This window comes from Sciurus vulgaris (genome assembly GCF_902686455.1).
Source record: "Sciurus vulgaris genome assembly, chromosome: 5".
In the NCBI taxonomy this organism is placed as follows: Eukaryota; Metazoa; Chordata; class Mammalia; order Rodentia; family Sciuridae; genus Sciurus; species Sciurus vulgaris.
Window position 1 is genome coordinate 76,994,208 of NC_136465.1, and position 72,089 is coordinate 77,066,296.

A 72,089-nucleotide genomic window follows, 5' to 3' on the forward strand; every position below is an offset into this window, starting at 1 on the left:
TAGCAAATGCCGGGTGTACGACCAGGAAAGTGGGAACCCGGGAAGTCTATAGCTGAGGTAGAGTATCAAAGTAGAAATGAAGAGGTCAAGTAACTGAAAAGTAAGCCTCATAATTTCATTTCAGAAGATTTTTTTGTTGTTCTCACATGTTTTTTCTACCCCATGAGTTGTAGAATAACTTTGAGAAGTCCCTATCAGACCTAAAGACCTAATCAGACTTGTTTTGTTTTGTTTCACAGTGCTGGCAGGTGGTCAAACCCAGAGCCTCACACACGTGAGGGAAGCGTTCTATAACTGAGCACAAATGGTTTGACCAAGGGTCACAGAGAAGCTGCTAAATTTTAAACCATTCTGCCTCCTAGTTTAGTTTCCTCATCACACCACTACACTGCCTCACCAAAGAGGAAGTAGTTGTTTGTGACAAAAAGAGCATTTCTTGCAACTTTCTTTATATATCAGACCAATTCTCCTTCTGATTTTACAATTCAAAAATATCCACGAGAGGAAACAAGATGTGGACTCTTGCCAGTTAATGTAAAGTAATCTAACCTGTCATTATACCTGGAGTCGATATTCTAATTGTGGCTTATTTTCTGATCTAGTTTGTTTGTTGTTTGCAGTACTGAACTATACCCCTAGCCCCCAACCCTTTATTTATTTATTTATTTGATACTGGGGATTGAACCCATAGGTGCTTTACCACTGAACCACATCCCTAGCCCTCCTTTATAGAATTTTGAAACAGGGTCTCACTAAGTTGTTGAAGCTGGCTTCAAAGTATAATCCTCCTGCCTCAGCTTCCTGAGTCACTGGGATTATGGTCATGTGCCATCACACAGGGCCCAATCTAGTATTTTTAAACATCTTATCTTCCATCATAAAAGATATCCCTGCAAAGTGTGGTGGCATGTGCCTGTAATCCCAATGATTCAGGAAGCTGAGGTAGGATTGCAAATTTGAGACTAGTTTCAGCAATTTAATCAGATCCTTAGCAACTTAGCAAAACCCTGTCACAAAATTTTTTAAGAAGTTGGGGGTGGGGACTGGGGATGTAACTCAGTGGTGAAGCACCCCTTGATTCAATCCCTTGTACAAAAAAAAAAAAAAAAAATGTATTCTTTAAAGTATACAGTGGGTTTTCTGGGACATAATGATGTCAGTGAGTTTGAACAACACTGTATATTTGCCTAGTTACTAAAGAGTAAACGTAAACAACAGGAACTGGAGTCAGAGGAACAGATAAACTGTGAGTTACTTATTGGAGTCACTTCCCAAAAACCTACCTTCTTATCCCCAGAATTCAGGGCAAGTGAATACACAGGCATGTGCATGTAAAGACTTGATTGATGGAGTTTGACCTGCCCACAAAAGTACATAATGTTTACACAATATAATTAGAAGGGTGCTATATTTATGTCAAGTGTTAAAAATAACCACTTAGCTTAAGTGATCTCTATTTGTTGAGAACCAGTATCTCGGAGACTGGCTAAAGCAACTTCTCAAATTGAGGTTCATGAATTCTCAGAGGTATAGTACAACCTTTTATATACTGGATCATCTGGAATAACTTTATGTGTGTTTGTGTTGTGCTGGAGATGGAACCCAGGACCTCCCACATGGTAGTCAAGCACTCTACCACTGAGCTATACACCCAGCACCTGGAATAACTTTATAACTGAGAATTACCAATGTCCAGTGAAGTCTGAATGAGAGTGCCAGGCATTGTGCCAAAAAAAAAAAAAAAAGCCATGTACCTTGAATACATTATAATGACAGGACAATTGGACAGCTGTCCAAAACACAGGATGCAATTTTGAACTTCAGTTTTCATCTTTAGGTAGGTTACTGTCATGTCTGTGTTGCATTATATATATGTATGAAATCTCATCTTTATGAAGACAATGTGAAAACATTTCATTAGGAATAAGTAGTCACTGAAACCTTCTTAGTTATGAAAGATGGGACTTTGTATCATAAACAGATGATGACCACAGGCTCCTTTTAATTTTATTGTTTATACTGTTGATTGATTTTGTGTTCTTAAGACTCCAGTTCAACTTCACAGATCTTTGTTAAGTCTTTACTAACTTCTGTAGTTCACTGATTTCAATGTTCTTTATCCCTCTTGGCTTAATTTCTTATTGAGATCTCATGTATGACAAAGGGTACATGAAGCCCTGCAGGATTTAAATTGGGCAGAAAAAGAAACCAAACTTCATGCACCACGACAGCTTTAAAACCCTAGGGACAGATTATATTTGATTACTAATCAAAGGTGGTTATTTGTGCTGTGCAGATTTCATGGTCCAAAGATTAGAACAGCTTGCTATGTATCAAGCTAGCCAGGCTTTGTGCCCATCTCCCCAATGGCGTGATAAATTCTCTTTCTCTGTAGCTAACCTCTCTGGGTCCTGGTAATCACACCTTCCAGAGATGGTGACAGCTTTTGAGTTGTTACTAGCTCTTCACTTTTTGGCTCCCTTAAGCCCTGTTTCACCTTTGCAAACCATTCTTTTATTAAACTCCACTCAAGTTCCTACATAAATCATGCCATCTTATCCTGCCAGGATTCTGTTTTTATGAAATCAACATGGAATACATTCTCTCTCTTCTGGGATTTTGTAAGCATTGTCAGTATATAGTGTTGTCTTTGTGGGCGAGAATGTGGATGCATGTGTTGATAAGTTGTTAGGGTTTACAGAGCCAGGGATAAAGCAGACACCATCCCTCAACTTGGATACCACATGGAATGGAACCTAGTATGACTCTTGTATACCCATCTATGGACGTTAAGTGTGGAGCCTGTCTTTGTGTCACATGCCCTTCCTGTTGCTTCAAGTATCAGAGACTGCCAAGGAGTCAGAGGAAGGCTAGTAGTTCCCCAGTACTTCCCACATCTTTATTGGGGCTGGATATTGGTTTGTGAGCTAGAAGTGCCAGGAGGGGTGTATCTGAATAGAGAAGGTTGTTGGAGAGGAGAATTCAAAGGTTTACTACTTCTATCACCTTAAAAAGAAAAGAGGTAGTTTTCCAGTTTGGGTTAGTAGCTAGGAGAAATGTCCAGAAGCAAACCAGTCAATATGTCTAGCTTAGTTTGCCTCTGGGTGCTTGATACTTTCATTTTAATGATAGAACTTATGAAGTATTTTATAAAAGCTGTTGGATGGTGCAGCACATATATTAAAATTGGAATGATACAGAGATTAGCATGACCCTTGTACAAGGATGACATGCAAATCCACAAAGTGTTCCATACTTTTAAATAAATAAATATTGATGGAAGGTCTAAAAATCTTCCTTGGATTATAATAGTACAATGAGCAAGTTTCTAGGATAAATTCATAACTTTTGCAGTATGTTACATTCTTGGTAAAGAAGTGAATCATGCTATGGGATTTCTGAAGGCAAGATTGGTGGACCAATCATATTTTCTGGCAGATTAATTACAGATATGTGTATATATGTGTACGTATGTGTGTGTGTGTGTGTGTGTGTGTATTTTAGTACTGGGCATTGAACCCAGAGGTACTTTGCCACTGAGCTACATCTCCAGCTCTCCCCTCTCTTTCTTAAAATTTTGCGATAGGATCACTGAGGTCCCAAGTCTGATCTCAAACTTGTAAGCATCCTTAGTACCTGGTATTACAGGTATGAACCACCATGCCTGGCTTAATTACAGATATATTCTACCAGATTTTGACTGATTAAGTTGAAGACTTAAACAGTATTTTTGATGATATAAAATGAGAACTACATGATAAATTATATAGTGAGGGTAAAATAATCTTGAAGCTTAAAATAATGAGTAAAATTACCCTATATTTTGCTGATTACCCAAAACCCTGGATATGGAAATGTTCATACAATTTCCTAACTGTGTCCCAAATTACATTTCATGGAGAATCATAAACTTCCTATGGATATCCTATTGCAAGGTAAGAATTTTTTCAACCTTCAATGAATTCTTATATATAATTTTAAGGCAACTTCCAACCCCTACAAAAAATCATAAATTATCCACTATGCAATGAAAAATTTAAAAAGTATCACACTGAAATGCGGATTCTAAGCTGTCATCGAAGCCTACTTGTTAACTAAAAAAGTCTCACCTTTACACTAGTCTTAAAGTTCATGCATAAACAAAATAAAAAAGTTATTGTATATCATAAAAATTTTATCCATTAAGGAAATTTAAGAACAGTAAATGCTAAGCATTAGAATAAGAGTCTGCTCTTTATCTTCAATTTTTTGTGTGTTTTGTTGTTGTTGTCTTTGGTATTGGGGATTGAACCCAGAGGCACATCCTGAGTCCCCCTTTTTTAATGTATATTTTATTTTTGAGACAGGGTCTTGCTGAGGCTTTTTTTTTTTTTTTTTTTTTTTGTACCAGGTATTGAACTCAGGGGCACTTGACCACTGAGACACATCCCTAGCCCTATTTTGTATTTTTATTTGGAGACAGGGTCTCACTGAGTTGCTCAGTGCCTTCCCATTACTGAGGTTGGCTTTGGACTCAGTCCTCCTGCCTCAGCCTCCCAAGTTGCTGGGATTACAGGCATGGGTCATCATGCCTGGTGGTCAGTTTCTGGAAAGGAGGGTCTTTGTGGTTTAAAAAAAAAGATTTTTTTTTGTTTTGCAGCACTGGGAATTGAATCCAGGTCTCATGCATATTAGGCAAGTGTTTGATCACTGAGCTACACAAAGCCCTTTTTAATTAATCAATTTTATTTATTTTCAGCACTGGGGATTGAACCTAGGGGTACCCCATAGTCCTTTTTATTTTATTTTGAGACAGGATCTTGCTAAGTTTCCCAGGTTGGTCTTGAACTTGCAATTCTCTTGCTTTAGCCTCCTAAGTAGCTGGGATTGTAGGTGTGTACTGTTTGCCTGACTTTTTAAAAATATTTTCATGATGTTGATCACAAAGCTATACATATTGATCAATAAATAGTTGGAAGAATGAATGAATAATTAATAGACTCAGTATTCATTTTTCATGAAGTCTCCTTAAAAACAATCATTGTCAGCACGACCATCTCAGAGTGAATCTCACTAAAATGCAACAAGATCTGGTGAGCAAGGCAGGGTGATGCATGTCTATAAACCCAGCAGGCCCAGAGGCTGAGGCAGGAGGATCCCAAGTTCAAGGTCATCCTCTGCAACTTGGTGAGACCCTATCTCAAAATTTAAAAAAATAAAATAAAAAAGGCTGGGGATGTGGCTCAGTGGTAAAGCACCCCTGATGCTATTCCCAGTACAAAACAAAACAAAACAAAAAACTGGTGAACTTATTACAACAGACTAGGCTAGGATGTTGATGACTCATACTCAGGTATATTGATGCCCTCCTCCCACAGATCACCAGGAACACACTGATAGTTGAACAAATTGGGTTTATTACTCATTGCAGAGAGGGTGAACACACAGTAGGAGGAGCCCCTATACATGAGGTATCTCAGTAAAAAGAAATTAGAAACAATTGTGGAATTGGAGCTATAATTGATTTTGGACTTTGATTAGGTGATTTGGGGGAGGGTCAAAGAGTATGAGGGCTTGCTATGGATAATAAATTCTTAGAGAATGGAGTCAATTCTACGACTGAGTTTGTGAATAACTCTTATCTTCAAGGAGGGCAGTCTAGAACAGGGTAAGGCTAATAAAGTTGCTCAGTGATAGAGTGTTTGTGTAGCATGTTCAAAGCCCAGGGTTCAATCCCCAATACCCCCAAAATTGATTAATTAAAGTTACAAAATTATGAGACTTCAGGAACCAATTTCAATATTTCAGAAAAGGAAATTATGATAACAAAATATTGCTAGACACTGTGGTATAATATAAAAATGAATGAATACATGAAGTAGTATTCAATTATTATTTATTATTTAATCTTTCACAAACCTATGCACAATAAGATTAAAATATCAAACATGGTGACACACTCCTATTACCCTCCCCCCCAACTGCTTGAGAGGTTGTGGCAGGAAGATGGCAAGTTCAAGGCCAGTCTGGGCAACTTAGTGCAACCCTATTTCAAAATTAGAAATGCAAAGGACTGGGGGTGTAGCTCAGTGGTAGAGCACCCCTGGCTTCAATCCCCAGTACTGTAAAAAAATTAAACTGATAACAGTTGTGCATACAAGTTTTCATCTTTCATTGCAAAGATTGCTAGGTAATAATTGCATAGGGATAGTTATTCTGAATCCTATTTTTTCCCAGCATCAAGAATAGTTGTTAGGGACAAACAGGGAGTCTGTTTTTACTCTGATTTTGCTGGAAAAAAATCACAATTTTCCTTTCAGTGTTTTCTCACCTTTCCCTCTCAAATATTATTTTCTTTTGTCATACTCTTTGGGAGAAGCATCACACACATATAAAAGGTGGGAACCTTGACCTGCTTAGCATTGCTGAGGTTAAAAGGCCCACCAAAAAGAACAGATTTTACTCTTCTCAATATTCAAGCAACTCCCTTTCAAGTGTACAGTATTAAGTGCAAAGTTTGTGGGTATTTCTAAATTATGGACTTCTTTAGAGTGTGTTTCCAGAGGATTTTCTTCTTAAGACATCAACTCATCATTCAGCAGCATCTTCACAGTTCTCATTATGGACTTGAAGATCCTTTATTAAAATCACCTGAAGGTGATCATCTGCAGTCCAAACCCTCCATCCCCATCCTCTTATATACAAATATAAAAACATGCTTCAGACAATTAAAATATACAGAATGTGTTTGAATATTAATGCTTTGGGGAGAGGGTTTGGGCTTATAATCACCCAGATTCTCTCATCAGGATGTTCTACAGATAGATGATAGATCTAGTTACCCAAATGTGAACTTCAAAGGAAAAAAGTAGAAAAATGTCACTAAAATCTGACAATTAAAATATGACAATAAAATAATAAAGGGTATTAATATAAAATCATTTGATCTTCTCACCATGCTTTTTAGTATATACCTTCTGTTTTCATTCTGCCTTAAATTCATAGAACATTGACACTTTAGGATGGTCCCAGGTCCTGCAGTTCTGTTCTTTCTCAGTAGAGGGCGATGCTGCACTCAAAACTGCACCAGTTGCAAAATCACCCTGGTCGGCCTGCGTTCCTTCTCTATTTTCAAGACAGATATTTTTGAAATCACATACAAGTATTTTTTTCCCCTCTACACTCCAAGAAAGTAAGAGTTGAAGAAGATAAACAGAGAAGGTTTGAAGGATTATTCTATCCGTTCTCTTCAGCAAAGATATTTCATTGTGGTGACATTCCAGGAGCTTTGCTATCAAAGTCCCAAAGTACGAAAGGCATCTCGTAAGTCATCCACCTCATATAGGGGCTGCAAAGAAAGAGAAAAATGAATAGAGTGAATGGCTTCAAAACTGAGCTGAAGAGAGGGCAGTCTTCTAAACTGCATGGCTATCTTTATAACATTTAGTTAGTAAACTGGAATTCTGGCCAGGAGGGAAACACATCTGAGTAATCTGAGGAGAGATAAACAGAAAGAAGAAGACATGTAAAGCAATGAGAGAAAGAGAAGGTAAAGGAAAGGCATCTTAATGGAGAGCTCTGAACTATGAATTAACAGAAGGGAAAACTGAATTGTAGGAGAAATAAAGTTTCATCAGATGAAAAACCTGAGTGACTTTTAAAAATATAAGAAGCTCCAGGAAAAGACTATAGAGAGAAAAAGTGCAAAGCAAGGAAGCCCCTTACCAAAAGGATGCGACGAAGCTGTCTGGATAGACGAACTGAATTTTCATGCAGCCCCTCCCAGGCCTTGAAAGTTCTTTCATGATTTTCGACAAAAGTATTCCAGCAGTAAAAATAATCTTTAGCAAAAAAAAAAAAAAAAAAAAAAAAAAAAAAAAGTGGGGGGCGAGAGAAGAAGATAGTTCTGGTCTTAAACTAGAAGTAAAGAAAACCCTGGCCCGTTTCCTCATTTACCCAGGACCTTGTCTCTAAGCCATTCATTGCTTTCCTCAAATTCTAATCAATATTTTTTTACTCCCATGGTGAACCAGGACCCTTAGGCAATTCATCCCCCTGAATTTTCCCCACTGACTCTTCTCATTCTGAATTGCAATTCAAAATCATGTCTGCGGCACAGAGCCTGAGCAAAAGGTTCCCCTTCTCACCTTTGAAAGTCATGATGGCGATTTGGACCCCAGCTCGGTGCAGCCGCCGCAGCCCCTCAGGCTCAGCCTTACGGTCCTCGCAGAAGTAGAGGCGCGCCGTGAAGATCCTCAGGCTGAGGTTGGGGTTCCCTCTTAGAAAGTCTGCCACATGCCGGGCACAGTCGTAGCAGGGGCTCCAGGAGGTGAACCAGGTAACTCGATAGCACCGGCCAGGATCCAAGTCCCAGTCCGAGATGTAGCGGAGGAAAAGCAGTTCCACGTGGCAACCCGACTGGGGAGAGAGCAGAGAACTCAGCTGAAGTTCATTGACTTTTGTTGTGGTTGTGGTAATTTCACAGGTATTCTCTCCCTCAGTAATCTCTTAGGATGCTAACAGTTATTGTCTTTGTGTTACACAGAGGTCAAGCAACTTGCTCAAAAGAGCTCCCTAGTAAGTGGTGAATCAAAACCTTTGTGTGTGTGTAATAGTGGTCTTACCCAGTGAAGGAAGGCTAAGGATTGGGAGGTGGGGGGGTAGAGAAGGATGAAATGAGTTAAGTAGAGAATGGAGGAAATAGCATCATACTACCTGTGCAGAAATTGAATTTGTATTTTGAAGTTACTTTTGCACCTTTTAAGAAGGAAAGTGTTTTGGAAGTTTCTCTTGCTGAAACATTGTGGAACTACACCTGGACCGGTAGGTGGAGCTAGGACAATTTGTGAGGTTGCTTGGGAGGATGAAGAGGGAAAACAGATTATGGTGATTCAGACAGGTGGGTGTTGTAGAATAGGCACTGGTATGGGCCAAGAGCAATTAAATAATGTGTTTGCTCATCGTATGATCTCTATGATTGTAATAATAATTGCAATAGTGAGGTATAACGAATCAACCTCTTATTGCAGAAGTCATTAGTCCAATAATATGAAGACAGGTTTTATTTTCTAGCTCCACTATTGAGACTTAAACAAACTACCCAACTCTTGGTTCTTACATTTCCTCATCAGAAAAATGGGTAAAGTGCTGGATAAAATGAAAGGTTTCTATACATAGAATGTGTTATGTCACAGAATAAGAAAATGATTAGACTGTAAAATAACAGTGGTAATAAAAATAGGCAAACAAATAAGGGCAATGAAAATAGTGTAATGAAATAACCATCAGACAATGACATTCCACCCCATGAATTCTCCCCTGGAATTCAACCAAGACTAAATGTCACAGAATGTTATGAAAGGAGATATTCACAGGCAGAAACTTATGTAAGATCATTTGATTTTGATGAAGAAGTCTTTTTAAACTTTTCCCCTCGATACCGGGCATTAAACCTGGTGTTACTCTATATCCCCAACCCTTAAAAAATTTTTTTTTAAATTTTTGAGATAGGGTCTAAGATGTTGAGGCTGTCCTCAAACTTTCCATTTTCCTGCTTCAGTCACCCAAGTTGCTAGTGGATGAAGGGTTTTGAAAATGTAATGCTGTCAGGCAGCTGAAAGTTTGATTTAGTTAACCAATAAGTGAAGGCTTCTCTGTGTTTTCTGGGGCTCACCATGTTAAATATATTTTCTGGCCTTCAATCTACATGAGTAGGAGGGAATAGAAATCATTGGGAAAACAGAAGCAAGCCACTATAATTTCACCTAAAATTTTCATCTTTATAAATTTTCAAATTCCAAAGACAATTAGTTTTTTTCATTTAAAATTTTGCTTGAGCTGGGCATGGTGGCATGTGCCTGTAGTCTCAGGTACTTGGGAGACTAGGCAGGAGAATCACTTACACCCACAAATTCAAGACCAGCCTGGACAAAATGGAGAGACTCCATCTCAGAAAAAGAAAAAAAAAATTGGATTTCAGTTTGAGGGGCTAGGCACATGACTAAGGGGCAGCACTTGACTAGTATGTTCAAGGCCTGAGTTTGATCCCCAGTACCACAATCAATAAATAAAACAAGCTGATAATATTCCTCACATCAAAATCCTCTTACCTTAATCTCAGGACAATTCATAGTCTAGGAAAGGGGAAGAAAGTTTGGGGTCAAATATGGCATTAGGATACCCGGCATGATTGGGGAGGACATTAGATGACCTTTCGGCCATGTCTAATATGGATGCATGGGGGGAAAAAGAGTATTTGAGGAAGTTAGTGGAGACAGAAATGAAAAAGGGGGTGGGGGGCAGTGAGCTAGCTACAGTGGCCCATGCCTGTAATTCCAGGGACTCAGGAGGCTACGTAGGAGGATGGCAAGTTCAAGACCAGCCTCAGCAACTTAGATAGGTCCTTAGAAATTTAGGGAGACCTGTCTCAAAATAAAAAATAAAAAGGGCTGGGGATGTGGCTCTGTGGTAAAGTACCTCTGGGTTAAATCACCAGTACCAAAAAAAAAAAAAAAAAGAGCTGAAATTAGGACCCTTAGCAAGTAACTAAATGTTTAGCTTTCAAATGCTGGGGAAGCAAATTAATTGATACCTTGTTGCGAAGGTGGCCAAAGTCCAGTGAAAAGGAGGTAGCACTGTCCCGCCGCTTCACAACATAGCATAGGTAGGTCTCATGCCGACCCTTAGCCCAGCGGACATTTTTGAAATGGTAAAGAAACTTCTTCTGCTTCATCAGAAGGCTGTCGGTGAGAGGAAAGAGAAGGAATGCAGGAACACAGTTCAGTCTCTGGTCACTCTGGGTTTTCCTTCAGATGCTACTGCTGCTGCTGATGTTGCTTGGTGCTAGGGATGGAATGAACCCAGGGCTTCTTGCTTACTAGGCTCTACCACTGAGCTACATTCCTAGCCTTATTATTATGACTTTTAAAATCTATAATTACTTGGGTGCATCTCTTCCTTCATTTGCTGAATGCCTGAGACCTACTGACTTTGGAATCCATCATAAACATCTTTTCCTGATTAAAATTAAGACCAACTGAGCGAAACTTGGCAAGTGCACAGTAAGTTGAATTTGTTAAAATGCTCTTTGGTAACTCAAGTTTCTTTAAGGAAATTTAGAATTCTTGTTAAAGCTGGGAGTATAGTAGCACGAGCTATGTGTCAGGGTTGATATTAAAGCAAGAGTGGTGTCTCTAGTTTTTGTGGGTCCTCTTTTCCAGGTATATATTTTTCCAACTTGTGTAGATAGTGCTGCCACCTAATGGTACTGGGCAGAAGTGCAGAGAACTTGTTAAAAACTGGTGAGGAATTTGAATATACTTTGTTGGCAAGAGAATTGAAACTTCTTTGCACTTTTTTTTTTTTACATTGAGGTGTAATTTACATACAGTAAATTTCACTCACGATTCTGTGAATATTGGCAGATGTAAACACCCCAAACTGCTACCACAATCAAGTTACAGAACCCTTCCCAGGTAACTCCCACAAAGTTTCTTCATCCCCCCTTGTAGTTAATTCTCCTCTCCACCAGGCAACCACTGACTTGCTTTCTGTAACTTCTATAAATTACTATTCATTTTCTATCATTTCGTATAAATCATACATTATCTTTTTCAATCTTACTTATTTCACTTAACATAATGACTTTGAGACTCATCCATGTATCACAGTTTGTTCCTTTTTCCTGCAGAGTGGTATTCTATTGCATGAGTATAGCATGTTTTGCTTTCTTATTCACCTGTTGATGGATATTTGGATAATGCACACTTTGGTGCAATTGTAAGTAAAGGTTCTATGGACATTCATGTGCCAGTCTTTGTATGGACAAAAAATGAGAACTGATAATTTAATAATATATTATGTGTGACAGACCTGACTTTAAAAATTAACTGCCCCGGGGCTGGGGAGATAGCTCAGTTGGTAGAGTGCTTGCCTTGCACGCATAGGCCCTGGGTTTGATCCCCAGCACCGCAAAAAAAGGAAAAAAAAAAAAAAAATTAACTGCCCCAATGTCAACTTTATTAGGTAGAAAATCTAGGTCAACAGCCCATTATCATGGCTGTTTCAATTCTGTTTTGTTTTGGTATCAGAGATTGAACCCAGGGATGCTTAACAGAACCACATCCCAGCCCTTTTTATTTTTTATTTTGAAACAAGGTCTTATTTAGTTGCTTAGGGCCTCACTAAATTGCTGAGGCTGAACTTCAACTTGTGATCCTCTTGCTTCAGCCTCCTAAATTGTTGGGATTACAGGCATGCACTACCATGCCCAGCTAGCTCTTTCAATTTAAATGTCTCCCTTCACACACATAAAATTTATTGAAAAACATTTTAAATGTTAACTAGATTTATCACCAGTATAAACATTGTACATATCAAACAATATAAAAATTAGTCAACTGTATTTTTTTTTTTTTTTTTTTTTTGGTACTGGGGATTGAACCCAGGGGTGCTTAACCACTGAGTTACATCTCCAGCCCTTTTTTATATATTATTTAGAGACAGGGTCTCACTGAGTTGCTAAGTGCCTCGCTAATCTGCTGAGGCTGGCTTTGAAGTAGCCAGCCTCCTGCCTTAGCTCCCTGAGTTGCTGGGATTACAGGCATGTGAAACCTCACCCAGCTGTATTATTATTATTTTTTTTTAAGTGAACTATGCAGTTAGGTACTGGTGGTAAAGTTCAATGGTAGAGTTTTGTTGTTGTTGTTGTTGTTGTTGTTGTTGTTGTTGCTTTGGTACCAGAGACTGAACCCTGAGGCCCTTAACCACTGAGCCACATCCCCACCCCTTTTTATATTTTATTTTGAGACAGGGTCTCGATAAGTTTCTTATGGCCTCCCTAAATTGCTCACTTTAAACTTGTGATTCTCCTCCCTCAGCCTCCTGAGCCACTGAGATTACAGGAATGTGTCACCATGCCCAACATATGGTACATATTTTGATAGGCACTGGGTTCAATTCCTGGCACCAAAAAATTTTTAAAAGTTAAAAATGCATAATTGACAAGAATCTAAAATGGATACAAAGCCTCAGCAACAATCAGCTTTTCAAATGGTAATGATGTATTATGGTAATCACCATAGCACCACCACTATTATTACCATTAGCATGTGTAAGTTCAACATGTAATAAGCCCTTAATAAATATAGAAGAGAAAGAAAAAAAATATCTTTCTGGAGCCCAAACAGATGTTGTTGTTATTGTTGTTGTCTGTGGTACTGAGGACTGAATCCAGGGGCGCTCTACCAGTAAGCTTTGCTTATTTTTAATTTTGAGACAGGGTCTCCCTATATTGCTCAGACTGTCCTTGCACTTGGGATCCTCCTGCATCAGACTTCTGAGTCACTGCGATTGTAGTCATGCATCACTACACCCTGCTAGAGTCATCTCTTACCAATATCCTGTTATATTTAACCTATCTTTTGGGGCTGAATAGATGAGAACAGTGAGGAACCTTTTATCTTTATTTCCCTCTCGTACGCTGGGATGGAAACAGGGCAGCATACATTCAAGTCAAGCATTTTACCATTGTACATCCCCAACCCTGGAAACCTTCTTTGTTCATGCACCATAGGTGGTATGTGTATGTTCATGTGCCTGTGAGCACATGAATGTGTGTGTGTGTGTGTGTGTGTGTGTGTGTGTGTGATGTGTTAGAGCAGGTTCTGTTATTATGATGAAGGAGGAATGTCCTGGGAATATAGGAAAGAAGAACATAACATAGGTAAAGGAATTCAGGGATACTTTTGTGTCCTACACTGTGTGAAAATGCAGTTGGCCTTGACTGTTTCAGTCAAGTTACCTGCCAGAGTGAGATGATTTTGCCAGAGCCTGATCTGTTATGAACATTCTTGATTCATTTCTTCCCTTCGACTCTAACTTGGAACCTGTTTCCAGCACCTGTTCTGATGGTGTCTCTCCTAGGTAGGAAGAACTTTGCAGAGGCAATTTTTTCAGGTCCCCAGGTTGACAGCTGCTTGGACAGCTGTGTTCCCTGAGGCAGAACATGAGCTGCATCCCCAGCAATGCAAACCAGAAAGAAATGGGTTAAAAATAATCCTGACGTACTCATCTTCTTGCTATCACCAATCAACGCTGCAGTCAGGACCTTCCTGAATGATAACCGTGTGTTGTCCTTTTGTCCTGTGGAATTTCATCTTTGTCCTTATTTATCTTTCTCTGAATTTTAATACTGACTTTACCTTTGCTTTATCTTTCCTTATGTGCAGATATTTCCACTGGACCTTTCACCAGGATTTACACCTCAGATTAGTTTTCACAATCTTACTGCAAATTGAGGGGACAGTTGATATTATTTTCTCTCAAGAAAATATTCTGAAGAGGATTTAATCTACCATTAAAAATCTTATTTTTGTTTATTTACTTTTACAAGACTAGCAAGCACTCTACCACTGAGCTACACCCCCCAGCACTACCATAGAAATTCCTAACTATGGAGTAAAAATTATTTGTTAAAGAATTATATTGAGATAAAATATGTAAATTAGGTATGATTCTCCTACATTCCTAGTAATCATCATAATAAGAATGGAACCACTATATAAAACTATAATATACTAATAAAAATATGGAAAAACTTAGAATGGAATAAGCTCTATAATAATAACTTACCATAAACTGCATGTTGAGACATTGTGAAAACCTTACAGAATCCAAATTTAAGAAGTAAGTTAGACTGTATTTGAAAAAATGTAAAGATTAGTTAACTAGCAAACATGCCACTAACTTGTTTAATACTTGGATCTATAGCATAAAATAACTTGCTTAAATGAATTTTAATCCTTATAACAACCTTAATGACTTTCAAGCAACTAATCTTGAATGTTGTATAATTTTTAAAAGTACAAATTTCCTTGCCACAGTTAAATTATTTCAGTAAGCTCCCTAGGAAAATTGCCTTCAAATGGTTTTATTATTGAATATTAACAGATTTATCATAAAAAAATTACCACTACTGTTTTTAGTATAATATTGCTATGAGCTTTTCATGATTTGAGTCTCTGAATATTTTTCTGCTAATATTACTATCATAAACTAGTTCTAGTGGTGGCAAGTTCCAGACAAGTCAGTACTTTGTGCATAGTTTGTGTGTGTGTGTGTGTGTGTTTGTGTGTGTGTGTTTGTGTGTGTGAGCAACATGAAAAAGAGAGGGATGGAAAGAAGTACAGAACAGAGAAAGTAAGGCTGAGAACATGTAAGGCCTGATTAGAAGTTAAGACAGATTCAGAATAATAAATGGCACATTGACCAAGCAGATCTTGCAAGTCACACAGGGATAGTTACTGACCTCATTACTCTAAGAAACCCAATGCAACCACCCATAAGGAGATTGCCTCTTTACCTGTCCATAGTGGTTTCCAGAGTGTCTTTCTTGATTCACTGAAAGTCTTAAGCCAAGAAAATCTTGCCTCAAGCAATGCTGCTTCACTGCCTCTGTCTGACAAATCATTGGCCCCTCACATTCAAATTTGAACTTGCCCTTATAGACTCCTCCCCCATAGAATCACCACCACCAGGTACCCCAATGGCCTTCCTCCTAATTTGGGTCCAGTGAAGATGGGTGGGGTTGTCATAGGCAGAGTCACAAGGGTTAAATGTTTGAGGGTAGCTTTGCTGAATGTTTACTTTCCTTTAGGGCTGCCTCTAAGAAACCAGTCCATGCTTCATAGGTAACAAAGATCAGGAGACAGTAGCAGTAGACACTTCTTCAATTAAACTGGGGATTGAACCCAGAGTGCTCTAACCACTGAGCAACATCCCCAGACCTTTTATTTTGAGATAGGGTCTTGCTAAATTACCTAGGCTGGCTCAAACTTGCAATCCTCCTGTCAATCCCAAGTCACTGGGATTACAGACATTTGCCACCATGCTTGGCTGTTGTGTGTGTGTGTGTGTGTGTGTGTGTGTGTGTGAATCAAATCCAAGGCTTTATGTATGGTAGGCAAAGGCTCTGCCACTGAGCTACATCCCCAACCCAATAAACATTATCTTTAATTTTAAAAGTATAATAATAATAATAATATTCATATTCACTTAAATGGCATTAAATAGAATTTAAGTGGCATCTTGTGTTCTGTGAGCTGAAAGCATCTCAGTTAATTTCCACAATGTCTTTGGACCTCAACAGAGATAGGCATAAACAGCCCTGCTTTGTGGCTGAGCAAGGAGCAAGTAAACTCAGTTATATAGGATTTAGAACCCAGAAATTTTACCTCCAAACCACCAATGTTTTTCTTTTTGATTACATTACAAGAATTGCTGGAAGACTAGATGTTTACATCAAAGAGTAATTTTTGAGTGAGCCATTAAAAAAAAAAAAACTTTAAATTTCAAATCAGAAGTAGCAATGCCCCCCAAATACCAAACTGCTTATTTCACCAGGCAGAATCAGTGCTTAAATGACTGTATTGAACTCAGGAAACAGGTTTGGCTTTTCAAATAAGAGGCTTTAAGTTCCTGCTTGTATACAACGTGGTCTATTAAAGATTTTATTTCTCACTCCCAGCTGAGTGCATATATGTTCTATGTATCCATTGCGTTGATAATTAATACCTGCTATAAGATATACACGTGAAAGGTGCTGGAAATCCAACAGTGAACAAAGCAGCTGGGGTCTTTCTTCTTGCTTCGTGGCTTTAAATACCACCTCTACGTTGATGATTCCCAAATTAATAAGCAATAGCTCTAGCTTGGACCTCTGCCTTGGACTCAAACTTCCCTCTCAGCATCTTCTTTGGGACACATGCTTAAAACTAGCCCCTCTTCTCTTTCCCATCACAGATCCTCTCCTCTTGCTATCTTCCCCATCTCAGTAAATGGCAATGTCCTGCTCAAGCCAAGAACTTCAGAGTCACCCTTGATTCATCTTTCTTTTAAGTTCCATGCGCAGTCCATTAGCAAATCCTCTTAACTTTATTTGGAATATATCCAGGAACAGACCCCTTCTCACCACCTCCATGTCTAAGTGAGCCAGATGATTATGTTTTGTGCCCCTGCTGGCCTTCCTGCCTCCATCTTCTTTTCAATTACAGTGTATTCTCCATGCACCTACCAGAGTACTTCTTTTGAAACTTCTTTTGACCATGGCTTCCCATTCTCTGGGTATAAGTCCACATCCTTACAATAGCTCTTAAGACCCTCTATCACCTGACCCCTCAGACCTCATCCCCTTCCACTCTCCCTTACACACGCAGAGAGCACACACCACTGCCCCTGCACTCCTGGCACCTCCACCTGGAGTGCTCTTCCCTGTATGTTGTTACAGCTTAATTTCTTATTTATTTTATGTCTGGTAGCTGAGACTTCCTCATCACTATATCTTAAATCAATGAAATTCCCATTCCCCACTTTTTTTCCCCCTGTGTAATTTTTTTCTTTTCAACTTTTATCACTTGGAAGACACTCTTTATTTTACTTCTCAGTCTGAATTATTATTTCTGAAATAATTCTTCAAGGCACCAGCAAGATAGTAGGTAGTAGTTGTCTTAGTTGTCTTTGGCAAGCCATGTGTCATAGAACAGTAGAATGGGGGAAGCCAGGAGATCTTGCAAATTTCCCTTCAGAGTCCACCATGGGCTGTGGTTATTTGAAATAGGATCCCTTTAATTTGTCTCCTTAGATGTAACTTGTGCTTTTACCATATTTCATTAATTCTCAGAGATGGTGCCATCTCTAACCCCCCCACCTCCAAAAAATGGAAGAGAACTGGGTGTGGTGGCATGTTTCTGTAATCCCAGAGACTGGGGAGACTGAGGAAGGAGGATCACAAGTTCGAGGCCAGCCTGGGCAACTTAGCAAGACCCTGTCTCAAAATAAAAATTAAAAAGGGTTGGGAACCCCTTAGGTTATATCCAAAGGACTTAAAATCAGCATACCATAGTAACACAGTCACATCAATGTTTATGGCAGCTCAATTCCTAATAAGTAAACTGTGGAACTAACCTAGATGCCCTTCAATAGATTAATGGATAAAGAAACTGTGGTATATATATATATACAATGGAATATTCTTCTTAAAGAAGAATGAAATTATGGCATTTACAGAATGGAGTTGGAGAATATCATGCTAAGAGAAATAAGCCAGTCCCCAAAAAACAAAGGCCAAATGTTTTCTCTGATATGTGGATGCTGTTTCATAATACAGGGGGCAAGGGAAGAATGGAGGAACTTTGGATTGGGCAGAAGGGAGTGAGGGGAAGGGAGGGGATATGGGGTGGAAAAGATGGTGGAATAAGACAGACATCATTACCCTGTGTGATGGTGTGACTCTGCATCATGTACAAACAGAGAAAAGAGAAGTTGTGTTCCATCTGTGTACAATAACTCAAAGTGCACTCTGCTGTCAGGTAGAACTAATGAGAACAAATTTTTTAAAAAGGATTGGGAAAAAAGGGGGGGGCGGGTTGGGGATGTAGTTCAATCCCCAGCACCACAAAAACTCAATCAATTGATAAATGAATAAGTATATAAAATAAAATGGAAGAGAAAAATTTTCCCAGTGTCCCAACATGAATCTCCCTCCTGATACTGTATCTTATTATTCTCATGATTATGCAAAATTGTATTAGTATCTTTTGTTTATTCTCTCTTTTCAAATTATACCCTTTTGAATCTGGCGAAAATAAGAAAACTGGCTCATTGCTGATTCACAGGCTTTTGTTTGTCATTGTTGTGTTGTTGTTTTGGTTTGGTTGGCTTTTTTGTTTTGGGTTTTTTGTTGTTGTTTTGGGGGTTTTCATTTCTCTCTCTCTCTTTTTTTTTTTTTTTTTTTTTCATTTCTAACCACTTTTAAGTGTACAACTCAGTGACATTAATTAGATTTCCAATGTTGTTTTACCCATCACCATTATCTGTTTTGGAAGTGGGCAGGGAACTGGGGACCGAACCCAGGGGCACTTTACCACTAAGCGACATCACCAGTCCTTTTTATTTTTTTATTTTGAGATGGAGTCTCACTAAGTTGCTGAGGCTGGCCTTAAACTTGGCAGTTCTCCTGTTTCAGCCTCCTAAATTACTGAGTTTACAAGTGTGCCCCACTATGCCCAGCTTTGTTTCCAAAACTTTGATCACACCCAAAAAGAAATCTCATAGCATCTATGTAGAAACTCATGATTCCTCCTTCTTCCCAGCCCCTAGTAGCCTCTAATCTACTTTCTGTCTCTATGAATTTGCCTTTCAAGATATTTCATATAAGTGGAGTCATACAATACTTGTTCTTTTGTGTCTGGCTCATTTCCTTTTGCATAATGTTTTCAAGATTCTTCCATATTATACTATGTATCAGCACTTCATTCCTTTTTATGACTGGTAACATTCCATTGTTTATCCATTTACCTGTTGATGAATACTTGGAAAATGCATACCTACATACATACATACATATATATATATATATATACACACACACACACATATATAGGTACATATATATGTATATATATATGCATGCACATACATAGGTACATATATATATGTATGTATGTGTGCATATATATATATATATTTATATTTGCAATATTGGGAATTGAATTCAGAGGTGCTTTAGCACTGAATCATAGCTCCAGCCCTTTTTATTTTATTTTCGAGACAAGGAATTGCTGAGTTGCTGAGGCTGACCTTGAACTTGTGATCCTCCTGCTTCAGCTTCCCCAAAAGCTAGGATGTGTGCCACCACATCTGGCAAAAATGATATATACATAAGGAGTATGATATAATGCTTTGATGTACATGGAGAAATGATCGCTATGGTCAAGCTAATTCACAATTCCATTGCCTCACCTAATGACCTTTCTTTGTGTGTGCAATAAGAAAACCTGAAATCTACTCTTATCAAGTTTGCAGTATACACTAATTTTCCAGTTAATAATACAGTATTATTAACTATAGTTTTGATGTTATACAATAGATTTCTAGACTTAGTTATCCTATATAACTGCAATTGTAAACTCTTTAACCAACATCTCCCCATGTTCCAACCCCTGGAAACCACCATTTTACTTTGTTTCTATGTAATAAATGTTTTTTTTTTTTTTTAGTTTCTACATATAAATGAGATTATACAGTATTTTATTTCTGTGTCTGGCTTATTTCACTTCGCACCAAGTTCTACAGTTTCTTCTGTTGCCATAAATGGCAGGATCTCCTTTTTTTTAGACCTTTTTATATGGCTATAATTTAAGATTTTTATTTGAAAGTCTTATGTAAGCTTTGAATCAAGCAGTTTACATAGAAGTTTTCTTTTTCTACTAGGGAATTGCTTTTTCATTTTTAGGATCTCCTTTTTAAGGGCTGAATAATATTACATATGTGTATATCACAGCACATTTCCAAATCTTGTCTACTGTGAATAATGTGAACGATGCTGTGAAGAACGTGGGAGTGTAGATCTCTCTTTGAAGTGCTTATTTCATTTCCTTTGGCAAAATACACCAAAGTGGGATTGCTAGATCAGATGGTAATTTTAATTTGTGTGTGTGTGTGTGTGTTTAGAAATGTCTATGTCAATTTTCATTCCCACTAAAAGTGCACATGGTTCCCTTTGCTCCACAGCCTCTCAAATATTTGCTTTCTTTTGTCTTGTTGATAGATGTTATTCTAACTGGTATGAGGTTCTGAGATGGGGGGAAAAATCAATGCAAAACCAAAAATGTATAACAGGAAATTCAGTCAACTATTTTTCCTTCTATATTCACATACCAATCAATGTACCTCTTCTAATACCAGATGTGTAGGATTTTTCCCACACATCAAGCAATTCTCCAGTGGACACCAACTGTCTATCTTATAATTTAGCTCAATTCTGACCCTATCTACCTAGAGAGTGCCAGATGCCACAGGGTGAGGGCTCAGTCTCACAGGGTGGCTCTCCCCTCAGATGCCATTCTGAAGTCCCAGGTTGTGACCTGCACTTTTTACCAATTGGCATGAGTTTCCACACTCACCTCCTTGAGTCTAATTAATTTGCTAAGACAACTTATTGTACTCAGGGTAACATATACTGGTTCATTATATTAATAGATGAAGAAATACCTAGGATAAGGCCTAGGAGGATCCTCAGAGTAGGAGCTTCTGTCCCATGGAATTGGGGTGATCCATTCTCCCAGTAGGTAGAAGTATTTGACAAACTGAAAGCTTTCTGAACTCTGTAGCTCAAGGATTTTTATGACATTTGATCATGTATCCATGACTGATTATTAACTCCATTTCCAGCTCCTCCCACTGCCCAGAGAATAGGTCTGAAAGTTCCAGGCATCTAGTCATGGCTTGGTCTCTCTGGTGATCAACCCCTTTTTACAATTTTTTTTTTTAATTTTTACAGAAACGTTTTGATTCATTGTACACAAATGGGGTACAACTTTTCATTTTTATAGTTGTACACAATGTAGATTCACACCATTCATGTAATCATACGTATATAGGGTAATACCGTCTGTTTCATTCTACTACCTTTCTGTCCCCCACCCCCTCCCACCCCATTTTCCTGTACACCATCCTAAGTTCCTTCATTCTTCTCTTGCCCCCATAACCCCCCAAGTTATATATTGTCATGCATTTTTCAGAGAAAACATTTGACCTTTTGTTTTTTGGGCTTGGCCTATTTCACTTAGCATGATATTTTCCAATTTCATCCATTTACCAGCAAATGTCATAATTTTTTTCTTCTTTATGGCTGAATAACATTCCATTGTATATATATACCACAGTTTCTTTATCCATTCATCAATTGAAGGGCATCTAGGTTGGTTCCACAATCTAGCTATTGTGAATTGAGCTGCTATGAACATTGATGTGGCTGCATCACTGTAGTATGCTGATTTTAAGTCCTTTGGGTATAAACCAAGGAGTGGGATAGCTGGGTCAAATGGTGGGTCCATTCCAAGCTTTCTGAGGAATCTCCATACTGCTTTTCAGAGTGATTGTACCAATTTGCAACTCCACCAGCAATGTATGAGTGTGCCTCTTTCCCCACATCCATGCCAACATTTATTATTGCTTGTTTTCTTAATAATAGCCATTCTAATTGGAGTTAGATAAAATCATAGGGTGGTTTTAATTTGCATTTCTCTAATTACTAGGGATGATGGACACTTTTTCATATATTTGTTGATCACCTGTATATCTTCTTCTGTGAAGTGTCTGCCCGTTTCCTTAGCCCATTTACTGATTGGGTTCTTTATATTTTGGGCGTAGAGTTTTTTAAGTTCTTTATAAACTTTGGAAATGAGTGCTCTGTCTGAAGTGTGTGTGGAAAAGATTTTCTCCCACTCTGTAGGCTCTCTTTTCACATTATTAATGGTTTCCTGTGCTGAACAAAAACTTTTTAGTTTGAATCTATCCCATTTATTGATTCTTGCTTTTATTTCTTGTGTTATGGGGGTCTTGTTAAGGAAGTCTTGTCCTAAGCCAACGTGATAGAGATTCGGGCCTACTTTTTCTTCTATTTGGTGAAGGGTCTCAGGTCTAATTCGTAGATCCTTGATCCATTTTGAGTTGAGTTTTGTACAGGATGAGAGATAGGGGTTTAATTTCATTTTACTGCATATGGATTTCCAGTTTTCCCAGCACCATTTGTTGAACAGGCTCTCTTTTCTCCATTGCAAGTTTTTGGCACCCTTGTCTAGTATGAGGTCCAAACCCCTTTTTAAGAGCCAATCAAGAGTTGCCTTATTAGAGTAAAAGATGAGCCTATCATCCATGAAATTCCAAGGGATTTAGGAGCCGTGGGTCAGATGTGTGATCACTCTGGAAATTACAAGAATTTTAGACAATCTGTGCCGGGAAACAAGGGTAGAAACCAAATATTTAATATTCTTATTTCACTGAAGTGTTACCTCATTGCAGTTTTGATTTGCAATCCTGATGATCAGAATGCATTAAACATCTTTTCATATACCTACCTACCTGTTGGCAATTTGTATGTCTTCTTTTAAGAAATGTCTATTCAGATCTTTTTCCCATTTTTAAATTAGGTTGTTTGGTTTTTTTTACTATTGAGCAGTATAAGTATATATTTTGAATATTAATCCCTTATATATTTTGAATATTAATCCCTTATTAAATATATCATCTGCAAATATTTTCTCCCAAACCCCAGGTTGCTTTTTATTTGTTGTTTGTTTCCTCTAAAGTACAGAAGCTTTTCGGTTTGTTGTAGTCCCACTTGCTTATTTTTGCTTTCATTGCCTGTTTATTCAGTATCATATCTAAAAAATATTAGGAAGACCAATGTCAAGGATCCTTTTCTCCATTTTTTCTAGGAATGTTATGATTTCAGGTCTTACATTTAAGTCTTTAATCCATTGTGAGGGGTCTTTTGCGTATGGTATAAGAATAGGGTCTTTCGTTTTCTTGCATGTGCATATCCAAGTCTCTCAACATTATATTTATATACACATACATGGAGAATAATGGGACCCCAGCTCATTCTCTCTCTTTGCTTCCCAGTCAACATGAAGTGAACTACTTTTCTCCACCATGTACTCCCACCTGCTCTCCACAGGCCCCAAAATAAAGCCAACAAATCAAGGACTAAAACCTCTGAAACAGAGAACCTAAATAACCCTTTCCTTCCTTAACTGACTTTTTCTCAGGACACAGTGGTGGAAAGCTGACTAACACAACACACTTGAACACTTGTTGACCATATGTGCTCCATTTATTCTTTTCCATCAGTCTGTGTGTAGGTTTATATGCCATTGCCATACTAATTTGATTACTATATCTTTGGAATACAATTTGAAATCAGAAGTATGATACCTCCAACATTCTTCCTCTCAAGACTGATTTGTCTAGTCAGGGAATTTTGTAATTCCATGCAAATTTTAGAACTATTTGTCTATTTCTGTGAAAAATAGAAGTTTGATAGAGGTTGTGTTGGATCTCCGTTCCTTTGGTTAGTACAGAAATTATAACAGTATTAATTTTTAAAATCCATGAACATGAGATATCTTTCCATTTATTTGTATCTTCTTCAATTTCATAATTGTTTCATATGTTTTAATGTACTGTGTAGATCTTTCACCTTTGGTGTCAGTTTATGACTAAGTTCTTTATTCTTGCCATATATGGTGGTACATATATAATCCCAGCTATTTGGGTGGTTACACAGTCTGTGATAGTCCGATATAGTAGTAGAAAACAGACTAGGACAAGATCTTAATTTATTTTGCCATGTCAGTTTAGAAATCTTCATCAGAGCTACAGAGGATCCCCCACCCCCATATTATTGTAACATTTAGAATAGTGTTTGGTTGAATCTGTCAGACAAACTCAATAAATGCCTTGAGCAAGAAAGACTTTCTCCCATACAAAAAAAAAAAAAAAAATGTGGATAGTTGATCTAGCAGATAATTAAATCTAAATCAATTGAAACATGGATATGTGCTCCTTTGGAGCTCCCTGTCTTGTCAAAAGAGACTCTGTTGGCAGAATTATCTTTGGATATTTGTTTACTTCATTTCATAAATTATATTTGATATGGTGTTGGTCAAACCAATAAAGGCAACACAAAATACTAAGTGTACATTCTTACATAATGTCTTTGTGTTTTAAAAATCTTTCTCAGAATATTTCCTGTACAAAGAAGATTCTCTCCAACATATAAAAGTCAATTTTAGATATTCAGTACTTAAAAATGAAGATGCTAGAGAGAAAAAGCTCTGTTTGTTTCGATGTTTTACACATTTGGGAACAATCTAAAGAATGTTTTTATGAGTAATTTATAGACACCATTTTTGAAAGCAGAAATTCGCTTATTTGACTAATATTTACTGAAGGCCTATTATGAGAAAGGATAAGGGAAATATTGAAGGGAAATAATGATACACATTTTAGTTCTTCAAATAGTTTATAATTTTGGAAGCTTTAAAAATAACCATAATACTTAAATGACATTATAAAAGAATTAAATGGCAATGAACGACAGAAGTAAACATTACAGAATTTTAGCATCTCAAAACTGAAGGCATGTTAGTGTTCATCTAGCCCTGTACTTTTCAATGTAGGATGAGCACATCTGGAGGTATGCCTGAATGTGAGCCCACACTTACAGATCAGGGAGTAAGTCAATAGTATGGACATGCCACACTATTTTAAACATAAATGTCTGGGGAAACATAGTTTTCTATTTAACAAATTATTTATGGACTGAGGGCATAGCTCAGTGGTGGAGCACTTGCCTAGCATGCAAGAGGCCCTGGGTTCAATCCCCAACATACAGAAGGAAGGAAGGAAGGAAAGAAAAAAGAAAGGAAGGAAGGAAGGAAGCAAGGAAGGAAGGAAGGAAGGAAGGAAGGAAGGAAGGAAGGAAGAGAGGGAGGGAGGGAGGGAGGGAGGGAGGAAGGAAGGAAGGAAGGAAGGAAGGAAGGAAGGAAGGAAGGAAGGAAGGAAGGCAAGCCAGGACAGCAGGGTAGCACATGCTCATAATCCCAGCAGTTCAGGAAGTTGAGGCAGAAAGATCACAAGTTCAAGGCTAAGCTGGGCAATTTAGCAAGACCCTATCTCAAAAAATTTTAAAAAGGTCTGAGAATATAGCTCAGGGGTAAAGCATCCCTGATTTCAACTATTTGTATCCTTCCCTATGTGCGAAGTAGGCCCACCTTTGACAGATCCACAGTGTGAATGCTAATATGAATAGCATTATCCAAATTTTAAAGATAAAGCATAGATCCTAGGAAAATTTCAGCCTAACAGGGGTACTTTGGGATTATAACTCTGGTGGTAAACATTTTTTATTTCACTCTTATTTAAAGAACAATTTAATGGGAGAAAAATTGAGAACTAGTGATTCCCTAATTCTCTATAGAAAGCATGAATCCTTGCTGAAACATCCCAGATAGCTGTTTTGAATCCTCTTGTACAAACCCAGGAACAGGACATGGAACACCAACTTGATGCTATGAATTCAGAAGAAGAGAATCACAGCAGGTAGAAAGTGATCATTGAAAGCTTTGAGATAGATATGGTGCTTTAATGAAACTTTGGCTAATGAATAAGGTTTGAATAAAAACAGGATATTTATTCAGTAGTAGTAGAACACTCGCCTAGTGTGCACAAGGTCCTAGGTTCAATGCCCAGAACCACGGACACACACACACACACAAATACGGTTGATAGAACACAGAATTCTTTTTTTTTTTTTTTTTTTAATTCTTGATGGACAATATAGAGTCTTTTGAAGACAGAGAGACTGGGGCTATAGATCTCCCCCATGATTAGGAAATCATGTCATTGAGACAGAATTCTTTCCTCACAAGTCGCTCTAAAGATTTCCTTAGCTATTGTGTGTGAATGTGAAAGCATGGTATCTAGAATATGTGGAATATGCCTAATAAAATTTCTCATGCCTCTTAGCATGAGCAAAGGCAGGATTGTAAGGATTTGCTTTGTATGTTTTAGCAACAAAGAGTAGCTTAGTTGGTTTGAGTGATGGCTCATAGCACAGCAATGATGACAGAAAAAAATTAAGATGTCATTCATATTTTCTTTTTCTTTTTCTTTTTGTCTTGGTGCTGAGGATTGAACTATATAAGGTCTTTAAGGAAAACTTTCTCCTTATCTCTCTCTCTTTTCGTTTTTTTGTTTGTTTGTTTGTTTTTAGATGGGGTCTCGAGACTATGTTGCCTCGGCTGGTCTCAAACTTCTAGGCTCCAGAGATCATCCAGCCTGTCTCCCAAGAACCTGGGACTGCAGGCAAGTACCACCAAGCACAGCTTAAGGAAGACCATCTGACAAAATCAAGAATTAAGTAACTTGCATATGGTAGTAAATTTTTAAGTTAATGAGGTGTGGTTTATCCAGCATAAGAAAATACTTTATTTCTTAGAAAGTCGTACTCGTGGCCTGGGGATGTAACTCAGTGCTGGCGGAGCATGTATGAGACTTTGGGTTCAATTCCCAGTACTGAAGTGGGGAAAAAGGAAGAAAGCTATACTCCCTGTTCATCTCTCTTATATCTCTTAGTTACAAAATCATTTTCCATTCCTGGGAATTTGGAATTAGTGTCATTTAAAAATATATATTTTATAGGGTGTCATTCAACTCTTTGTTATTTTCCTTACTAAGAACCCTAACCAACTTCTATTGAAAAACCGCAGCACAACCTGGTTAGTTTATTTTTAACAAAAATAACATGACTTGGAAATTGTGCTGCTGGTGGTGAGTGCAGTTTTGGACATCTGGACTTTACCACTTAGTCTTCATCATGAGAAGCACAGGTGAGGTTTCATTATGGCCAGTGTGTGAGGCCAGCAGGCCCCTGGGAAGTCTCTGGGGCTTGCATTCCTTTGTCTCCCAGCCATCACATTCAGACAGTGACACCCCAGGCCACTATTTTTGGACACCAGCTAGATTGTTCAATATGATACCTTGTTGTTTTTAAAAGAACCCAAAAAGGGGTCTGTGTGGGTGAAAGTGTGGTTTTTGGAGACCTTCAACTTCTGCATTCCCCAATTTTTGTTTTTCTCAGTTTACTGCCAAGCATATCGTTGAATTGCTCTGGGGTTTGAAAAAGTCGAGGGACAGGCCTTTAAACATATACAGGAATTACTCAGCTTCTGCTCTGCAGTTGCCCAGGGCTCTTCAAGAATGAGACAGCCATAAACAAGTATTTATCAAAAGCCTTGGTCTGCAAGAAAGGCCTGAAGAAAGAATTTTTTTGATATGAAAAGGAACTAAGGAAGTTTCCCGGTCATGCACATGCAAGAAATAGCATAGAGCAGTGGAAAAAGTTCTGTGATCAAATTCATAGATTTGAATTCTGTATCCACCATTTCCTACCCATCATCATCCTCCACATTCTTTTGAATATATTGCCTAATGACCTATGTTTCAGTTTCTCCATGTGTAAAATATGGATAAATAATAATAACTAGCCTTTATTTTATACTTACTTTAGCTAGTGTCTGTGTTGTATGGTATATGTTACCTCATTTAAATCCAAGAAGTAGGAACCATCATTATTCTAGTTTTCAGTCATGAACACTGAGGCCCAACAAGTTATAACAACTTATCTTGTAGTATTGTTAAAGATAATGTAACTACGTGGACACAGCCCAGTGGCACTCGCCTGTAATCCCAGGAATTTAGGAGGCTGGGCAGAAGGATCGCAAGTTCAAGACCAGTAAATTAGCAAGGCCCTAAGCAACTTAGTGGGATCCCATATCAAAATAAAATAAAGAAAATGGGCTGGGGATGTGGCTCAGTGGTTAAATACCCCTGGGTTCAATCCCTGGCACTGCCTCCCCATAAAAGATAATATAAACAAGTGATTCAACATAATGCTGTATTCATGGAAGATACTCTGTGAAGAATGACTGCTTTTATAAATTTTTTTATAATAGCTGTTATATTTAGAATATAAGATATTTCAAAAATATGAATTGTCAGTTGGGGCTATAGCACAGTGATAGACGGCTTGCCTAGCATGTGTGGCATGTGTGAGGCACTAAGTTCGATCCTCAACACTGCATAAAAATGAATGAATAAAATGAAGGTATGGTGTTCATTTATAATTTAAAAAAAAATTTTTAAATATGAATTGTGAGGCTGGAGATATAGCTCAGCAGGTAGAGTGCTTGCCTTGCAAGCATAAGGCCCTGATCAATCCCCAGTACTGAAAAAAAAAAAAAAAAAAACTATATATATATGAATTGTGACCATCAACAAATTATCTGCTTCCATGATTCAAAGTGTTCTAATGATAAAATGTGAGTGAGCACATTTAAGGTTCTCACATTTCCATCTGAGTGAACATATAACATTACAGATTCCAGTGTTTAATCCCTACAGATTTTGATTCAGTAAATCTTTAGAGCCTCCAAGGTCTTGGCCTTTCTGACAAACATTCCAATAATTCCAAAGCAGATGATGAGTTTAGAAATGAACTTTGATAATTATTGGCCTTGAAAACTTCCAAAGTCTCTCCCAGCTCTAAAATTCTATAATTATGTAACATTATATAATTTTTAGAAATTGGTATGAGTGGGTGGGGGTGCTTTTTAACAAATCAAAATGCCAGGGAAAGTTAAAGTTGCTCCAAATAATCTGGAATGTTTCATAGGCCTTTTTTCTCTTTGTGTGTAGATGCATTCCAAAAACCAAATTTTATATCGTTCAATGATAGAACGTAAGGAATGGCATAATTTCAATGACTGGTAGAGATAATTTTGACAAAAATAGCTCTACAATGAAAAAGGGATGGTCCCTAAAGAAAGCAGAGCACAGTAAAACAATGTCATCTATAGAATTGCCATTCTCCACATGAAGGGTATTTCTGTCCAAATCATCACTAAGTCATTGAAATCATGGGGCCTTCTGCTCTTAGGGAGAACTGGAACCATACTGGCAATTTTTTCTTGATTCTCCCCCCCTTTCTTTTTAGGATCTGTGGCCTTTCTTTTATAATAATTTATTCAGTCATTACTAATTAAATTATAACCCGGGGCTGGGGATATAGCTCAGTTGGTAGAGTGCTGGCCTCATAAGCACAAGGCCCTGGATTCAAATCCCCAGCACTGCAAAAAAAAAAAAAAAAAAAAAAATTAAAATAATTAAATTATAACCCTATTGATTTAATTAAAATTCAGTATCCTTGATGGGATTTGAGAAACAGTTAATGGATATCAACAGTTCCAAATTCTTTAGCAGATACTTTTCCTTCAGCTTCCTCTTCCCCATTTCTGCTCCTACACCCCATCAGCACATTCTTCGATAAAAGTACCAAAAGCACCTTTTCACCTTGTTGCTAGAGCAGGAAAGGGAGAGTCAACTACCTCAGCACAATTAGAAAAAACACCACTCACCCATTCAGTACACTTCAGCATTTTGGTTAATTCAACCTGACCTTGCCTCCCACACATACTGGTTGCTTTAGATTGAAATGAGGCATGCCTACAGGGTAAAAGTAAGTAACTCAAAGCTCTCCCTACTGAGGCAATTATCCTGGATATGCTCTAAATTTATGCAACACACAGACAATCCTAAAATCTTGACTAGTATAGTCACAAAAGGTAACATACTTTATGATTCTATTTATATGAAATATCCAGAACAGGTAAATCCACAGAAGCAGAAAGCAGATTGCCCAGAGGCTAGGGGGAAAGGAGAATAGGCAGTGACTGCTTCTGAAAGTGAATGTAGGGTTTTCTTTTAGGAAGAGGAAAATTTTTCGGCAACTGGGCTGGTGGTTGTACAATGATGTGTGTGCGTGCTAAATGCCACTAAATTGTACACTAAAATGATTCATTTTAGGGTTAGGGATGTAGCTCAGTGATAGAGCACTTGCCTAGCATATACAGGGCTCTGGGTTCAATCTCCAACACTGAAAAAAAGAGAAAAAGATTCATTTTGGGGTTACATGGATTTCACTTCCATTAAAAAAAAAAGAAATCCTCATTAACTTAGATATTTCTAGGAACTAAATAACCTCGGAAAGGATACAAGGGATAATGGATGTTTTCCTGTATGCTGTCAGTTATTATTATATGTAAGCATAAGAGAAAGTCATAAAAAAAGGGAAACAAAAGTGGTAAGTGCCCTGGAATGGAGGAAAAAGAATGGAAATGTGAGTGGGAGAAAAGAACCAAAAAATTGATGAAAAGTTCATTTGGTCAACCTAGGGAGCAGGGGTAGGCAAGGACTAAAGGCCACAGACAAGTCTGTGTAAGAAACTAACCTGACCCAAGCGGGGCAGTGGTGCACACCTGTAATCCCAGCAACCAGGGAGGCTAAGGCAGCAGTATCTCAAGTTTGAGGCCAACCTCAGCAATTTAGCAAGGTTTGAAGCAACTTAGTGACACTCTGTCTCAAAATAAGAAACAAAAACAAACAAGCAAAATAATTATTATTTTTTAACCCAGGGCCCTTTACCACTGAGCCACATCCCAGTCCTTTTTTCATTTTTTATTTTGCTACTGGGCCATGCTAAGTTTCTGAGTCTAGCCTTGAACTTGTGATCCTCTTGCCTCAGCCTCTTGAGTCACTCAGATTATAGGAGTGTGTCACCCCTGGGTTCAATATTTAGTATCTCACACAAAAAGAGAAAGAAAGAAAAGAAACTAATCAACTTTAGTAGAATAAAATAGTTTTATTATACACTTAATAGTCTTACAGGTACTAAACCTTTTGAATACATGATCTTCTTAACTCTCAAAACCACCTGTAAGGTGATCAACAAATATATGAAAAAGTGCTCATCATCCTTAGTAATTAGAGAAATGCAAATTAAAACCACCTTAAGATTTCATCTAACTCCAATTAGAATGGCTATTATCAAGAACACAAGCAATAATAAGTGTTGGCATGGATGTGGGAAAAAGGCTCATTCATACATTGTTGGTGGAGTTGCAAATTGGTGCAGCCACTCTGGAAAGCAGTATGGAGATTCCTCAGAAAGCTTGGAATGGACCCACCATTTGACCCAGCTATCCCACTCCTCGGTTTATACCCAAAGGACTTAAAATCAGCATACTACAGTGATGCAGCCACATCAGTGTTCATAGCAGCTCACTTCACAATAGCTAGATTGTGGAACCAACCTAGATACCCTTCAGTTGATGAATGGATAAAGAAACTCTGGTATATCTACACAATGGAATGTTATTCAGCCATAAAGAATAAAATTATGGCATTTGCTGGTAAATGGATGAAGTTGGAAAATATCATGCTAAGTGAAATAGGCCAAGCCCAAAAAACCAAAGGCCGAATGTTTTCTCTGATAAGTGCATGACAATATATAACAGGGGGAGGGGGTGATGAGGGGAAGAGAAGAATGAAGGAACTTAGGATGGTATAGAGGAAAAAAGGGCTGGGAGGGGGTGGGGTTGGAAAAACAGTAGAATGAAACAGTATTACCCTATGTACATGTATGATTACATGAATGGTGTGAATCTACATTGTGTACAACTATAGAAATGAAAAGTTGTACTCCATTTGTGTACAATGAATCAAAATGTATCTGTAAAAATAAAAAATATTTTAATAAAAAAAAAACCCACCTGTAAGGCAGGTATATTGCCAAGTTTATAGTTGAGAAATTATTTGTTTAAAATCACACAACTTGTGAATGCCAATTTTGGCCTGGCACTGAAAAACATACCAGTTCTTTTATATTGAATTGAACAGGATGAGCTAAGGATTTGGCTTAGTGGTTGACCATTTGCCTGGCATGCATGAGGTCCTTGGTTCTATCCCCACCAAAAAAAAAAAAAAAAAGTTGGGTAAAATTGAACAGGGTGATGTAAATACAGGGGCTTTTTTTGTTTTGTTTTTTCTTTTTCTTTTTCTATTCTTTTGTGGGGGGAGGGTATCAGGGATTGAATTAAGGGGCACTTGACCACTGAGCCACATCCCCTATTTTGTATTTTATTTAGAGAAAGGGTCTCACTGAGTTGCTAAGCACTTCCCTGCTAAGGAGGCTGACTTTGCACTCCTGATCCTCCTGTCTCAGCCTCCCCAGCTGCTGGGATGACAGGCATGCACCATTTTTTTTTTTTTTTTTTTGGACACCTAGAACCACATTGATTTGGAGTCTAGACACAATATTCATCATAGATATAATTTTTTAGTTTCTACATGGTGAGAGAAAAAAGAGCACAGTTGTTTGACTTTATCATATTACAAATGACCTTCTAAAAAACTTTCTGTCTTGCTCTCTCTCTCTTTTGTCACTGAGCTATATCCCCTGCCCTTTTTCTTTTCTTTTTTTTTTTTTTTTTTTTTTTTTTTTTTTTTTTTTTTTGAGAAAAGTTCTTGTTAAGTTGTTGAGAGTCTCACTGAGGTGACCAATCTGGCCTCAAACTTGTGATACTCCTGACTCCCTTGTTGGGATTACAGGCATGTACCACAGGGCCAACTTATCCATTACTTTTTAAGGGGGTGTGGAGGAAGAGGTGAATCTCACATAAATTTACCAGATCATCCCAATTTCAGTCCCTATGGAATGCTGCATACATGTAATTATGTAGTAGATATGTATGGCAGATAATCGCACAGAAGGGAAAAGGGAGAGGAAAGAGAAAATACCAGAAATATAGAAAAGAACTGAAGGATCTACAGGTTAGGAAAAAACTAGACCTAAAATGATTGGACAAATTGAAAAAAACACAAAACCATCATCAGTCACTTAATAAAACGTGAGGGTTTGAGGTAAAGCAAAGCTCAATTTGTTAACAGGAAACTATGGGCTCTGCATGTCTATTTATATAAACATTTGCTTTTTCTGTCTTGGGCTTTGCCCAGAAGTTGTCCTCTGACTGCTACTTCTGGCTCTACTTGACTGGTTTAAAAAAAAAAAAAAAAAAAAAAAACTGTTGCCACCTGTTCCTCTCTCCACTAGAGAAACTAAACATGTTACTTTCCCTGATGTTTGGTTAGTGAAAATGCTTAAAGATGTCAGGGTATCGACTGGTTTTTTCTTTGTACTGGGGATTGAACGCAGAGGGACTTTTCCACTGAACTACATTCCCAGCTCTGCCTAACACTTTATTTTAGAATTTTGAGATGGGGTCTCCCTGAGTTGCTTACAGCCTCGCTAAATTGCTAAGGCTGGTCTTGAACTTCCGATCCTCCTGCCTCAGCCTCCCAACTTGTGGGGATTTCAGATGTGCACCACTGCAGGCAGCTCCAGGGTGTCAATTTTTATTGAAGTGTTGTGACTTTGAGTTCACAAAACCTCAAGGGTGGTCCTGCCTCTCTTCTGCTGTGCTCCTGATGTCTTTTCAAATTTTCCATTGGAAACTTCCCATTAACTTGCCTCCTGGTTCTCTCCTAGTGTCAACCTGTCATGGTGCTCCCCTCTCCAGATCCTTTGTTGGTCTCCATCTTCTGGTCTGTCTTCACTGTGTTACCGTTACTTCTGTACAAAAGGCATAGGAACCTGAGAGTTCACAAGTGACTTGCTCCTTCCAACCAGGTGTACAGTGTTTGGTTGAGCATACATCTTTTGCCACAAATACCCTGAAGGAGGGAGGAGCTTGTGGCTAGCAAATTATACTCCTTGATGTCATCAAAATAAAATCTAGAGGTGGGGAAACCAGCTGGGGTTTGCACCATCTGCCTGTGAGTCAAAACAATACTAAGAGAAAGTGTGCACAGAACTCTAGTGAGTAGAGTTCACATTTGAATTTCCAGAATTTGTTAATTTGAGGAGAAAGGAGAATTTTCTTGAATAACAAGCATGAAATATGGGAAAAGTTAGACGCAGAGTAGAATCAACTCAATTTTGCATGTGCATGCGTGCATGCGTGTGTGAACGTGTGTGGGTGTGTGTGTGGTGTTGGGGAACAAACCCATAGGTTCACTCATGCTAGACAAGCACTCTACCAATAAGCTACATTCCCAATCCTTTTTATTTTTATTTTAATACAAGGTTTGCTAAGTCACTGGGCTGGTCTGGAACTCTTGATCCTCCTGCTTCAGTTTCCCACATAGCTGGGATTACAGGTGTGCAACCTTGTGCCCACTATGGATCAACTCAATTGGGAAGAGAAAGTAAGGACTTTTAGAGAACCTATGGTAAGTTACAGAGTGAAGGATAAAATAGAGAGGAGCAGAACAGAGAAAACTGGTTAATTTTGATACTCAGTTTTCAAAGTGGGATAAAAGAGAAAAAATTCAGGTATTTTTTGTAAGCATAAAAAGAGAAGAGAAAAACAATAACCAAACCAGAAACCACTTTATTCTGAGAAAAAAAAAGAATAAAAATTAAATGTAAAAGATTTAATTTGCAATAGACGAATATTGGGATTGAGGTGCTCTCTGGTAGAAATGTCACCTGTTTTCACCATTATGTAGTAGGAATGTCAAGTGCATGAAGAGATTCTTTTCTTCTTCTTTTATTGGTATTCTCCCAACTTCCAAGAATAAACGAACTTTTGAATGTCTTCTAAGCTAAATATTAGTATTCTTGTTATTATTATTATTAAAATAGTACAACTTTATAGGGTACAATGTGATAATTTGTACATGTATAATAGTATGCAAAGATCATATCAGAATAGTTAACATTTCCATTTCCTTAAGCATTTAAAAATTTTTATTAACACATGATCATTATATGTATTTATGAGGTACATGTGATATTTCAGTATATATATACAATATGCATTGATCAAGTGGGATAAGTAACATTTCCATCCCCTTATCATTATTTTGAATTTGAAGTCTCAAGAAGACATTTTGGGTTTGTTTGATTGAATGATTGTTTGCAGTGCTAAGGACTGAACCCAGGGCTTCCACTAATGCTAGGCAAAGGCTGTACCACTGAGCTGTACCTAGCCCTATGAAGAAATTCTTAAAATGATTCTTGTAAACTCTGTGCCTATGAGGTTTCTCTGTAGTGACTATAATATGCATTTAATATGTTTGCCTGGATGAGGACATTTTAATTCTAGAGACTACGGTGGGATAGAGATCACATGCTTTGGGGTATTCTCTTATACTTCTCTTTGATAAGATGTGCAAATCCTATTAAATTAAATTGTTTATTAACAGCAAGAATCCAACCCTCATTTAGCTAGTTTTCTTGGCAATATGAAAGGAATCCAACCCCTACTGTCATATGTAACTTCTTCTCTAATACCTATTTGAATTCCATTGACTTTTATAGAAAATTATTAAGTTATTCAGACCCAACAGCTCACAATATATAGTTTGTCACTTATTAAAATGGAATTTGGGGGGCCTGGAGGTATAGCTCAGTGGTGGAGCATTTGCCTGATAACATGCTTGAGGCCACAGGTTTAATACTCTAGCCCGGGGTGAAGGGAGGGTAGGATTTGGTTCCATTACATTGTGGACTGCTGTCAGTATTTAGAATGAAGCACATGTTTGTGAATTAGACTGCATCTAGGCTTTGAAAAATATGAATAATGCATGTACATCACAGAATCACAGAACTAATACCTTAGAACTAACAGAAATCTAGCCTTCTCATTTTAAAGGTGAGGAAATTAAACCAGGACCTAATGAAGGAAAATGACTTATCTGAAAGTAGTTTCATCCTACTGTTAGGGCCAGGATAAGAAATTGTGTTTCTTTCACTCTTTCATTTCAAACTTTAGGTAAGCTTTCTGCCTGCCTATTAAAGTTCAGATCTGGGCTGGGGAGATAGTTCAGTTGGTAGAGTGCTTGCTTTGCAAGCACAAGGCCCTGGGTTCAATTCCCCAACACCACAAAAAAAAAAAAAAAAATATATATATATATATATATATATATATATATGAAGTTCCGATCTGATCCCAGTGCCATGGCACATGCCTGTAATCCCAGTGCCTTGGGAAGCTGGGGCAGGAGCATCGAAAGTTTGAGGCCAGCCTCAGCAACTTAGCAAGGCCCTAAGCCACTTAGGAAGAGCCTGTCTCAAAATAAAAAATAAAGAGTTGGGGACTTAGCTAAGTGACAAAGCATTCCAGGGTTCAATCACTAGTTAAAAAAAAAAAAAAAAAAAAAAAAAAAAAAAAAAAAAATCAGATCTGAATGTTCTTCTTAGGCCCTAAGTCAGGATATTCCAGAATTTCCATTTGCACAATAAGCTCTACTTTTGCATTTATTGTTAAGGATGAAAGAAGTAGCAAAACTCAAGGAAACTCAGGCAAATGGTATGGTTTCACATTAAGCTGTTTAGTTTACTTTGTGGAAGTGAGCTAACCCCAGTACTATCATAAATGAATAAGTAAAGGAAACTTATTTTCCAACCCTACTCCTTGACTGAACAATTGCATGAAAAATCGAAGAGAGAATTATGAGTCCAAGTTCTATAACTGGCATAATCCTCTCTCTTTAACCCCGGACTCTGACCTTAGCAGAAGACAACATTTGGGGTCTTTATGTATTGCTATTAGAATTACATAATTCTTGGTTCTGATGAGAGAATCTTCTAGAACTAAAAAAATTACTGTGATCTTTCTCACCAAGGAGACCTGACAGGCAAAATTAGAATAATCCAAGCAAAAGAGTTAAAATGAATAAAGAGGAATACATAAATGATGGAGAGTTAATTAAGGAAGGGCCTGGAAGGAAAATAAATGAAGTTTATGGTTAGCCAAAGTAGACAAAGATAGTTTCTTCTACCCTAAAATCTATTTCCAACAAATCTAATAATTGAGATTATTAACATACAGGGTGGGCCTGTAGCTTCATGGTGAAGCACTTGCCCAGTATTTGAGAGGCAGCCTCACACACACAAACATACATATATGCACTCACACACATACACGGAGATTATTATTACTATTGATTTATTTTTTGCAGTTCTGAAGATCAAACTCAGGGCCTTAGGCATACTAAGCAAGCATTCTACCACTGAGCTACAGTCCTCCCATAAAAATTATTAACCTAAAGTTTATTCTTTCCAGAAATTGTATGTAGAACATTTGAATGTTAAATCATGTTTATCCACTATGTTTATGATATTGGGAAGCAACAAAACTGCAATAATATAGATATTGCGTTTTAAGTACTGAAAAAATGTTATTAAAAATGTTATTATAAAAAATGTTAAATGTTATTAGTCTTGGTCAAAAATTAGGGAGTGGGGCAAAGCTAGATATTGCAAAAGGACAGGTTTAAGAAATACTCATGTCTATGGGTTAGCTGACAGTGGTGTAGAAGAAGAAATTCTGCCTTCCTCTCACCCACACATTCTTTCTTCTTTCTTCTTCCTTGATGATCACAGTCCATTGGGTCTCTGCAAATTCACATCTTCACAGGGAGGAAGTCGGAAGTAGTTGGAGCGACGGAGTCGCCTTGGGGGCAGACCTGCCATCTGACGGCAAAGTTCATCTAAAGAAGCAAAGAGTGACAGGAGAATGCAGGAAGATAACAAGGGCTCTTGTTTTAAGGGAAAGAAAAGGCTTTGCAGTGAGGTGTAGTGAACAATGTTGAAGAGAAAAAGACCTGGTGGGTTGAAACCTCAGCTTTGCCACTTACCAGTTATTTACCATTTACTAGAAAGTACCTTAACTTTTATGAACCTCAGTATTCTTTTTTGTAAAATGAGCATTAAAATACCTACCTTAACAGTTTCTGTTAAAATGAAATAACATATGCAAAGTACCCAGCACCACAGTAAATGTTAGTTTCCTTTATATACCCAGCTCCCAATTCTAGTCATGGATCTAGCAAATAGGAAAATGAGGTCCAATCATTCATTCCACTTTTAGGTGTTTACTATGTGCAAATAAATAGCTAAATTTAGTAAATCCCCTGAGATACTTGAAAGTGCCTAGAGTTCCAAATACTCATCCTCAATCTCAAGGTGCTTCCCTTGCAGGTGGCTTGCACAAAGCCAATGGGGGCAAGCAGCAAGTTTCCTTCAGCAAAGTGAACTACAGCTCTTACTCAGGAACGCAGCACAGAGCAGGCTGCTGAGTCAGAAGTGCTGTGTCTGTGGTGTTGTCACCAACCACAGCCATCATTTGGGGCTGTCCATGGGGAAGGTGAGAAGTATGTTTGCTCCCACCATGCATTGTCTAAAACCACACATTTAGGACCCTTGTAAAATTGTTCTTGTAACATCTTTCTGCCTTTCTCTACTTCTAAAATTTCTCAATAAGCAATGTAAATGCTTCCTGGAATTGGTGAACTGTTTATAGTATACCCAATTTCTTAATGTTCCTCCTTTTTTTCTTTTTTTTTGGTACCAGGGATTGGATACAACAGTGCTTAACCACTGCGCCACATCCCAGGCCTTTCTATTTTTTGAGACAGGCTTTCACAAGTTGCTGAGGGCCTCTCTAAGTTGCTGAGACTAGCTCTGAACTTATGATCCTCCTGTCCCAGTCTCCCGAGCTGCTGGAATTACAGGTGTGCACCACCGTGCCTGGGTACATCCTTTTTTTTTTTTTTTTTTTTTTAAATGTTTTTATATATCAGTTAAAAATTTTTTTTTTATTGTAAACAAATGGGATACATGTTGTTTCTCTGCTTGTACATGGCATAAAGGCATACCATTTGTGTAATCATAAATTTACATAGAGTAATGTTGTTTGATTCATTCTGTTATTTTTTCCCTTCCCCCCACCCCTCCCACCCCTCTTTACCCTCTATACAGTACTTCCTTCCTCCATACTTGCTCCCCTCCCTAACCCTAACTCTAACCCTAACACTAACCCTTCCCTCCCCCCCCCATTATGTGTCATCCTTTTTATATACCCTATCCAGACCTTACTGTCTCCAAACTAGTGTGTATGCATATGTGTGTGTGTGTTTTCCTTTTAGAGCTAGGAACTTGGTTGTTGACTAGAGGAATCTATTATCTGTGATGGCTGAATTGGCCCTTTCCCTAGAACCCCAGTGAATGACCTTTAAAACAGCCAGACCTTCAAAAAACTGTCTACACAGGAGAAGCTGGGGGGGCTGCCATTCAGTTGGAAAAGGATCTAGAGGTACTTTTGTTAGGTCTGTATTTGTATTAAGCACACTGCTTTACTTATTGTTTATTTGGAGAAACTTCCATTAGGGCAGATGGAAGCTAAGCCTAGAGCCAGAGTCCTCCTCCAAAATCAAGCCTTAGATTTTGGATTATGATCCTGTTTACCTCTCTCATAATAGTTCCTCCCCACTAAACATCCAGAAGTCAACTTACCTTTCATAACTTCATGTTCCTTGCAGACAAGACGGGAGCAGATCTCATTGTTGATGATGTACATACGTCGTAAACTGCCACATCACAATATCATGGTCAAGGAAAGAGATAGAAAAAAGCCTTGAGGGGGAGAACTAACCTTGGCCTAGGCTTCTCTTCAACTCTGTAGTTCCCACTCTCCCCTATGTAGCCTCCCCCATCTGCATTTCCTTAGGTATTTAGATGACTAATTCTTTTTTATCCCTCAGAAGAATATAAAGAATGGAATGATATTTTCTTTCTTTTTCTTTTTTATTTTTTTTCCCCTCTTTTTCTTTTTGCAGTACTGGGAAGTGAATCCAGGGGTACTCTAACACTGATCCACATCCCCAGTTCTTTTTAATTTTTATTTTGAGACAGGGTCTGGCTTAGTTGCCCAGGCTGGCCTTGAACTTGGTACAATCCTGCTCCAGCCTCTCCAGTAGTTGTGATTAAGGGTGTGAGCCACTGCACCTGGCTAATTTCCTCTTCTTACACTTCACACTTTCCACTTTCCAGCAGTCAAGTCCACTGCTCCTTTCCGTTTTCTACCTTCAGATCTAAATCTTTTGCTTTAGCATCTTTCAATCATGTAATAAATTCAACATGCCAGTGCTTCCCTTATGACCCTCTTTTTCTCCAGCCTTCATCTTCACTTACCTTCTGGCATCTGTTAGTCAGCCTGTCCTTTGTGTACCTCAACCCAGAGTATAGCAGCACCTTCAGGAATAGCTAGAAGGGTTATGCTAAAAACATCTGCCCCATCAAATGTTGCAGTTCCTTAATGAGTACTTATTATACTGACACAAAAACACTACCATGGAAGGTGCTCTCTGGGTATTCTGGGTTCCTTTACCTGGTGAAGCAGACCTGATGAACACATTGCTTGACTGGTCGATGGACAGAGTAGAGTCTTGTGCAAGCAAATTTCTCATCCCGGCACTCTGAAGAGATCCAACACAAAAAAATAGAGAGGTCCAAATAGAAGTAGCATAAATAAAGGATTAACGGACTGGGGAGGGAGATAGAGTAGGGAAAAAATACAGAATAGTTTCTATAGAGGATAATTATAAATTGGGGGCTGTCCTTCCTGCTTACCAAAAGCAGAGCAAGAGGAAATTTAGGAGCTTCCCTACCTGGAAGAAGTGAATGAAATAATTTCTGAGGACTCTTCTAGGAAAACAAGTCTTTTTCTAGCCCTCTAATTTAATTAGCGGTCCATACAAAAATAGAGAAATAAAGTCCTCTAAGGGAAAGTTTTTAAAAAAGAAGTCTTTGTATGATTATTTAGGTAGCAATATGAAATATTAAACTGAAATGTTGATGATCTCATTCTGAAGAATGAGAGTTCTCAATTCAAGAATTAAGGTCACTACATCTCTAGCTGTTTTCAACCCTAGTTGTAGATGAGACTTATCAAGAAAGTAGGGAAAGCACTTTTTCTTCCAGTACTGGGGCTCAAACCCTGTGCTTCAGGCTAGGCAAGTGTTCTACTGAGTTACATGCCCCGCCCTTTTTAACATTTTTAAAATTTTGAGACAGGGTCTTCCTAAATTGCCAAGGTTAACCTTAAACTGTAATCCTCCTGCTCAGTTTCCCAAGCCTCTAGGATTATACTTGAAAGTTACTAGACCCATCTAGAGAAAGCAATTTTAACCATGATGTCTATGGTAAATTGACAAATCGATTTTATTTCCCAATTCCTAGTCTCCAAATAAAGTCCAAAGGTAGTGTACAGAGAGGGCATTTGGGGGACCATTCAACAGCAGTCTCATCTTTTCTTTGTGACTTTTAGGTCAGGAATCCATTTTGATAATAAGTAGATAAAAGCTGGGTGCATGGAGTTGGGAAGTGAAGAACACTAAAAATATTCTTTGGGAAAGCAATATTCTTTGAGGAAATCTGGCTCTCAGGAACTGACAATTATGAGAAATTGTTCAAGATTGACTGGGGTGTGTGGGTTCCAGGCACATTGGTTCATCGCCGGAATTTGCATGCCCTAGATGAGCCAATGACCTGCTAGAGCAAAATGGCTTGTTTAACTCCACCCCCTCCTGTTTCTCATGGAAGAAGCTCCTCCTGGTCCCCCTTTGATCTGTACTGCGATAAGTAAACCAAGCGCAGCCTCTTCCATGTTGTTAGAGTGAGACCCTATAGCATGGCTCAACCTGTCATTCCCCCTGATTTAAAAGATAGTTGTCTCCTGTGGTTTTTTCCTATTAAATGAATTTCTTAGCCAGCCCATCCCTCTGACAGGAACCGTTTTCCTCATCCTCTTGGGACGTGTGGCAATACTCTCCAAAAAACAAGGAAGAAAGGAATCCATAGAAGGAAAAAGAGCTTCAGAAAAAAAATGCAAGAAATTAGCATACCTGTGGAGGTATTTTTATCACTGGGCGAGGCTGGAAGGCAGAAATTTTATTCAGTTATTACCATTTCTAGAAGTCAGCACTTCTGTAATTGTCACACTGCCTCTCTTGGGACTCACTTGGAATACTCAAATAGGGAACAAATGAGTTAATAATTTTTTTTTTTTTTTTTTTTTTTTCTGGTACTGGGTTTGGAACTGAGCTACACCCTTTACACTTTTAAAATTATACTTTGAGACAGGTGTGGCTAAATTGCCCAAGATGGCCTCCAACTTGAGATCCTCCTGCTTCAACCTTCCCCAACTGGGATCACAGGTATGTGCCACCTCATCCAGAGAATAAATAATTCTTAGCAACTTCTGAAAGAAAACCTCTATTGGGCTGCTTTGATCCACACAATGAAGGAGATTTAAGAAATAAGATGGGATTATGCCTTTCCCCTTTCTCTTCAGGAGAGTTGAGAAATTCACTGCATATAGTATTTTTAGTTTTAGAGATGAGGGAGTATTCGATATGTTGACTAGGCTGACCTCAAACCTCTGAGGTCAAGGGATCCTCCTGTCTCAGTTTCCCCATTGGCTGGGACCCTAAGTGCACACCACCATGCCCAGAGATAAGAAACAAATTTTGTAGGAGTGCAAGGCAAAGAGCCATATCCCCAGAAGTTCTTCATCCTAGACCTAAGGAGAAAACATGATCCTGTAGAAGCTCCTCCTCATTCTTACTTCTCTTTTCTGTAGATTAAAGACATCATCGTGGGTCCTTTGATAAAAGCTATTGGGATTAAAAAATAGCAAGGGTTGTATTTATAGCCAAACCTGACCTGGGGCAAGCTTGATACAGGCTTAATTTGCAGAAAGGACAAAAGGTCAAGGAGTTAGATGTGGTTGAGGGGATAGACTATTCAGGGAGCTTTCTGGAGGAAATGTCTTGGTACCAGGGATTGAACCTAGAGTGCTTAACCACTGAACCACATCCCCAGCCCTTTTTATTTTTTATTTTGAGACAGGGTCTTGCTAAATTGCTTAGCCCTCGCCGAATTGCTGAGGCTATCCTGGAATTAGCGATCCTGTCTCAGTCTCCCAACTGCTGGGATTACAGGCATGCACCACTATGCCAGCCAGGTTCCTAGTATCCTTTCTATTTAACTCTCCCAAAGACTTTCGCCACAGGGCATGGTGGCCCATGCCTACAATCCCATTGACTCAAGAGGCTAAGGCAGGAGGACTGAAAGTTCCAGGAAGCCTCAGCAATTTAGTGAGACCCTGTCTCAAAACAAAAAAATAAAAACGGGAGTGGTAAAGTGCCCCTAGGTTCAATCCTTACTACCAAAAACAAAAACAAAAACAAAACAGAATACTAGGAAGGTGCTAGCCGATATCATATACCCCATTGTCAAGGCAGATCTTTGCTGATAGTTTCAAAACCTGTTTCTAACCCAGATTCCTAAACCCCAAACTACAGATCCAATCACCATTTTATGGAAATGTTACTGAATTTTTAAAAGATTCCTCAAATTCTACATATCTTAAACTCACTTATTATCTTTTCCTTCTCCAATTTGAGTTGTTTTTCAATGAATGGTACCACCAACCATTCAATAACCACATCTAGAAAACTGCACATCATTTTAACTATCCTCTTTCCCAGGATGGGGATATAGCTTAGTGGTAGAGCGTTTGCTAACTCCCCAAGACCAAAAAAAAAAAAAAAAAAAAAAAAAAAATCCTATCTTCTATCTCCTTTTCTTACTTCCTTCATACCATTTGTTCCTTACCCCTCACCATTTAAAAAACTCAGTTTTCACCAGCCCTATGTGGCCCACACCCATAATCCCAGATACTCAGGAGGCTAAAACAGAATCACAAATTCAAGGTCAGCCTGGACAATTTAGTGAGAACCCCTACCTCCATATCAAAATAAAAACTAAAAAGGGATGTGGATTTAGCTCAGTGGTAGAACACCCTGGGTTCAATCGCCCGTATGGCAAACAAACAAATAAACAAAAACCCCTCCGTTTCTCTCAGGTACTAAACTCTACTGTGTTTTTCTTTTCTAAATCTCTTTTTTCCTGGGGATTGAACCCAGGGCCTCATACCTCACATGCTAGGCAAACACTCCCACCTCTGAGCAGCACCCATAGTTCTGGAGTTTTGTGTTGTTGTGTTGTTGTTTTGTTTTTTGAGACAGGATCTTGTTGTGTTGCCCAAGTTGGCCTTGAATTCCCAGGCTCAAGTGATGCTCCTGCTTCAACTTTTTTTTTTTTTTTTTGGAAGGGGCATGGTGAGGAGTACAGAGGATTGAACCTAGGGGCACTCTACTCTGAGCTACACTCCCAGTCCTTTTTATTTTGGGACAGTGTTTCATTAAGTTAATGAGGCTGATATTGCCTCAAACTCAAGAGTCTCCTACTTAACATGCCACCGAGGCCTCAACCTCCTGAATAGCTGGGAATGAAGACTCTCAGTGCACCTGGTTTAAATTCCATTTTATTTTCACATCTTAGAACATTTTGTTGGTACCCCTCATTGAAATGCCACCTCATGACTGTTTTGTCTTATTCCAATTCTTCTTTCAAGATTTAGTTCAAGCCAGGTGCAGTGGCTACACCTGTAATCCCAGCAGTTTGGTAGGCTGAGGCAGAAGGATCATGAGTTCCAAGCCAGCCTCAGCAATTTAGTGAAGCCCTAGTGACTTTGCAAGACTCCATCTCAAAATAAAATATAAAAAGGGCTGGGAATGTGGCTTAGTGGTTAAGGGCCCTTGGGTTCAATCCCTGGTACAAAAAAAAATAAAAAATAAAAAATAAAGGTTTAGTTCAAGCATTCCTTCTAGGAAACTTCATTTATCCTCCAAAACGTTTGTTTCTAATTTTGTCTCTTCTTTACTCACTTAACCTTGGAAACATTGAGAGAAAGATCACATCTTTGTACTTTATATAGCCAACAGCACAGTTTCTGCTCATTAGGTTTCAAAATGTCATTAATTTAAATTGACCTATTGGAAGAACATGCTACATATACTGTAATCTACTTAGGATCCTTCAGCAGCTGCACTGCCTTCCATCATGGGCTCTAGGGAAAGCCCAGAATGGCCCTTTTGGCCCTGGGATCCCGGATCTGAACTCACCCAGGTCATCTGTGGAAGGCTCGATATCAGCCAGAACTGAAAAGGCACAAAACAGCAGGTGTGAGGAGGCTTTGAATTGCAAGAGTAAAAAGGAAAGTAGGCAAAGGGAAAACGGAGGTATCAGGGCAAGGTCAGGGCTGCTGCTGCCTTTGCGTATGATGTCCAAAGGAATAGAATTAATAGAGTTAATTGGGAATATCTTTTGAAGAATATTGGTTCTGTTGACATTATACTAATTTTTGAAAGCTTGTATTATTACCCAGGCCTAATTTAGCTATTAATTCACTTTGTTCCCTCTTTTTAAAGGACTTTTTCCTTTTAAAGGCCCTCTTTCCTTTTATCCTATGGTCACTGAACAACACTCCCACAATCCCTTTATCCAGAGTTTAAAATATAGCATTAATTCAAGAATTCAAGAGTCAGAATTTTTTTAACAACATACAACATTAATCAGACTTTTTTTTTTTTTTTTTCCTTTTTCTTTTCTTTTCTTTCTTTTTTTTTTTTTATGGTCTTGGGGACTGGACCCAGGGTGTCTTACCAAGAAGCAACATCCCCAACCTTTTTTTTATTTTTTATTTTTTTTTTGAGACAGGGTCTCAGTAAATTGCTGAGGGTCTAAGTTGCTAAGTCCTCAAAACTGCGATCCTTCTGCCTCAGCCTCCTCAGTAACTGGGATTACAGGCATTTGGGATTACACACCTGGCAGATCATGCTATTTTTAAGAACTTCAGTGAAACTTACCAGTTTCATCTGTAGAAGGTTCATTCACCAAATCTGCGAAGATGCAAAACAGGGAATGAAAAATACAGGTGGGAAAAGTATGTAACAGAAGTAGGATAAAGGAGATGATTATCTAAAAGGTGACAAGAAGGATAAAAATGAAGGCATGTGGACTCCTGGGTAAATATAAGGAACTATTGCTGAAAGAAATGGAAGAGATAATGACTAGATATATTTATTATAATGGTGGCTTCTAAGAAAGACAAGAGAACTCTGTGTGAGCTCATAGTGCCCATCAATCCTCTTCCAGTCTGTTTTTCTTTGGTCAGACATCATGCTCAATTCTTGTATCCCCAAAATGATAGCAAGGAAATTTAAAAAATAAATAAATAAACAAACAAACAAAAAACAACAACCAGTGAGGGTGGATAGCTTACTAGGATCTTCTGTGAATGTTTCTGGAGTCACATCATCTGAAAGAAAAATTAGAAAACATTTTCTGAGCATTCTCTGCTCCCCCTCAACCCTTGCACTTCTAATAAGTGACATTATCAAGCACAATACCAGCACATAGTTAAGTATCCCCAAGTTGTTTTTCTTTATCTACCTATAATAATTATAATGGATTGATGACCTCTTTACAGTGCTTATTTAAAATGAAAACTATCTATACCAAAACAAAGATTTATGGGGATAGAAACCAAGGCCTTAAGCTAAGCAAAAACTCTATCACTGAACTATACCTCCAGCCCAACATTTATAATTTTGATATGAATTTGCTGATAATGCTGTTATATAGAGTGTCTACAAAAGGTGGTGGCAATGATTTTCTGATGCTCAGAAATGGGAGAGAGGGTGGGGGAATGCCAGTATTAGTAGACAACTTTTGGAATTTGATCATTGGAAAAGTAAAGGCAGGAAGAGAGGGAATAAAAATGGTCCAGATATTTGTGTGAATTCTATTAGGATATACTGAGAAAACTATATCTGGGATTTTAAATAATTGCACTTTCTAAAACACATTATCTATTCTATTATTCTTATTATTTGGTACTATGGATTGAACACCCGGCCTTGTACATACTAAATACATACTTTATCTTTGAACTACATTCTTAACCCACTGACTTTACATTAAAAGCAAAAAAAAAAAAAAAAAAGTTCTAACATTGTATTTTTAAATTAACTTTCTTCTTTGTTTTTTTCTGGGAAGAAATCCAAGGGTGTTCTACCACTGAGCAACACCCCCAGCCCTTTTTACTTTTTATTTTGAGACAGGGGGGTCTCACCAAGTTGCAGTGACTGGACTCATTCAAACTTTCAGTCCTTCTGCTTCAGTCTCCTGAGTAGCTGGGGTTATAAGCATCAACCACCATGCCCAGCTTAAGATTTTTATTTATTTTTATTATTATTTTTACAGTGCTTGGAATCAAAACCAGACCCTCATGCATGCTGGACAAGGTCTCTACCACTGAACCATACCCTCAACCCAATAATTTGCTTTCTTTTTAAATGTATATATTTGTATTATACATGTTTAAAGTGTACAAATAACTTTTTTTTTTTTTTTTTTTTTTTTTTTGGTGGTGGTGGTGCTGGGGATTGAACCCAGGGCCTTGTGCATGCTAGGTAAGCACTCTACCAACTGAGCTAATATTCCCAGCCCTAAATATATATACACAAAGTGAAATGATACTACAGTTAAGCAAATTAATTATGTCCATCTTCTCACATAGTTACTGTGGCAGGGAGGGGGGGTGAAAAGAAGATGGAGAAAAGAGCACCTGAAATCTGCCATCTCGACAAATAACTTTTAAATACTGTATTTAGCAAATGTTCCATCTGGAATAATGTTTCAATGTAAATAGTTTATATTCATAATCTATTCTGCCCACTAGAGGTCAGCAAATTCAAAAAGTTTGCTTTGACTTTATTTTATTTTTTTGGTACTGGGAATTAAACCCAAGGATGCTTTCCCACTGACTTATATCCCCAGCCCTTTTTATTTTATTATTTTGAGACCAGGGTCTCATAAAGTTGCCCAGGCTGACTTTGAATTTGTAATCTTTCTGCCTCTGCCTTGGGAGTTTGTAGGATTACAGGCATGCACCACCACACCCAGAAGAATAAATGTTTTCTTTTTTTTGTATAAAGCATGTCGGAGTTATTGATGATTGTAGGGAGGAGAAATACAAATAAAGCATTTCGTAAACATTTCCTGTGCTTATCTCATCCTTTTTCATAAACTCTAGTTAAAACAAATACAAATTCATCAGATCTGATAAGCACCTTTTTTTGTGCCTATTGCTGAACATGGAACCCAGGATCTCTCATAAGCTAGGCAAGTACTCTACCACTGACCTACACCCTCAGCCTTGAGCCTTGTTAACATTCAGAAAAAACTTTCTTCTTTCAGAACAAATTTTAATAAAAGGAATCCATGTCTTTTCCAATATCATAGGATTTTCTTTTTTCCTCTTGGTACTGGGGATTGATCCCAGGGGCACTTTACCACCAAGCTCCATCCCCAGTCCTTTTTTATTTTTTATTATTTTGAAACAGGGTCTTACTAAATTGCTGAGACTGGACTGGCCTCAAACTTGAATCCTCCTGCCTCAGCCTCCCCCGTCACTGAGATTACAGGTATGTGCTCCTTGGGCCCAGCTATCATAGGATATTTGAAATATTATCACTAACCCACATAATTCTAGAGACTATACGAGGTGAACGAAGCCTCTCAAGGATGGAGCCTAGTCCCAAGCCACTCATTTCCTTTCTCCAGAGTCTTTTCTACAATCCAGTCCAGCTACTCAGAGATTAAAGTGAAGCCACCAGAGAGAAGAGTTTGAGAGCATGGCCTGTCTTTGGGTTTTCAGGGCAGAGCATTGCTTTTCTGTACATATCTGCAGTTAAACCAACCATAAGCTACCACTGTAGAAATGCTCACTCTAGGATTCATGAAGTTCTCTGAAAAGGAATCCTTAGTAACATTCATATAACTTATACTTTTTATGTTAGAAAAGAATCCTAAAGTCATAAGACAGGACTGGTCCTTATCACCCCAGAAAAATCAATTCAGAGTTTTAGTTTTACTGGTGCTATCTTGTTCAGAAACTTAACTGACTCAATATTTTTACCAATAAGAGGAAAAAAAAATTTATTTCTATATTTTTATCTTCAGTACCAGGACCCTCAGCAAGAAATATATATTATTCTGGGCCCTGTATACAAATGTGTAAACCCGATACAAATTTTATAAACTAATGCTTTACTCTTACAAAACACATGCAGTGCATTCTGATACATTTAGTTTACTTTAAGTTGTTTTAAAAAATGCACCAGTCGTGACCCACTAAATTGATTTTATGACTCATTAGTAGACTGTATACTGCAGTGTTCTATTTTCTAGCCCTCAAGGGTTGGGAAAAGTAAAGCGATAAATTAGAATTATGTCAAATGCCTGGAGGCAGGGTGGAGTTTCCTTCCTCAGACTGAAGGAAGTGTCTTTCTGGAATCAAAACTTTTGGGTTCTGTCCAGTTGTGCCACAATTTCGCAGTCGGACTGCAAAAATTTCTTGCCCTGTTTTTGCATCTTAGTTTTTCCACTGTTATGTGGATAGACTTATGCTTTCTGGGGTTTGTGTGTGTTGTTCAGTGATAGAATGCTCACCTAGCAGGCTCAAGGCCCTGGATTCAATTCCTAGCATTACACAAATAAGCAAACAAACAAATAGGCTTACCCAAATCATAAACGAACAAAAAATAACAAACAAACACACACAAAAAAAAACGAGACCTGGGATGTAGCTCAGTGGTAGAGCACTTGCCTAGCATGCACAAGGACCACAGTTCAATACCCAGCATTGGGAAAAAAAATGTTTTCTTACAGGGACTAGTGGCACAGGACTGTAATCCCAGTGACTCAGGAGGCTGAGGCAGGAGGAATGAGTTCGAGATCAGCTTCAGCAATTTAATAAGGGCCCAAGCAATTTAGTGAGACCCTGTCTTAAAATAAAAAATTAAGCAGGCCTATAATTCCCGAACTCAGGAGTCAGAGTCAGGAGGATCCTTAAGTTCCAGGCCAGCTTCAACAATTTAGCAAGATCTGTTTCAAAAAATAAAATTAAATAAATAAAAATGAAAAGGGCTGGGGAATGTAGCTCACTGATAAAGTGCCTATGGATTCAATGCCCAGTGGGGGTGTGGGGAAGGATGTTTCCTGAAGGAGTAATGAGTAATGGATACTTTCTTGAATTGGATAAGAAATCTGCAGAGAAGAGTGGAAAGAATAGAGAAGAGATGGGCATTGAAGAATTCTTGGGAAAGATGTTTCAGTAAGTAGAAAAAAAGAAACAAGAAGGTTTTATGAATAGGGTTATAAGATTGTGGAAGCTGGTGAATTAGATTCTATTTCTCATACCTTGGCAATGTATTTTTTCGTCTCAGGACAGATTCCTTTTTTTTTTTTTTTCCCCCAGTACTGGGGACTGAACCCAAGGTTGCTTAAACACTGAGCCACATCCGCAGTCTTTTTATTTTTTATTTTGAGACAGGGTCTCGCTAAGTTGCTTGGGCACTTGCTAAATTGCTGAGGCTGACTTTGAACTTGCAATCCAAGTGCTAGGATTACAGCAGATTCTTTAACTCCAACTGTTCCTCTACATTATCTTGATAAAAACTCAAATAGAGCCCATATTCAAGGCTTCACCTACCTCCTCGTTGACCATTGACCCCCAGAGTTCTCCATTCTGCAGGAAAGGAAGCAGAAAAGAAATGTTAATGGCTCCCACTGATGCCCCATAAGCTTTTCATGGGATGAACCAGAACATGATATAGAAATGGCTGAGTATGTTCTTTGATTTATTCCCATAAGCTCAACACAAAATTAGACTACTAGTGCTATGCACAAAACCGGTAGGAATAAAAATAGTCCAGAAAATGCTCTGACTCAGAATGTTCTCTTTCCCTCATTCCCAACCAGGAAGGACCCTTTTGCACAAAGGGGTCCAGCAACCTTTCCAGCCCCACAGCCTTTCCATTAGCTACCCTACCGAACAAGGCAGAAAAATTATCTTCTCAGTCTGCATCTGGCAGAATAAGGAGGAAAAAATAGAATGGTATTTCTTTAAAGTCCAAGGTTACTTTTTGTGACCAATCTTTTAGCTAGATTCTATGAAATCTGTGAAGATCATTTTTTCTTTTGAGTATAGGTATGGCATTTATTTCTTGCATGAATGTAAATATATTTGTGTGAATGTTCATGCAGGTGTTAGGTATCAGTGTATATATTCCGGCCAGTTTCCTTCAGGATTTGAATTTGGTCCATTTTCTTATTACACAGCCTCTATACATTTATGTATACTTTTGTATTAGCTTTTTCTTTTGGTGTTTGTTTACTTATGTATTTGTGAGCAACTCCCTTTTAGTGGTAATAGGCATGTGTGTGCATCTTAATTTCACCCTAATTTCCTAGGTATCAGGCTATCTTCTTCCAGTGGAAGGTCATCTCTATCTCTGGTCACATTCCTGTACTTTCTAATTTGACAATCTATTCTTTCCTTCTCTTTAATTTAAAGCAGTTCTAGAACTCAATGCCAAGCATGTCTCCTCTCAATCCCCTTCAATCTTAGACCATTCCACCTTCTAACACACAGTTCCACATACAGATATAGCTAAGGAGCTGACATTTTGAGGAGAAAAGAATAAAAATAGAGACTCACCAGAGGTGATGATGAGTGCAGTGAGAAACAGCAGCTCTTTGGGGCTCAAGAGCAGCATATCTAGTGGGGCAGCAAGGAGAGTAGAGAGGGTGATGCTCAGGGACACACTGACATTTTGCCCCAGGAAAAGGTACCTCAGCAGCTGGTTTCTTGTCTTCCCAGGGGCTTTCTTTGATGCAAACGCTTCCTCTTTTATTATCTTTCACATAACATTTATTTCTCCCTCAAATCTGATCTGTTCTTTGGTAATTTATTAATAGTCTCTCTTACTACTCTTTTCTATCAAATTAGCAGGTAATCATTCCTTCATTCCCCTCTCTTTCTTTTTTATTTATTTATTTATTTATTTATTTATTTTTTGAGACTGTCTCACTACGTTGTTCAGTCTGGCCTCAAACTCGGGGCCTAAGCAATCCTCCTGCCTCAGCTTACCAAGTAACTGGAATTATAGGTGCCTCTGCAGCCAGTTTTCAGAGGAATTTTTATACTCTAAATAGTCCATTCTTTGCCAAACCCTGTGGCCTTTGGCCTTTTTCACCCCTAATGTCTAACCTTCTTTTCATATATCTGTGTCTTCTCTGTATCATCTGCTCATCTTGGTTTCTCCTCTCTGTGGAATTCCATGGATAACTGGGGAGTCTCCTGGATTCTAAGTTCAGTGGCATTCCCCACAGCCCCTCTACAGCCCATCAGTACACACACACATGCACACACACACACACACACACACACACACACACAGATACACACATCCAGAGTTTTATAATGGAACAACTCACTGTCTACGGTGCTCCGCTCTCTCCACCGAGTCCTTTGGCTGCTGACTGTGTCTCTGTCCTCACACTGTTTCACTTTGGCTAGAGAGTAAGATGAACAGAGCCACGCCCTGGGAAGGACTTCAAATTTGGTCTAGTCTGAAACAATGAGATGAGGGAGAGGGAGAAGGAGAGAGAGAAAGCCAGGCCAGAGACACAGAATGCAGTGTTACAATAAGGCTGGAATGAGGAGGGAGATGGGAATTTGCAGTCATTCACACCCTCATTCCAAAGGTTATGACCACATTGGTGAGAGATCTTGCTGCTCCCTAGAAGAGCTGGCCCACGCTCATGTATGCCTCTCTTCCATCAACCTATTTTCCCTCTCACTGTTTGGTCCTGATCTTCCTTTTCTCTGTGGGTTCCTTTTTTACCTTAATAGTCCCCTCTCATTCTTGGAGTGTTTCATTGCCCATTAGCAAACTCTATTTCTGTGTCTCTTCCATATTTGAATTATTCCTCCATTCCCCTCTTTATCTTTTTTATTATTTATTTACTTCTTGGTAATGGGGTTGAACCCAGAGCCCCCACCATCACTGAGTCACATTCTCGACCTTTTTTAATTTTACTTTGAGACATGGGCTCTCTAAGTAGCTGAGCCTGGTCTTGAACTCGTGATTCTCCTACCTCCGTCTCCCAAATTGTTGGAATTACAAGTGTTCACCACAACACTCAACTCTATCCTTCTTTTTTATTTGTTTTATGTTTTTCTTTTTGGGATTTTTTTTTTTTTTTTTTTTGATGTGTGTGTGTGTGTGTGTGTGTGTGTGTGTGTGTGTTTTAATATTCGTCTCTTCAACACATTCCTTTGTATCTTTGTATTTCTTTTTCTTCTTTGCCTCTTTCTTGACTCACACATTCAGGCTCTTGTTTTTCCCTTTGGGAATATTCTATTTATTCTCACATCCAAGCAAACAGACACCACGTGAGGTGTGTCCAAGAGAAAGTCTGGCTATCTTGGAGTTATAAAAAATTGAGGCATTCAGAACTCTCCAAATCCTTTTCAAGTGTGGAGGAGCTCCATGAGAGGAGGTGCCAGTCTTATTTTGTCTTTGGCTTTGTTTAGGCTTGTGCTAAGAATCTTAGTTTCTGTAATCTAAAGGACAAAATGCCTTAAGAAGCCTAACGAAAATTGGGAGGCAAGTACATTCTGCTTGTCTTATTTTCTATCAGTATTTTTTCTCAGATTGTATAATATGCTAACACTCTCTTTGATTCAGGAATTTTAAAAAGATTTTGTATTTGCTCTCCTTCATAGACAGCATGGATAAACCACTAAAACATTCCCACATTGGAAGGAGTGAACTTGAGTTACAGAAACTCCAGGTTGTGGAATAGAAATATGTCAATTTCAAGTCATCTGCTAGCTCCTTTAGTCTATGTGATGTAGCACCCTGATGAGATAAATTAAAGTGTAGATAAACAGAGATCAAATAGTACTAATAAATTACAGACTAGAAGAAAAAGTAAATGATAGAAGGAAAGAGGTAGGTGGTTGGTTAGAAAGGAACAAGTTAGGAGGAAGAAAAAGTAATGAAAATAGTCAGAAATAAGAAAATTGCACTCCATAAGCACCTCTGGCACCTCTGAGGGAGGTGTAAGTGATGTACCTCTGAGATTCGTGGATTCTGGTCAGCCCCCAGAACAAATACAAGTACAAAACCCAGCTCTTCCTGATCGGCTTGACCCAGAACTTGCCCTTCTTCCATCTGGTCCACAGTGAGGGGGCAGAGGCTAGAAAACAGATGTGACTGTAGTTTGCAGAGAGTCAGGGAGAGAAAAGGTTGAGGTGGGGGTGTGAGGGGAAAAAAACGGATGCAAAGCAGAGCTAAAGCAGACATAGAATAGAGAGCCTAGAGCAACAATCATGTTTTCCATAAAGCTCAGACAGATGGGGAAACTGAACTCAGGCCAATCGTTTGGCAGGGAGAGCAATGACCTCAATGTGCTGGCCTAGCTAGAGACTATAGTTTAGGAAAGCCTCCCCAGGCAGTAGGAGGGGACCCTCTCCTGGGGTCACAGAAGGGAGTCTTAAGCTAGAGCAGTGAAAATAAGAACAGAATGTTCAGAGCAAGGCTGAAGGAGAGGGCTGAGGCAAGGGGCAGCCCCTTAGAAGGGAGGGAAAAGCAGAAAATCAGAACAGCCATACATTGTTTTGGGGCTTCATACTTCCAAGAATCCAGTTTGTTTCCAGGCACAGTGGTACATATTTGTAATCCCAGGGACTCTGGAGGCTGAGGCAGGAGGATTCCAAGTTGGGATCCTGGGCAATTTAGCAAGATCTTGTCTCAAAATAGAAATAAAAAGGGCTAGGGTTGTAGCTCAGCGTACAAGGCCCTAGGTTCAGTCCTCAATACTGCCAAAAAAAACAACAACAACAAATCCAGGTAGGGCATGGTGGCACTCACCTATAATACAGCAACTCAAGAGGATCTCAACTTTGAGACCAGCCTCAGCAACTTAATGAGACTCTGTCTCAAAGTAAAAAGTAGAAAGAGCTGTGGATGTGTCTCAGTTAAACTCCCCTGGGTTCAATCCCTGGTCCTACCCCCAAACCCCCCCAAAAAAAACCCAGTTTGGTCAAGGTAGTTTAATGCGGTTAATTTCTTCAAGGTCACTGTGGTGGTGTCCCCTTTCTTCTAACACAGTTCCCCACTTGTTTTTGAAGCCCAAGCTTGGATCTTCAAGCTCATAAGAGTCTCCAATTTACTTTTCTCAGAGTGATCTGCTCAGCTCTGTTCTATTACACCATCGACTTATCATTTAATTACATCAAGTCAAAGTCAATGGCCAGAAATGAGAAAATGCCATCTAGAGCTGTAAGCCTATAATTTTCTGAGGCTCTCTATGACTTGGGATGAACTTCTTGGGCAACAGTCCATATTTCCATTCCACATAGGCTCTATCCTCTGCATGAAGAGAATACATTTTCCAGTAAAAGAAAATTCCTCTGTGGAACTGACTGGCAGGTGTAGAAGTAACTTAATAAAGGTAATCTATGTTTGACTTACACAGAAAACTTTTGGTTTTTTTTAAAAGTTCTGTGGAAAATGGGTAAAATGCAAAGAAAAACAAGGGAGACAGAGATGGGAGACAGCAGGCTGGCTTTATTCATCTGTTTATTAGCCTATAAAGATACACCCATTAGCTGAAGGCCTCTGGGCAAATGTACAGAAACATTACTGCAATTCAATCCAACTAAATTAAATCCAGGGACTAAACACAAAAAATTCCCATAAAAGGAAGGAAAAAGACGAGAGGAGTGTTATATGAGGTGGGAAGGAGTAGAGGGAGCAGTACGCGTAGAGAAATGAAGCAGAAAAATAGTAACAGCCAAATGCAAAAGAAGGACTTAAATGCCAGTAGGCATATGTCCTCAGAAAACTAGGGCTCGGGAAAACTTGTTTGTCCTTCAAAATCCAGCCTAGATGTTATCTCCTCCCCAAAACCTCTCCTGATCCCTCTACTCCTAAAGAGTTAATCATTCCCTCTATTGAGCCCTTTATTTATTTTTATAATACCATCATCATCTTTATTAAACTCTTTTACATATCTTTAATCTCTATTTAGCTGTGATTCCTTGATGGCAAAGGTTAAGTCTTACTCATTACCAGCTGACATAATGGTTAGCATATGAGAACTAAAATATGGTTCTTCGAATTGAGTGGAGATGAAGACTTCAAACAGCAACTTCCATTTCTGAAGTATAAACCTTCAAAAACTTACTCAAATGCAGAGGGTACAGGATAAAGTTTTAGTAAAATAAGCAATTTGGGAGTACACAGGGAGTTTAGCTACTGGAACTGTAAGGCCCCCAAAAAAGGAAACCCCAACTCTGTCCCATGGATGGACGGCAACCCCAATCAACCGCAGGAGGCGTCACTTGATGCAAACCGCAAGAGGTGTTTATTCCAGCGCGCTGGGACCCAACTCCAGGAGTCGAGTCCCTAGCAGAAAATCTTGTAGGTTTATAAAGGCAGAAACCACACATCGGGAGGGGTCGCACATGAAAGGGAAAAGGGGGACAAAGCTGCCGGGAAATTTCAAAGGGGGTTCTGGGTTTGCTGATAACATACAACATGTTTCACAATGTTTTACAACAGGGCGTAGATTCTGGTCAATAGTTTCTGGTAATTATTCTGTTTGATCACTATCTGGCTATCTGGCTCAATTTACCCTTTTATTCTCTGTTTGGGGCTGTTTCTTGGAACAGCTTTAAGGGCTTTGTTCCCATTCCTGGGAGGGTGACCTTAGGGAGTTGAGATGACTGGGAGGGTGACCTTAGGGAGTTAAGATAACTGGGAGGGTGACCTCAGACAGCTTAAAAAAAGGTCCATTCTTTCATTTCCCCATTTTCTTTTCTGGTAAGTTCTAATCATGGAACTTCTGTCTCTATATACTCTTCTCCAAAGCTATTTCCTTGGCGGAGGGACTGGTATTATTGCCTGAGCATTAGTACCTGTACAGCACTTATTCTTTCCCTGATGAAGGTGACTAGGTGATTTCAGGCAGGCAAGAGCTGAGGGGGCGGGCCACCCATTAGCAGCCCCTTGTTTGCAGTCCTTGATAAACAGTCCTTGATAAAGGCAGGTAAATTTGGTAATCAATGGCCTCCGGAGATCCTTGACATTCCATTCTTCCAGGGGCAGTCTCCAACTTGCAGAGGCAAATGACCTCATGGCTTCATTTCCTCGATTTGACCCGATCCCCTATTTCTACACTAACTGCCTATTCCCAATTCTGGCTTCATTCCCCGCTTTAGCTTTAGGAACCCATAACTGCTTGTTAAGGAAATGAAAAGGGGCGTCGGTCATTCTGGCTTCTTCGAAGCTGAATGGGGGCAGCGAGGGGCAAGCAGTTTGGAGTTCCTTCTTTTTAAAAAATCAGGTCAATCAAGGGGTCCCAGGAAGAAGCCTGGTTGGGGAAGAGCAGGTTGTAAAGTCATCTGGGGGTGGCTGCTTCTATGATAGAAGAACAAAAAGACATGAGTACTGAAATGAGATTAGCACAAAGTAAATGTTGCAGCATCTGAAATATGCCACTGAGTATCATGAAAATGACAGAAGTTAATCTCTCACCAGGAGGTGAAAGAACTGAGAAATTGTTCCCATAACTAGGCCTAGCAAAGGCTGGAGAGAACAAGGCCTTTATTTGGGGACTTTAACATTGCCATAGATGTCCCCAGAAAATATAGTTAAGCTACTTAATGTCATCTGATTTTGTAAAATATCCCTTTATTGGTATAACCTGTGTTTAGTAGAGATCTCTATACTTCTGTTACTTAGAAATAGATAATCATACTGGCAAACATAGATTAAGTCTACCTGTGTAGCTTAGGAAGGTCTGCAGGCCTTAAACTGACTAAAAACTTCTGACTCTGGCAGTTTCTCTGATAGTTATCAGGCTACATCTAAAGTTACATTTAACTATTATTTCCTTTAAATGCCCAAGAATGGCTATACTTTGGTTTTAACTGTTTTGCTGGGTGTCTAAGATCAAGCTGGTCAAATTGACCTGGTTCCTGTCTTGTTAAAGAGTCAGCTGAGTCCCACAGGGGTCACTCGTACAGAACTTAAGAGCGGCTCCTTAGCTCCACCAGTGACTTTGGTTAGGCAGGGTCTCTTGATGGGGTGACTTCCTTTAGAAACATCAAGGGATGTTTCCCCTTTTCCATGACCCTCCTCTGCAGCAGATGCACTGGATGATTTTTCATCCTCTAGTCAACAATCTCCTTGATCAGGAGGTTGTGTGACCCAGAGTTGCAACGCTCCTTAGAGAAGTTCTCTTAATCCCTGGGTTCAGGCTAATGTTGAGGGCAAGACCCAAATATGGACTTTTCTTGACCTCTGTATTTAACTCCAATTTCTAAGTTTGATCTTAATTATCCAGCAAGCCAGTCTCACCAGTCATAAATTAAGAGTAATGGGCTTTAACTTTGATGTCCATAACTTTACAGTTATTTACCCTTTTATCTAACTGGAGTCTGCATTAGTACTGGAAGTTACCACTATCTATTCTATAGGTGATGGCTTATTATCACAAGTTACCTAGGTTGTTTGTTCTTGGAGCAGCTACTTCTGCAAAACATTAACAGGTAACAGTTTTACAAAATGAAATTAGCAAGAGTAAAAATATATTCAGCTTGTATAATAGCTATCTTGAATTTTGATTGAGAACTATATTCTATCCCCTATTTGAGATCACAGTACTTTTACAACAAGAACCAATATTTTGACTATAACTTTAAATAAGCTGAAGTCTGACTTATTTTGGAGTCACTCTAACATGCAGTAAGGTGGGAGGCAGAGCCTTATCTCAGGTAAGGCAGGGCTCTTTACAGATCTTAAGTGTTCTAATTCTGATGTTGATCTTTGCTTCTTCCTTAAATATCATTAAGTAGTTTACATATACTGTTTCCTGAGCCTATATAAACTTTATAATTAACACAATTTAACATAGTATCTAAAACATGAATCAAAGAAAGGCTGAGAGAGCTTTTGACTTTCCTTTTGTGATTAAGTGGCAAAATGTTTTCATGTTTCTTTCATATTTCACAATATTAACCTTTAAACAAATCAGACTCTAATGTTTAGAAATACATTTACATTTGAAATTCTTTATCCCAGTGTAAAAAGTAACAAATTTTACACATACCCTATTGATAGCAGGTCCTATAATAGAACATTAAATGATAGAAATAAATCCCCAATAAAATTTACTCTTTATAAGTTTAAGATTACCATTACAGACAAGTTTAATCTGGAGGATAGCAGAGCTTAATAAATTCCTTGCTTTAAAAACTTGTGGTCCTGAAAAATATGAACACATTTAATAACTAGTGACCATTTCACAAATACCTTGACACTTTTATCTTACCAAATTGAGTTTTTAAAGAGAAATGTATACTCTGTAACAAAGTACAATACTCTATAATAGTTGTTTAACCATAATTGTATACACCCCAATTTTTAAGACTAATTGTTCTAAAGAATAAAACTTAATAGACACAAAGTTAAGAGTAAATTAGTGTTTCAAATCCTTGTCATTTTACCATGTCATTCTACCGTATAGATTAAACTTTGGTTTATATCAGAACGTTAGTATTTCACCTTAGGAAAAACCTTCAATAGTTTTAGCTGTCTCACATACATATAACCAACTTGGTTACACACAAACTTGTTGAAACTTGCCCTTTACTTACACAGACTTTCTTAGCACTTACTTAGACCCTCATGTATTTCATCACACAAGCACTTTCTTACCCAGAAACATTTCCTTTTTCCTTTTACTAAATATATTTCCATACCCAGAATCTTTTATTTTCTCTTTCCTATTTGTAGACCCCTTTTTGTTCACATTCTGAAACAACTCTTATGAAATTTCTGAATTTAGATAAATTACTCTATTTTAATAAGATTAAATATTCTGTTGTTTATAGTACTCTAACTGAAACACAGTTGAAACTTTTGGGACCCTTTGTATATAGAATTGCACTTGTTAGGACATAACTCTTAGTAACTTTGTTTTTAGTTTAGTGATGACACAAAGCAAGTTTAAACCCTTTTATTTACCAACCTATGAAAACACCAATAATGTTTAAGTATGATACCCCATGGAATTTAAGGAGTTAAAAGTACTCGATGTTATTTAAATGTTATTAGCATTTTAACTTTGTAAATTAATCAGATGTCTCTACAAACACATTAGAGTAATCCCATACATGTTAACTCTAATTCACTTATTCTGTAAAAAAAACCAAGATATCAGACAAGTGTCCTGAACAGTATTTGCTGTCTCTTCCCTGTTGAAGAAAAGTCCTAGAAACAATTGATATTAGACATTTTATTAACACCAATATTTTATTAGCTTGACCACCTAGAGACTTGCAAGTTATTTTCAAAGACATTTTACTCTTATTAGTTTACCCAATTTGAACCTCTTTTAAATCAGGTGAATTAAAAGTATTTGGATCCATTTTTAAATTTTAATTTTAGGAGCGCTCAGTTTTGATACAGACAAAACATGACATCAGACAGCACAACATACAAATAACACAAAATCAAGCCCTTGTAACTTTATAGGTGAATCTCCATTGCAGTGTAACAGATGTTCAAAAACTCTAGTTGAATAAAAATAGAACTGATCAAAAAATCATGAGCTCAAAAAAACACATAATTAAAAATATAGCATTTACTTTGCTGGAGTTTTAAAGACTCTTTTTACCTTTTCTTTCCCTGGGTTTGAGACTGGTCTCCTACTGAGCCTTTAGGCTTCTTTTATTTATATTTCAATGTAAGCCTGGACTGAGATCTGGAAGGATCTAACAGGTTTTAACAGAAACTCTGTGTCTAAGGCATTTTAGCCATCTCATCCGGACAGGTTGGATGTTAAAATTATGAGACCTTATTTTTCATTACTTTTGAGACTGAAGCTACTTTGCTAAGTTACCCTTCAGGGCTGTCGGGAGGGGGAGTCCAGAGAAGGAACCTTTGGGGTCCACCCGAGAGTAGCCCAGGCCGAGAACCCCCCAGTTGTTCCAACCCTTCCTCCACCTTGTCCGCCACAAACACACAACAGAACCAGATACAGATGGGCGCCAATCTCTGATCCACCAATTGAACCCCATCAGCGCCCTTACCGACGGAGACTACCAGGCGTCCCTGGCTCTCCTTCCACCCTTAGGGCGTCCCCCAGGGCCGCAACCTGTGGCCCCCCAGGCACGTCTACCGGCCACTGTCCGGCCCCTCTCACGAGTCACCGAACGGTTGCCACCGAAACCGAAAGCGCGCTCACAGAACCAGACCAACTAACAAAACACAAGACAAAGACAGACAACTTCGGGGTACCCCTTCTTACCTCCAAGGTCGACTCCGCGGATGAGGGGGGGCCGTCTTATCCCGGACGAGCCCCCAAATGTAAGGCCCCCAAAAAAGGAAACCCCAACTCTGTCCCATGGATGGACGGCAACCCCAATCAACCGCAGGAGGCGTCACTTGATGCAAACCGCAAGAGGTGTTTATTCCAGCGCGCTGGGACCCAACTCCAGGAGTCGAGTCCCTAGCAGAAAATCTTGTAGGTTTATAAAGGCAGAAACCACACATCGGGAGGGGTCGCACATGAAAGGGAAAAGGGGGACAAAGCTGCCGGGAAATTTCAAAGGGGGTTCTGGGTTTGCTGATAACATACAACATGTTTCACAATGTTTTACAACAGGGCGTAGATTCTGGTCAATAGTTTCTGGTAATTATTCTGTTTGATCACTATCTGGCTATCTGGCTCAATTTACCCTTTTATTCTCTGTTTGGGGCTGTTTCTTGGAACAGCTTTAAGGGCTTTGTTCCCATTCCTGGGAGGGTGACCTTAGGGAGTTGAGATGACTGGGAGGGTGACCTTAGGGAGTTAAGATAACTGGGAGGGTGACCTCAGACAGCTTAAAAAAAGGTCCATTCTTTCAGAACGAGTAAGCAGTATATTAAAGTAATCTGAAGGTAATAGAGCAAAAAAATAGGTACAAGGTATGGTGAATCACACATGTAATCTCACTACCCCAGAGACTGAGGCAGGAGGATTGTGAATTCAAAGCCAGCCTCAGCAAAAGCGAGACCCTAAGCAACTCAGTGACATCCTAAACAAATAAAATACAAAATAGTGCTGGGGATGTGGCTCAGTAGTCCAGTAACCCTGAGTTCAATTTCTGGTACCCGGTACCCCCGTCCCCCAAGAAAAGGCTCTGGCTTTTGTCTGTGGTGCTTTCCTGTTGGGACTAATGACACATTAACTAACTCGGGCTGACTCCTTACTCCCTGGCGAGTGAGTTAGATCAAGGCCTCAAAGGCGGTTTCAAATGATGATAAATCGGACCACCATCAGGGATTGGTTAACAGCAGTTCCGCCAACGTGATCAGCTCTGCTTGCCATATAGTCCTATGGGACTCTCACCTGCGTGAACCCCCCCCTTGCCTTGCTGACCTTTAAGCTGATTGGTTCCTGCTTAGCCTCCACCCTACATAAAAGCTGTATGATTTCCTCAATAAACGAGATTCCTGCTGTGCCTCCTGCACTGACAGACCTCCCGGCTGTGGTGTGTTTCCTTTGCCGCCCGACACTCTTCATCCTGCTCGGCCAGTATTCTCCTCAGGAGGGCCCTGAGGAGGTACATCGGACCTTGTTGCCTGACAGGGAGCAACACTTTCCCTCTCTTGCTCGCTTATTTGCTCTGAACAAAGCTGGTTGCCAGACAGTGAGCCACTCTAGAGAGATACCCACATGGCAAGGAACCGAGGTCTGTAGCCAACAGTTTGGAACCTCAGGTCTACCAAAAGCCATGTGTGTGAACTTGGAAGAGAATCTACTGTCGGTTGGGCCTTGAGATATCTGCACCCCCAGCCAACACCTTGATTACAGCCTTTGTGAAATACCCCCAGCCACAAGAATCGCATAGGCTGTGCTTGGATTCAAAATCAACAGACATTTGGGGAAAATAAATTATTGCTGTGTTAAGGTGCTAAATTTTGATAAATACATAATTAGTATATAAATATATCTACATAATACATAAAATATGCATTGTAGTTATGCAATACCGTAGTTATACAATATATATTTTATAACTATAAAAATATACAAATATGTATATTTGTAACTACATATAGTATACAACAATCAAATGATATATTAATATGAAATATTATAAGCTGGGTGCAGTGTCACATGCCTATAATCCCAATTACTAGGGATGCTAAGGCAGGAGGATCACCTAAGCCCAGGATTTTGAGACCAGACTAGGCAATACAGTGAGACAATTAAATAAAAGAAAAACAAGTAGCTAATAAATATGAAATACTAAGATTAGTTATTATAATATATTAGCTATTAATAAAACTAGCTAGTCATAATAGTTAAAGTTGGGGGTTTGGTTTTTTGTTTGTTTGTTTCTGTGGTGCTGGGGCTTGAACCCAAAATCTCATACCTGCTAGATAAGTGATTTACCACTGAACTGCACATCCAGCCCTAATAATACCCTAATGTTCATGGAACATTTAGAGTATGTTCAGTTATGCTAACTAAAAACTAAGTATGATTATGCCACATAAATTGTATGACTCTTTTTAAAGTTTGTACCTTTGAAAAGCAGAGAGAAAAGGAAGGAAAGAAATGAAAAGAGAGATAAGGAAGAAGGGATAGAAGAGAAGGGAGCGGGGAAAAAAGAAAAGAAGGAAAAAAAGAGAGGGAGAAAAAGGAGCTAAGAATACAGCTTAGTGGAAGAGCAGTTGCTTTGCAGGCATTAGACCTTGGGTTCAATCCCCAGCACCATTAAAAAAAATAATAAATATAAAAATAAAAGGATTACAAAAGAAAAAAGAAAGAATGGGAGGGAACATTTATTCTGGAGCTTAGTTTCACTTATATCTTGCAGTGACTTTCCTAACGATAACTACAAATAATTATATTCCTTTATTCATTCAATAAATGTGGAGAACTTTTTGTACTCCAGCTGTACTGTTATAGGTATTTGGAATATGCAAAAATGAAAACACAACATTCATTTTGCCTTTGTATTGCTTGCATTTTCTAAGGAAAATATGGATTTTTTTTTTTTTTTTTTTTTTTTTTTGTAGACTTCTACTCCAGTGACTTGGCATTGATAAATTTCTAGAGACAGAATGGTGGATTTGATAATTAATAAGGTTTGGGACTGAATCACATCATGGGGAAATTGGGATTGTTTGATGATTAATAAGGTTTGGGACTGAATCGCATCATGGGGAAATTGGGATTTGTTTGTTGTTTTATGTGGTCTTCTGTATCTTTGTATTTTCTGGCATGACTGAAGGCAACTGTTAGAGATATCCTGAGAATAGCAGAATACAATGCTGCTCTTTCAAACACTACTGATTGCTATCATGAATCTTTGATATCTTTCAACTTGAAGATATTCTCCCCACTTCCCTTAAAGGTGCCATTTAATAAACTATACCCAACTCAGTGACTTAAAACTACATTTTTTGTTTGTCTGTTTGCTTTTTGGTTTTGTACTAGGGATTGAATCCAGGGATACTTTACAACTGAGCCATATCCCCAGACCATTTTATTTTTATTTTGAGACAGAGGCTCACTAAGTTGCTGAGGGCCTTGCTAAATTGTTGAGGCTGGCCTGGAATTTGGTAATCCTCCTGCCTCAGACTCCTAAATCACTGAGATTATAGGCATAGGCCACAAGGCTGATGTAAAACAACAACTTACTGTGCACAGTTTTGTGTGAACAAGTCAGTAATTCTCTACATAGTGTTGGCCCAGCTGCAGGGATGGCTGAAAGATACAAGATGGCCTCACTCAAATGGCTAGTTGGTGCTGGAGGCTGATAGGGCTCTCCATGGGGCTTATGGGTGGAAGCCTCAGTTCTCTTCCTTGTAGTAACTCCACCTGACTCACTTGGACTTCTGACAACATGGCCATGGTTTGAGGGAAGCATTCCAAGGAGAAAATGAGGAAATTACACAGTCTAAGTTCCATGGGCCAAAATAACTTACAAGGTCAATTCCAATTTAAGAGGAGGAAAAGTAGATTCTACCTCGTTTTTTCTTTTGATTTCTTTTTCGTTTTTATTTATTTATTTTATTTATTTAGGCAATACTGGGAATCAAACCCAGGGCCTCACACATACCAGGCAAGCATTCTATCACTAAGCCACATCCCCAGTGGGATGTGGGTTTTTAGACTCTACCTCTTAATGGGAGGAGAGGCCAAAAATGCAGTCATTTTTAGTCCACCAGCATGCTGAATGAATTTTTTCAACAGACTGGGGTTAAATGCCAGACAGGGAATATTTGTATTTTGCCCTTTCCCTGAAATCTAACTCACCTCTTTCACTATTCTAAGAAAAGCTATCACACAAGGATTTCTTTGTTCCTCAATATTGTAGACACATTTCAGTCATATTTTCTTTAGCATCAGGCACTGTTGGCCAGTCCCTACTTCTTGAAATGTTCCCTTCCTTTGGCATCTATGATACCATGTTCCTTGTTTTTCTCTTCATACCTCTCAGGTATGCTTTTAAATATCTTTTTATTTTTTTATTTTTAAAAGTTTTGTGGTACTGGAAATTGAACCCAGGGGTGCTCTACCACTGAGCTACATCCCAGCCCTTTTTCTTTTTCTTTTTGAGACAAGGTCTCAGTAAGTTGCCCAGGCTGATATGGAAACTTCATCCTTCATTATCTGTCTCCCAAGTAGCTGGCATGCATCACTGCTCCTGGAACTTCTATGTTCAGTCTTAAATTTTGGTAATTTTCAAGGTTTGGGTCCCAGCCACATTTCTTTCTTGTCTTTCTTCCTTCTCTCTTCCCTCCCTCCCTTCCCTTTTCTTTCTTCTTGTGCTGGGGCCTGGTACATGCTAAGCACACACTTCCTCTGAGCTACACCCCCAGCCTTATTTTTACGGTACTCTATCTCATTAATCACTCCCGTGTCTTCATTTTTTGTCTCTTGGTTTATGCTCCCATATCTATACCTCAATCTAATCTACTTCTGTCTCCTGAACCCTAGATCTGAATATGCTATAGCACATCTTTACAGAGAGCAATATCATTTAGGAGGGGGAAGTCAAAGGTTGAGCTCAAGGCTGAGCTTCCAGAAGGGACTGCCTAGAGACCTTATTGCTCTCTCCATCTTTGGAGGACACTTTCCAAATTGAAATGTCACCGCTTGGCCTCTAAACTATCCTAATTCTGCTATAATCCACATCAAGAAAAGGAATCCTCATTCTCTGCCTCTGTCCTTATTTATTTTTTTCTTTCTTCTTTTTTGATACTGGGATTGAACCCAGGGACACTTTATCACTGAGCATCATCTCTGGCCCTTATTTATTTATTTATTTATTGTTCTTTTTAGCTATACGTGACAGTAAAATGTATTTTGACATCCTATACATACATGGATTATAACTGCCCATTCTCATGGTTGTACATGATATGGAATTACACTGGTCGTATACTCATATATGAACATAGGAAAGTTATGTCTGATTCATTCTACTGTCTTTCCTGTTCCCATCCCCCCTCCCTTCCCTTCATTCTCCTTTGTCAAATCAAAAGTAATTCTATCTGCCCGCCCCCACACCTTTGTGTGTTAGCATCCACATGTCAGAGAGAACATTCAGCCTTTGGTTTTGGGGGGATTGTCTTTTTTCACCTAGTATGATAAGTCTCCATTTCCATCCATAAATTCATTCTTTATGGCTGTGTAATATTCTGTGTGTATATATACCATATTGTCTTTATCCATCTGTTGAGGGGCACCTCGTTTGGTTCCATAGCTTAGTTATTGTGAATTGAGGTGTATAAACATTGATTTGGCCATATCACTATAGTATGCTGTTGTTAAGTTCTTTGGGTATATGCCAAGGAGTGGGATAATTGGGTCAAATGGTGGGTCCATTCCAAATCTCCTGAGGAATAGTCATACCGCTTTCCAGAATGGTTGCACCAATTTGCAGTCCTACCAACATCCCACATTCTCACCAACACTTATCGGTGCATATTCTTGATGATTGTTATTCTGACTAGAGTGAAATGAAATCTCAGTGCAGTTTTAATTTGCATTTCTCTAATTGCTAGAGATGTTGAGCATTTGTTCGTTTATTGGTTGGCCAATTGTATTTATTCTTCTATGTAGTATCTGTTCAGTTCCTTTACCCATTCATTAACTGGTTTATTTGTTTGTTTGTTTTGATATTAAGTTTTTTGAGTTCCTTATATATCCTGAAGATTAATGCTTATTTGAGGTGCAAGTGGTAAAGATTTTTCTACCATTCTGTAAGCTCTTCCTTCATATTCTTGATTGTTTCCTTTGCTATGAAGAAGCTTTTAAATTTGATACCACCCTATTTATTGATTCTTGACTTTACTTCTTGCATATTAGGAGACTTATTGAGAAATTTGGTTCCTAAGCTGACATATTGAAGAGTTGGGTCTACTTTTTCTTCTGGTAGGTGCAGGATCTCTGGTCTAATTTCTAGGTCCTTGATCCACTTTGAGTTGAGTTTTGTGTATGGTGAGAGATAGGGGTTTAATTTCATTTTTTTACATATGGATTTCCAGTTTTCCCAGCACCATTTGTTGAAGAGGCTATTTTTTCTCTGTTTTTGGTGCCTTTGTCTAGTATGAGATAACTGTATTTATGTGGGTTTGTCTCTGTGTCTTCTGTTCTGTACCATTAGTCTTCATACTGTTTTGGTGCCGATACCATGCCATTTTTGTTACTATGACTCTATAGTACAGATTAAGCTCTGGCATTGCGATGCCTCCTGCTTCACTTTTCTCACTGATGATTGCTTTGGCTACTCTGGGCCTCTTAGTTTTGCAAATGAATTTCATGATTGCTTTTTCTATTTCTATGAAGAGCATCATTGGAATTTTAATAGGAATTGCATGAAATCTTTATAACACTTTTGGTGCATGGCCATTTTGACATTCTGCCTATCCAAGAACATGGGAGATCTTTCCATCTTCTAAGGTCTTCTTCCATTTCTTTTTTTAGTGTTCTGTAGTTTTCATTATAGAGGTCTTTCACCCTTTTGTTAGATTGATACCCAGGTTTTTTTTTTGTTTTTTTTTTTGGTTTTGTTTTTTTTTTTTTAAGCTATTGTGAATGGGATAGTTTTCCTAAGTACTCTTTCAGTTGACTCATCAATGATGTATAGAAACACAATTGATTTATGGGTGTTAATTTTATATCCTTCTACTTTGCTGAATTCATTTATGAGTGCTAGAAATTTTTTGGTGGAGTTTTTTGGGTTTTCTAAATGTAGAATCTTGTTGTCAGCAAATAGGGATAGTTTGAGTTCTTCTTTTCCTATTCTTATCCCTTTAATTTCTTTCTTCTGTCTAATTGCTTTGGCTAGAGTTTCTAGGACTATGTTAAATAGAAGTGGTGAAAGTGAGCATCCCTGTCTTCCATTTTTTAGAGATAATGCTTTCAATTTTCCTCCATTTAGAATGATGTTGGCCTTGAGTTCAGCAAAGATAGCTTTTACAATGTTGAGGTATGTTCCTACTATCCCTAGGTTTTCTAGTGTTTTGAACATGAGTGGATGTTGTATTTTGTCAAATGCTTTTTCTGCATCTATTGAGACAATCATGTGATTTTTATCTTTAAATCTACTGATGTAATAAATTATGTTTATTGATTTCTGTATGTTGAACAAAGCTTGCATCCCTGCCTTATTTTATTTTTTTATGGTATTAGGGATTCAACCCAGGAGAGTACTATCACTGAGCTACATCCACAACCCTTTATATTTTTAGGCAGAATCTTGTTAAATTGCTGAGGCTGCCCTCAAACTTGAATCTTCCTGCTTCAGCCTCCAGAGTCTTTGGGATTACAGGTGTGTGCCACCACACCTGGCATTTTTTTGTTTGGTTTGGTTTTTTAAAAACAGGGTCTCGCTAAGTTGCTTGTGGCCTCACTAAATTGCTGATGTTGGCCTTGAATTTACAATCCTTCTGTCACAGTCTCCTGAGTTGCTGGAATTATTTGCGCCACTGCACCTGGCCAAATTTGTTTTTGTTTTTGTTTTTTTAGTACCCTTAACCACTGAGTGCCATCCCCAACCCTTTTAAATATTTTACTTAGAGACAGAGTCTTGCTAAATTGCTGAGGCTGGCTATGAACTCTAGATCCTTCTACCTCAGCCTCCTGAGGATTAGAGGATGTGCAGCCATGCCCAACCCAAATTTGCTTTTTAATTCAAGTCTAATACTAATGCATGTAATTGTAGGAACCTAAATTACATTCAAAATCTATCTGCAGAAGCATCTAAGATGTGTAGTTTTTAGTTTTCCACTCTGTAATACAGAAACGTGCAAGATAAAGCAAGTTAAGTCATAGTATCTCAGCATCTCTACAATCAGTTCAGCCATTATCTTCCTGTATAGCCCATCCCACCCTCAGCTGAGACTGATACCCACTCACCCTGTTACACTGTTGACATATATGTGAGTCATGTCAGCAACATCATTTCTATCTTTTCCTCACTTTGAGTCCCAACAAACATCCACGTATGCATACACACACACCCTTGGCCACACTATTAAGCCTACCTTTTTTTTTTTTTTCCTTGTTTTGTACTGAGGTCCAAAAGTGGGGGTGGGAGTAGGGGCTGGGAGTGGTTAACTATGTTGCAAGTTGTGTTTATTTATTTATTATTTTTTGTGGTGCTAGGGATTGAACCCAGGGCCTTGTGCATACAAGGTAAGCACGCTACTGACTGAGCTATCTCCCCAACTCTTTTCTTTTCTTTTTTTGATGTAGGGTCTCCTAAATTGCTGAAGCTGACCTTGAATATGCCATCCTCCTGCTTCAGAGTCCTGAGTTGCTGGGATTACAGATGTTTGCCACCAAACCCAGTGAGCCTACCTTCTTAATATCTTCAGATTTGTCTATTCTCACCATTCTGTCCATCACTTTAGTTCATTCTTCTCTCTAGCAAAGTCCTAACTGGTCCCTGAGTTTCAGTGCCTCCCTACTTCACTCCTAATGCAAAGCAGCCAGAGCAATCGCTTTAGTATTAATCAGACAAAGTCACTCCCTGGTTTAAAAATCATAAAGGTGTCTCATTGTTTTTAGAATATGGATGAAACTCCATACCATCATTATGTACAACTATAATGCACTAATAAATAAATATGGAAAGAGAGAGAGAGAGAAAAAAGAAACTCCTTAGCATCATATGTGTGGTTATTCATAATGATTATTATTACTATTTTTTTGTGGTACTGGGGATTGAACCCAGGGCTATGTGCATGTACATGATAGGCAGGTGCTCTTCTACTAAGCTATATCACCAGCCCTTTTTATATTTTATTTTGAGGATTTCACTGTTGCCCAGGTTGACTCTAATTTGCAATCCTTCTACCTCAGCCTCCTGTCTCTGGAATTATAGGTAGGTACTACCAGTCTTGGTGTATAGGCAACATTCTGTTAGGAACACCTCTGCCACCATCCTTAAATTTACAAAATCCTTATTTTAATCTGGCTTTTTTTCTTCCTTCCTTCCTTCCTTTTCTCTCCCTGCACCCCTCCCTGCATCCTGCTGTGGATGAAACCCACAGCTCTACTGCTCTACAACATTTGGATTGTTTTCCTGAATGAAGATTTGTTGAATAAATATGGTATAAACAGTATTTGATTTTCACACCTAGTTCCTGCACAGAGCTCCTAAAATCCTTGGAATTTCCTGAGTGGTAGGTGTGTCTTTTTTTTTTTTTTTTTTTTTTTTTTTTTTTTTTGTGGTGCCGGGAATTGAACCCAGGGCCTTGTGCATGCAAAGCAAGCACTCTACCAACTGAGCTATACCCCACCCCATAGGTGTGTCTTTTATTATTCATATCAAGCCTCTGATCTTGCACAATGATCCCGCCTGGGTTTATGCTAATGAGATGATTTTAGGTGTGGCCCCTAGAAAACTTCAGGATAGGGCTGCTCTCCTGAAAGACCAAGAAATTAGAATTGGAACTTTCAGCCCTACCCAGCAACATCCAGGAAGCAGGGATGGGCTAGATATAAAGCACTATAAAATCTCTTGAACCAATGAAGCTTAATGAGCTTCTGGGTTGGTGAACTGAACCCATATTCCAGGGAGGTGGTGCATCCCAGCTACACTTACACTGGGACAGACTCTTGTGCCGAGGACTCTTCCCAGACGCCACCCTCTACGCTTTTCATCTGGCTAGTCATCTGTTGTTTTTTATTTTCTTTTGTTTTTCATCTGTTCTTGATAATATACTCTATAATAAACTGGTAAGTAATGTGCTTTCTTGAGTTCTTGAGGTCATTCTAGCAAATTATTTAGACAATTAAGGAGGTCATGGGAACTCCCAATAATAGCTTGCTTGTAAGTCAGAGGTACCATAGGCCTAGACTTGGGGTTTGCATCTGTAGATGGGACAGTCTTGTGGGACTGAACTCTTAACCTGGGGGATCTGACATAACTCCAGGGAGACAGTGTTGGTACTGAATTGAACTGCAGAACAACCAACTGCTGTCAGAATTGGTCGGTGCAGAAGTAAAAACACCCTACACAGATCAAAAGTGTTCTGTGTGAGTCTAGCACAGTGCTGCACACCTTTAGTCCCAGCTCCTCAGGAGTCTGAGGCAGGAGGATGGCTTGAGTTTAGGAGTTCAGGGGCCAGCAAGGGTGACATATGAGACCCCCATCTCTTAAAAAGTCTTCTGCATTAGAAAATAGAGAAACAGTGTGTTTCTTAGAATAAATAAAGAAGTTATAAGTAAGGTAGAGGATTCTGAGTGTGAAGGGGAGAGACTGCATTTTTTAAAACCAAACACGAGGGGGCAACAAATAACTTCTCCAGACAAGTCTCACTGTTCAGTTCCTGAATGTTAGTTAATGGAGTTCCTATAGCAAGAAATATTGAGCTGTACCTAACAGGGTGAAAGACTCCTACAGACTAAAACCTGCTTCATCAATGATTTCTGTCATAGATTACCTTTGGTGTGGTGTCTAACAGTTAGCAGCAGCCAAGCACAGGGGAACATAGGCTCAAGAGGTTGAGGCAGGAGGATCACAAGTTCAAGGTCAGCCTCGCCAATTTAGGGATACACTGTCCCAAAAATAAAAAAGGGTTGGGGATATAGCTCAGAGGTAGAGGACTCCTGGGTTCAATTCCCAGTACACCCCTACACACACACACACAGACACACACGTGGACTAGGGACA

The 72,089-nt window shown here is 38.7% G+C and overlaps 2 protein-coding genes across 5 annotated transcripts; both read right to left on the bottom strand.

The window, feature by feature from the left end:
• Nucleotides 1–7,273: 7,273 nt before the first annotated feature.
• AICDA (activation induced cytidine deaminase) lies at nucleotides 7,274–13,883 on the bottom strand (the record flags this gene model as incomplete). The annotated part of the gene is made up of 5 exons (XM_079139711.1): nucleotides 13,781–13,883; nucleotides 10,571–10,718; nucleotides 8,127–8,397; nucleotides 7,705–7,820; nucleotides 7,274–7,327 (listed from the first exon to the last, which is right to left on the bottom strand). The coding sequence occupies exons 1-5, from the start codon at nucleotides 13,825–13,827 to the stop codon at nucleotides 7,274–7,276; spliced, it is 636 nt and encodes a 211-aa protein (XP_078995837.1). The 5' UTR covers nucleotides 13,828–13,883.
• A 15,666-nt stretch (nucleotides 13,884–29,549) lies between these two features.
• Nucleotides 29,550–52,512, bottom strand: MFAP5 (microfibril associated protein 5). 4 transcript variants are annotated; one of them, XM_079143189.1, is made up of 11 exons: nucleotides 52,319–52,512; nucleotides 51,540–51,599; nucleotides 50,532–50,567; nucleotides 46,257–46,292; nucleotides 45,841–45,873; nucleotides 45,097–45,132; nucleotides 41,971–42,000; nucleotides 40,455–40,542; nucleotides 39,581–39,654; nucleotides 37,629–37,776; nucleotides 29,550–30,316 (listed from the first exon to the last, which is right to left on the bottom strand). In XM_079143189.1, exons 2-10 carry the CDS (start codon nucleotides 51,595–51,597, stop codon nucleotides 37,664–37,666), a joined length of 504 nt encoding a protein of 167 aa, XP_078999315.1. In that variant the 5' UTR covers nucleotides 51,598–51,599; nucleotides 52,319–52,512; the 3' UTR covers nucleotides 29,550–30,316; nucleotides 37,629–37,663. The 4 variants fall into 4 exon arrangements, with proteins under 4 accessions (XP_078999315.1, XP_078999314.1, XP_078999316.1 ...); XM_079143188.1 differs by lacking the exon at nucleotides 29,550–30,316 and having other exon boundaries at nucleotides 37,490–37,776; nucleotides 52,319–52,511; XM_079143190.1 differs by lacking the exons at nucleotides 29,550–30,316; nucleotides 45,097–45,132 and having other exon boundaries at nucleotides 37,490–37,776; nucleotides 52,319–52,510.
• Nucleotides 52,513–72,089: the final 19,577 nt, after the last annotated feature.

Bases quoted from the DNA above. Each gene is read 5' to 3' on its own strand.
- MFAP5 (XM_079143189.1), bottom strand. From the start codon at position 51,597: ATGCTGCTCTTGAGCCCCAAAGAGCTGCTGTTTCTCACTGCACTCATC. The intron at 40,543-41,970 runs GTATGCTAATTT...GGATCTCTTCAG, and splicing joins TGATAAAAATACCTCCACAG to AGTGCCGGGATGAGAAATTT. The intron at 39,655-40,454 runs GTAAAGGAACCC...GTGATGTGGCAG, and splicing joins CATCAGGTCTGCTTCACCAG to TTTACGACGTATGTACATCA.